Genomic DNA, 72,089 nt, shown 5'->3' on the forward strand with positions numbered 1-72,089 from the left:
GTACAGAGGCCCAGAGAAGTGGGTGGAGATGGAGGAGGGAAGGCTTTTGTGTGTGTCAGATGTAGGGAGGGCCTGAATTCGAGTAAGTTGTGTGGGAGAAGAAAGGAAGAGATGAATTCCTGACATCACAGAGCTAATTTTTCTTATGAATAAGGGTTGGGAGTTTTGTAACATCACTAACCATTCTAAATCTATTCCCTGATGAACTTGGAGTTTTGAATGCCTAATGAGGACAATCTGACTGAAAGCCCATTTAGGATAATACACCTTAAGAGAAAAGTCAAACACACTTGTTTTAATAGAGGCATACAACAACATTAATTTGCAGAAGAAAAATAACTGTGGGGTGGCACCCCTTGCCATGCAGCTATCATGGACATGGCTGATTGGAAAAGTCACTGAATAATTGTGTGTGTGTGATTCTGAATTGAAACAAGGAGCACACTTCTATGTTCAACTGTGCCACTACTTGCAAAGGTGATTTTTACAAGCCAAAGTGCTAGGAATGCTTTAAAGGGCAAAAAATGAAGGAAAATAAAATGCTCCAGATAACCTTAAGAGCAAAGTATAAATGATGCTTTGCAAGCCAACTTCATTAGCCTGTCTCCAGCATGAGCTGTGACAAATGGACATGTCTTGTTTTTCTTCATTATTTGGGATCTCTCACAATTCCAACTGGTTCTCTATTAGGAAATGGGGAAGCTAGACAATCAGCATATGAATTTGTCAAATTCAAATTGAACATATTCTTAAAACGTCATAGTTAAAAATTTATGGATTCCTCAGCCCACAATAGCTTTTTCTTCTTTTTCAAAAAACTAGATCTCTCCTTGCCCTCTAGGGACAAATACATGTAGCACAGTAAGTGAAATTAATATCCTTTTCTATGTGCCCCTAACAAATAGTTTCTTGCCCTGAGCAAGTGACTATTTGCAAGGCCTGTCAAATTTTTCAAATAGTTGGCTGGAGAGACGCTCAGATGTGTGATCCACTGCCTTTGGCACAAGCCACTTTAAAAGTTCGAAGAGGGTAGTTAAGTCTCACCAAAGATTCTATGGGCCCTCACCATACTCAGGGCTGGGAATTAGAGATTCTGTAACATGGGAGCTGTAACTATGTTGAGTGAGGACAAGTGGCTGGAACTTCATGTTCCTTGGAGATCAGGTGGCCAGGAATGGTGAAGGAAAGGCTCTGGAATGCACAAGCTGTTGGCTCCATGGGTCATTGCCCAGCGCCCCAAAACAATGCAAAAAGGCCCTCTGCAGCTTCCCTTATCCTTGACCTTCCCCTAAACACTCCCAGAGTCAGGTATATCTAATTGTTAGAAGGCTTTGGAAATAGTGAGTTGATTTCTGCTTCTTTATGACCCATTTGTCCTAGCTCTACTTGGAGAGCAGAACTTTAGAATGCATAAGCATCACCCAGGGGTGCTTTTTCCTTTTTCTCTTTTCTTAAATATTTTTATTATGGAAAAATTTAAATATAATAAACAGTAGAGAAAATTATATTTAAAACTAAGTCCTTATCACCCACTTTCAACAGTTATCAATATTTTGCAAACATTATTTCATCTATCTCTCCTGTTTTTTAATGGAGTAATTTAAGGAAAATCTCAGTCAATGTATAATTTCATCTGCATGTACTTCAATATGCATCTCTGCCAGATGACACTTTTTTGTCCCTACACATTTCACAATACCATTATCACACATAATAAAATTAGTAATAATTCCCTCACATTAGCTAGTACCCAATCCATATTCATATTGTCCCAATTGGTTCATATTTGTCTCCAAAATATCTTTTAAAGGTGGTTTCTACACATTATACATTGCACTAAATTTTATATTTCTTAAGTGTCTTTTAATCTATGACAGTCCCCCATCCATTTAAAAAAATACCACTTATTTGTTGAAGAAACCAAATCATTCATCCTATAGAATATGCAAGATTTTGGATTTGGCTGACTGTATCTCAGTAGTGAATTTTAACTAGTTTGCCATTATTTCCTGTTAACTGATAGTCACTTAGATCTGAGACTTGTCTAGATTTAGTTCCATTTCGGAGCAAGAATACATGACAGGTGGTGCAGTGAGTTTCCTACTGTGTCACAGCAGGAAGAGTCCCATTTTAGTGGTGCTGTGATTGATCCATGGGTTCAGGTATTATGTCCTGAAAATGCTGGTTCATGGGTCTAACCTAGACCTCTGAATCAGAATCTTTAGAGAGCAACTCAGGTCATTTGAGACTGGTGATCCATGGAATACCACTGTCTGAGAAACACTGTTCTAGAGAGGCATTCTGAGGTCAGATAAGTTTTGGGAAACACTGTGTGAGGTGGTTAAATTTATGTGTCAACCTGACTGGGACATGGGGTTCCCAGACCTTTGGTCAAATATTATTTCTGTGTGCATCTGTGAGGATATATCTGGATGAGATTAACATTTGAATTGGTAGACTGAGTAAAGCATATTGCCCTCATTAATGTGGGTGGGCCTCATCCAATCAATTAAAAAATCTGAATAGAATGAAAAGGCTGAATAAGAGGGAACTCCTTCTGTCTGACTGTTTGAGCTAGAACATCAGTCTTTTCCTACCTTTGGACTCAAACTGAAAACCGGGCTCTTTGAGCCTACTGGCTTTTGGACTAGAACTTACACCATAATTCCAAGTTTTCCTTATGTGCTTTTTTCCAGCATCTTCTGTTTCCTTTTCTCTTCTTGGGGAGTTCCCTGGTTAGTCAGGGGGCCTTTTAAATAGTTATGATTCACCTCTCATATGATGTGAGGACTATGAGGAAGGCCTTGGACAAGACTTCCAGAAACAGCTGGTGTTCATCTGGTCCAGACATTCCATGTCTCAGGACACAAAATGAGACAAACAAGAAGGCAATATTTGTCCCAGAGAGAGAAAGGATTGATAACCAGCATTCTTCCTGCCAATCTGAGTTTGGACAGGAAGGAACAAGGTGAAATTTTACCTTCTTCTCTTGATTAGTCACCACAGACAGAGATCTGGGAGAGCTGACTTCGCTAAGAATCCTTTCACCCTTTGACAGCTTCTGCCAGTTTCCCCATGTCTGGAGTGAGTGAGGCATCCCAGTGGGTCTCATCCTGGTCACCGGAAACTGTAGATGACGAAAAATAATTTTCCCTCTACCCATTATGCTGAGTGCTTGGCCAAGACCCTTTTTTCTCTAGGGCACCTCGTAAATGGATAAGCTTATGTAGGATGGTTGGAAGTTCTCCACTGTGGCTACTGTAAGTTAAGATTATCTTCGGTAAGTTTAACCTACTTGTTCAGCCTTAAAACAGAATTTTATTTACTCGAGGCCTTACAATGGACCCGGTCTAATTTAAGTTGGACTTAATTAAGCAAGCAAGCTCAAGGGACTCATGGGTACCTACGCCTGGTTGCTCGTTGCTCCTGGGAATTACTGGGGGTCCCCTCAGTTCCTTCTCTGACACCAGAGCTGTTAAAAAATGAACTGAGGCATATTAAACATTTTAAGAGCTTATTTGCACAAAAATCTATTTGAGTTGGCAGCACCAATCCAGAAGTGGTTAGGTTTGCTCCTTACTTCATATTTATTTGGTGTGCACTGGGTTAGATCCTTTGGGGAAAGTAGGTGACACATGGTCTCTGTTCTTCACCAACTTTGAGGTTAAAAGGCACCACTTTACCAGTGGAAGTATGGATGTTCTTGAAAAAGATTTGCCTCTTCAGTGACATCTGGTTTTCTGTTTAATGATTTTGGTCTCCTCTAGGGCACTGCATCAGTGGGGAAATGGTGAGGTTAGTCTTTTGGCTTGGCCTCTGGCTTCCTTTGCCCCTGCTGTTTTTAGCTTTTTCATAGATTTGGTTTGCTGGATTTTCTCCCTTTCTTTCCCTTCCTGTCTCTCTCTTTTCTTTCTCTCTCTTTTTTTCCTCTGACCCTCTCTTCTTTTATCTCCCATTCTTTCCTCACTCCCTCCTTTCCTTCCAATACAATTTTATTCAATGCCAATACAATTTTTGCTTTGTATTCTAATATAATTTCACCTATTATGTGAAAAAGGGTAAATAAACCATAGACAGTCATATAAATAAATAGTTAAAATACAAAGCAATACATGCTATTGTTAATTTATATGCAAACTGATTTAGTTGCGTAACATAAGAGAAACTGAATTTGATCCAGGATTAGGGGAAATGTTTCACAAAAGAAGTGAAATTTAGTGTGGGTTTTGAGGGATATGTATGAGTTTACCCAGTGCATAGTGGAGGGAGGAGGTACCAGTATGTGTAATGGAGCCAGCAAGTCTGGAGAAGAAAGAAGTCTGGAGTGACAGAGAGCATCAGGAATGTGAAGGCATGACTAAGGTAGGAAAGACAGGTCAAACCCTGGCTCTGAAGAGTTTGTAAGTGATGCGAAGGTGTTTAGACTCTTATTCTGGCTAAAAGCTTCCGATGACATTGCAAACTTTCTAAACAGGGAATATACGTTATGAGCTCTGAATTTTATTTACAGCTCAAAATTGTATTATCAAAAGAGTCAGGGGACTTCCCTGGTGGCGCAGTGGTTAAGAATCTGCCTGCCAATGCAGGGGACATGGGTTCGAGCCCTGGTCCGGAAAGATCCCACATGCCACGGAACAACTAAGCCCGTGCACCACAACTACTGAGCCTGCGCTCTAGAGCCCGCGAGCCACAACTACTGAGTCCACGTGCCACAACTACTGAAGCCCGCGAGCCTAGAGCCTGTGCTCCGCAACAAGAGAAGCCACCGCAATGAGAAGCCCGCGCACCGCAACTAAGAGTAGCCCCCGCTCACCGCAACTAGAGAAAGCCCGCGTGCAGCAACGAAGACCCAACGCAGCCAATAAATAAATTAGTAAATAAATAAATAAATAAAAAAGAGTCAATAATGATGATAGTAGGAGCTGACATTTATTGTGTAGAGACCCTGTGTTAGCCACTTTACACACATTGCTGCACTTGATTCTTACCACCACATCACCTGTTGGGGTGTTATGGGTTGAACTGTGTCCCCCTCTCTCACTCCCAAAATTCATCTGTTAAAGTCCTAACCCCCAGTATTTCAGAATGAAATCGTATTTGGAGATAAGGTCTTTAAAGAGGCATTAAGTTAAAATGAGGCCTTTAGGGTGGGCCCTAATCCAATCTGGTTGGTGTCCTTACAAGAAAAGGAAATTTGGGCACACAGAGAGACACCAGGGTTGTGTGAGCATGGAGAAAAGACCGTGTGAGGACACAGGGAGAGAGCGGCAACCTGCATGCCAAGGAGACATGCCTCAGCATGAAATCAACCTTGCTGACACCTTGATCTTGAACTTCTTCTTCTTCTTCTTGAACTTCTAGCTTTCCGTGAGAAAAAAAAGTACTGTTGGTTAAGCCCCTGAGCCAGTGGTATTTTGTCATGGTGGCCCTGGTAAACTCATACAGGAAGGCTGCTATCCCCATTTTGTAGCCGTGGTGACCAAAGCACGGAGAGCCATTTTTCCATGATTGCACAGCAAACCTACAGAGATAGGATGAAACTGAAGTCACTGTACCTCAAGGCTTTCTCAGAGTCCTGGAGGGGCCTGGAGACTGTGAGGAGCATAAGGCAATAGTCCACTTGGGCTTTTAAAGGTCATATAAAAGAGTGGTAGGGCTTCCCTGGTGGCACAGTGGTTGAGAGTCTGCCTGCCAATGCAGGGGACACGGGTTCGAGCCCTGGTCTGGGAAGATCCCACATGCCGCGGAGCGACTAGGCCCGTGAGCCACAACTACTGAGCCTGCGCGTCTGGAGCCTGTGCTCCGCAACAAGAGAGGCCGCGATAGTGAGAGGCCCGCGCACCGCGATGAAGAGTGGCCCCCGCTTGCCGCAACTAGAGAAAGCCCTCGCACAGAAACGAAGACCCAACACAGCCAAAAATAAATAAATAAATAAATAAATAAATAAATAAATAAATAAATAAATAAATAAATAAATAAATTTAGAAGCCAAAACCCCCTTAAAAAAAAAAAAAAAAAGGTGGTAGATGGTTGAGTTTGAGGGACCCATGCTTAAGGCGAACTGTGCTTCCCAGACACTCTTTTCATCAGAAACATGGTGCCTAACTGCTCTCTTTAACCTGTCTTATATTAGTAACGTCACAAAGAAATTCTATAGCTTCTCTCTAGATCAAGGGTGAGAATCTGGAGGTATTTTTTAAAACTCAGGAAATAGTCCATATTAAGATGAGCAAGAAAGGTCTATGAGGCTGCCTTCCTTGCTGTAAATTGTGTACTTTATGGTAAAAATGATTACTGCTTTCATTCACGTGGCAGCTGCCAATGAGCACCGCCAGCCCATCGGATAATCCAGCTGTCAGGCTGGCTTTGCAGAGTGCACAGTTTTGGTTTTCCAGGGTATAATTCAGTGTCAGAAGAGTTTATGTGTGCTTAAGCCCCTGCAGCGTATAGATAGGAAACACACTCTAAATGCAGTAATTATATTTTTAGAGTGCTGGGTTTGTGCTAATAAATCAGAGAGGTAAGGCTGGCAGGATTGGGGACTAGTGCCAAAGACAATAATGCCAAGAACCTGGCCTACCACCCACGTGCTCAGCCCACCCAGATCCTAGCAAGGAGGGCTAGGGGCCCATACCTAGCAGCGGGAGCCTAACATTCAGCATCTGGGTACACAGTCACTTGTGAATTTCATGTCTACTTGTCCCTTTTCATGAAGACAAGGAAATTTACAAAAGCCTTTTACTGATTGTGTTGGGGGATCATTGGAAATAAGACAGAGATTTATGAATGAATATTCCGTTTTAGCTCCCTTTTCTCTTCCTCCACGTCCTTTCAGTTCATTCCATTTCTCTTATGAAAACGAATGATAAATAGATGGAAAGAAAAGACTATATATACTATTAGTAAAAAATACACATGTGTACTTAGGAGACCTTGGTTTTAGTTCTGACATTGCCACTTATTGGCTGTGTGACCTTGGGGAAGTCATTTTCCCTCTCTGAGCCTCCATTGCTGACTCTACAAAATGAAGGGGTTAGACTATGTAATTCTAATATTTGATGATACCAAAGGTTGAAGGATATCAACTGGCATGCATTATTGGTGATGGGGTCAGACCTGAGAGAGTTGGGGATGTGCTACTTTGTTTTGACTGTCTCCTTTCTCCCACCTCGTTTCTCCATTTACTCCATTTTCTTTGTTTCTCACTAGTGGTAAGGACCTTACACCTGGGTGTCCCATGGACCATGCTTCAGGCATTTTCCAATCCTAACCTTGTCTATCAAACTTTGTCAGTTCTGGGTCCTATTCCACTGGAGCACCTTCAGGTAAAAGAAACAAATGGATATATGATTTCATAGTTAGGCAATGATTCAGAGTATAGCCTCTACAATCCAATAACCACTTAGTGAGCACCCACTATGTGCAAAGTACTCTGTTATTGACAATAGGGATTTGGATAAATAAGATGTGGTCCCCGCCCTCCAGAGTGTTCACCTTAGGGAGGGACACACACCACTGTCTGTGACGTAAGCTGGTTTGGGATGACAGGAAGGAGGAAAGCCTGAGCTGGGTCTTGCTGACTGATCAGCTGGATTCTGAAAGGCAGCAGTGGGTGGAGGGGAGGGAGGTCAACTGCAGGAAACCTAGGATAAAGGCACATGACAGGAAGCATTCAAAGTGTGTTTAGTGAAAGGCATGTAGTCTGGGAGGTGGGTAATGATTTGGATGTAAGGATAGCTTTAGGAGAAGATGAGCTGCAGTGGAAGCAGTGACTGGGGCTTTGAATGCCAGGCTGAAGAATCTGGGCTGCCTTGTATATGTGGTTTAGAGCCATTGAAAACTGGCTGGGTCCTGCCATGAGCTGAAGCTCTGTTCTCCCTACCACGTGGTGTGTTTGGAGAACTGGGGTGAGGAGCGTAGACCCAGCCATGGTCCGTTTGCACAAGGGATCCAGAATTCTAGACTTCAGGGGGTGCTACTTTCGGTGCTAGCTCTGATGGGAGACACTTCCTATAACCCTGTAAATGTTGTAGGGATAGGGGACATTGGTAGCCCATAATTTTGGTTTTGGAGCACCTAGGAAATACCCCTGGGGATTCTTGTGATGATTTGGGAGGATCTGGAGGGGTCTGCAGGTCCTGCAGAGTGGGTGGGGGTAGAGCCAGAGAAATGCTTTTGCGTGCATGTCACTGTCTCCCTGGGAAGCCGCGGTTAGGAGAAGAGGAGGGGGGTTCAGAGGGCAGTGAACTAGGGAGAAAAGAAGGGGAATGATGACCAACGCTTTGTGGAGCCATGGTGGTGGAGATGCGGCCCTTTGACACATCCCATTGTGGGGGTTGGTGAACTTGTTTGGTCTCAGCACAAGGTTGATGCTAACCCTTTAGCATCAACTTTGGAGGTTGACGCCTCCAAAGGTCACCTCCAAAAGGTATGGGGGCAAATACAGTGAGCTCTTTGTTACCTTTGACTTGAGCAGCAAACACCCTAGGAGACACCATTGGTCTAGTAGCTATTAAAAATTTGTTGGTATCTTTAAAAGCCTGGGGATTAGCCAATGAGCTTCCTCCTGTCACAGAAAGGACTAAGGAAGATTTGAAGGAAGAGCTGGCCTCTCCCCTTTCCTCCTGGGTCTGCTAGACAAACAGGTGCTGGCAGCTTACGTACCCACTTTTGGCCTGGAAATGTGAAGAGTTAGCAAAGGGGAAGTGGGAGGACCCTTTAATTCTGTATGATAACCTGAGAGCGCTGTGGAGAATGGGTATGAAAAGGCTGAGGGCTTATTTCAGTTGAGGCCTTTTGCATTTCAACGCCCTGATCTTGCATTCTCACAGCAGCACCCTCTCCGATAACGCTCAACACATCCACTTAAGTAACTCGATTACTCTCGCAGGCGCTTTTACATAATGCACTTCCCATCAGGTTGGGTGCTCAATCATTCAGCACGGGACCCAGCGTCTCTCCTCTAATATCACTTTACACACAGCTAACGAACACGGGTTCCCAACAAGTGACTGCACCAGTCAATAAAGGACGGCACAATCCTACCTGCCCACGCTGCTGCCACTGCCTCTGGAGACAATTAGCCTGCTCCTTCCCAGGTGCTGCGGGAATATATTTCCCAAAGTGGTTCTCCTGCTCACCCTGGGGTTATCGTTCTCTCGTTCTCCTTCTTTGCAGAGGGCATGCAAAACAGAGAGGCTGTGGCAGTTCCTCTGACAGGCTAGACAGGTTAGCGCTGGGAGCTGGGGACATGATTTAAATTCACCATCCAACTCCAGCGCCTTAATCCAAGCAAAGGAGTGTGTGGTAGATGTGAGGAACCCCCGCGATTCCTGATGCTCTGAAAAGCAAGGAAGCTGCTGAGAGAACAGACTGGTGTGTATATCACCCCCTTTCCTCTTCTAGTCTCATGGATTGAATTGTTACATGACAGGTACAAGATCCAGGAATAAATGAAAGTGCACGCTCCCTGTTTGCACGAGTCCTTTCTCCTGCTCACCCCTGCCATGAAATCATGCTGGGAGTCATGATGCAGCAACAATCTCTGTTTGGATGGCTTTAGGCAGGAAAACTCACCAACATCCTAGTTTGCTCTCCTCCTGTGGAATTTCTGCCCTGCCTCTCACCCAGCACTGAGAGGACCAAATGATAAAACGTCTGTGAAAACACTTTGTGAAACTAAAGCTCTGCACAGATATATGTTTTGAGTGATAATGTGGGGAAGTGGAAATGATAGCTAGATGTCAGCAGGTTAGAGCCCTAAATTATTTTCTGTTCAGCTCTGCCACTTGCTAGCTCAGGAGCCTTGGACACGTCACCTCACTGACATGGGACTGTTTTCTCATCCAGAAACTGGGGAAGATAAAGCCTATTTCATAAAATTGTTTGAAAATTAAGAGGTGATATGTGTGAAGAGTTAGAAAACTGTGGAGTATTGTACACATGGAAGGAATAATTTGTTATTGCCTATGTTGATTTAATTGTGGCCTTAATCCAGCTGTCCCTGGCCCTTGGGTATTTCATTTGCATTTTATTGTTTTCCACTAGTTTTTATGCTGCTCTTTCTTTAGTTTGAAAAAAGCCTCCTCTCTGTTTTAAGTCTTCTCAATGAGATAATAAGCTTCTCAGGCAGAGCCTGCATGGTTAGGTCTGCAGTGGGTTCTTCAGCAGCAGCTATCATCCCATTGAAGGATTTGTATACAGCCAGTGCTTAATAAATGCTGCAGATCCACTGAAGTCACTTGAGCACTCAGATCCACGTTCTGAAATGTTACCTCATTTCTAAGAAAGATGCTAGTGGTCTGACTCAAGGAAAGAAATAAAAAAGTGAGCCTAGAGAGTTATTCTTTGATGTTCTCTTCTTTCCTTGATGTTCTTTTTCTTGATTCAATGAATGAGTCTGGTTCCCTAAGCCAATTATGAGAGTCAGTCACTCATCACAAGTTCTCTCCCAACGAGGGAGTAAAGTCTTTAATGATGGGGCCTTGTTGTAACTAATGGAATGGGACTGGAAGAGATATCTCTTGAGTAAAACTTATAATCTCTGTTCCAGTCTAATATAGCATCTTAAACTCAAAGATGCAATAGGATTAAAATTCCTTTATTTCTCCAGATTGGAAATATCAATGCTTTTGAAACTTTAAGGCTACAAATCCATTGTATTTATATATAGTTTTGAGCTGGATCAATTTCTATAGGCACTAGTTATGGTATGTATTGTGAATTTTGTGCCTGGGGTGAGATTGCTAACAGCAACTCTCCACTTCAATCTATTAATTGCTTATTGAGTTCCTAGGAGGTGGAAAACACTGTGCTGAACTTGTGGGAGACATAGAGAAGGGGGAGATATGGGCCCTGCACCCACATTAACTCCTACCCACCCAGGGTCTGCATCGCAGTAGGTAGGGGAGCTGGAGGTATGTTCCTTTGCAATTATCAATAAATGCTTTCTCTCAGCATGCGGAGGCTGAGAGAATCAAACCCCACGACTTCATACCTCCATGCTTTATTTCCTAGAGTCCAAGCCTTGGTACAGAGAGTCATGCCTCTTTTCCTGATTCCTCCACAATGACACTGGTCACAATAACCTTTGGCAAGTTTCTGACTTGTCAAAGGGATTTCTACGATGACTGACAGCATCGTTGATGTTGAAAAATCATGGATTAGAAAGATAACAGCAGTAAAAGGAGATGGGGAAGGTTAGGATTGGAAAGGGAGCAAATGTGGTAGGGTCAAGGAAAACTGTATCTGGTTGAAGGTAATTTATGTACTCCTGATCATTTTAAGACATTTCCCAAGGCTGAGTTGATGTTTTTTCCCCTCTGCCTTCCTCCATCTCTAATCTATTTCATCAAGTCACTGCGTGGAGGCCTGGAATGCCCTCAGATTCACTACTATTAGCTATTAGATAGAGATTCCAACCATAAATAGACTCAAATCCAAAGTTATTTCAATGTTCCCACAAAGACATAGTTTCTTTAATTATGAAAGGTCATTGTCATACCCTCCAGGAATACCGGCCAGCTGTGCAAAAGTCTGCTGCTGCCTCTAGAACTTCTCCTCTTGCGGCTTCACATCTGGAACCTTCCCTAACCAGATCCAGGCAGTCTTCCGGGAGCCCGGGACCTCGGCTGGTGGCTGATCCCAGGGCAACCACAGCCTCTCACAGAGGCGTCTCACGTTAACCAGCCGACCACTGCTGCGTACGTAACACAGACCCTCCTCTGCGTGTGGACACTGTCACTACCACCACAGAGGAGCTCACGGGGTGGCAGGTGTTAGGTGGCTGGCGGGTCTTCGGTGGCTGGCGATGGTCTGAACGTTCTGCGCAGGCGCGGCCCCGCCCTGTGAACTCCCGCGGAAGGTCTCGCGTGGTTACACGCTCTCTACTCCTGCAGAGATCCTGAGGAGACTGAAAAGGAGGCCGCTGCTGACAAGGCTGTGACGCCGGAGGCATCTCAGAGACAACGGGCTGCGCCAACTCCCAAATTACTGCTTCTCAACCCTGGGTGGCGGGCTGGTCTGAAGGCGTGTGGGTAGGAGCTGCAGCCCGCCACTCGGGACTGGACCGCGGCTCCACCACTCAGGCCACACAACGGGCAGGAACAACTACTGACTGGTCTTAAGCTGGCCTTCCACAGACTCGTAAACAGAAACTGGAAATAAGGCTGACAGAAAATAAACGGTCCTTTAAAAAAAAAAGAAACAGAGCAAGGCCCAGACAGTGGGAGTTTGAGAAGGGAAAGCCTTGAGTGAGGAAGGCCTCCCGAGGGGCTAGCCTGAACTGGAAGGGACTGCCAACGCCTGCTATCTCAGAGCCGCGGTGGCCGCTGAGTGAGCGCCTCTGTGGTGGGAGTGACAGTGTCCACACGCAAAGGAGGGTCTCTGTTACGCAGCAGTGGTTGGCGGGTTAACGTGAGACGCCTCTGTGAGAGGCTGTGGTTGCCCTGGGATCAGCCACCAGCCGAGGTCCCGGGCTCCCGGAAGACTGCCTGGATCTGGTTAGGGAAGGTTCCAGATGTGAAGCCGCAAGAGGAGAAGCTCTAGCGGCAGCAGCAGACTTCAGCACAGCTGGCGGGCCGGTATTCCTGGAGGATATGACACTGACCTCAGCCGGGTTTTTAATGGCAACAGTGGCAGGAGCAGAAGCTTCTCCCAGATTCTCTTTAGATTTATGATGTAGATGTCATCACTTTTCCTTTTGTAGACGTACTGTTCCATTTGGAATTCAACCACCTCGGTTGGTTTCTGCTGCAAGGAATTTGAGGACATCAAGGGCTCTGCACATTGTGAAAGTTTCGTTTTAAGTTACCGCAGGAACCTAGAACAATGCCGTATGGACCCCTCCATGGGAAGCGCAAAAAGGCCTTGCTCTATTTTTTGTGAAGATCTCTTAGCTTTCACATGATAACTCTCCAACTGATTGAGCACTTAGGCTCTACTTTATTCTTGTCTTCTTTGGCCAAGGACCTTCAACCACGCCCTGTGGTGTTGTCGACTCCTCATCACCCCAGCTGCTACACAGGTTAATACCCCTCGTCAAGTGTGGCTTCTGCAGCTGGACATGATATTCCAGGTGGGTGACCAGTGTGGAGCAGGGACTCTCGCTGACCTTGTTCTGTACATTATGTCCAGGTATATAGCTTGATATCCCTTATAGGAGCTTTCTGAAACTTTTATAAAGATGTCTATGGAAGGGAGATAGTTTCAGAAAGCAGAGATCAGAAACATAGGACCCTTAGAATGTTAGTGTTAACATCCTTAAACTGGAGAAATTTTCACAGGAAAAGAAATCCCCATAAGAATACTATAATTGTGAATTTGTATCTCCAAAGAGTTTTAGATTGGAAAGTCATCCTGAGGAGGTTCTTTTTTTTTTTTTTTTAAATTTTTATTAGGGTATAATTGCTTTACAATGGTGTGTCAGTTTCTGCTTTTATAACAAAGTGAATCAGCTATACCTATACACATACCCCCATATTTCCTCCCTCTTGCGTCTCCCTCCCACCCTCCCTATCCCACCCCTCTAGGTGGTCACAAAGCACCGAGCTGCTCTCCCTGTGCTATGCGGCTGCTTCCCACTAGCCATCTATTTTACATTCGGTAGTGTATATATGTCCATGCCACTCTCTCACTTCGTCCCAGCTTACCCCTCCCCCTCCCCGTGTCCTGAGGAGGTTCTTGTAAAATGTTTATAGTTATACCAGACATGCCTTGTCTATACAGAATTTCTTGGACTGACCTATGTGTTTCCCTCTTAGAAATTTACCCAACTCTTCTACCACGGAAAGTCTGGGTTACACTACTGTGGTGGTTTCAGATTGGTCAGTTCCATGGCATTGGGTGAAATTCTCCTGGAATATGCAGCTTTCTTCTATAAAGGGGAAGAATGTGGGTGGAAGCTGGAGTATTGAAAGAGCTCAGAATCAGAGGATGGCCTCTGGGAGTAGCTTCAGGAAGCCTCAGGAATGACTGGGGCTCCAATGAGATAATGGGAGTAAAAGCCACAGACCACAGGTATGAAGTTCTATGAACATATAAGGAGTGCAGTATTGTGAGCAGGCTCTTGTCCAGTGTGGTAGGGCGGGTGCTAAGAAGCTTTGCAGTCTGCTCTGGTTCTTATACTATAGAGCTCCTACCCGGTTTCCCCTTTGCCGTATTCTAATCCTAATTGCTACCTTGGACAAGTTGCTTAAACTTTAAGCCATGTTTTTCTTGTTGCTACAGAGATTATTTTACTACTAATGATTGTAACTCCTTCTCCATGTTTCTTCCAACCCCTCCCCTGCTCTTATAGATAGTTCTGGAAGTGTGTATCCTAGGCACTGGTAATCATTATCACCTTCCTGTGGCCTCCATGGTGCGAAGTCCGGGACATCTATCTATGACAGTGCTGTCCTGGGCAGAGTGGAGGAGGGGCTATTTATTATTAGGTTTTGACCAAATTCCTTGAGTCATAGGCAGTATGGAGTGGTCAGGGCCACCCTGACCTGCACCCCATGCCTTCTTTTTTTTTTTTTATTTATATATATATATATATATATTTTAACAGATTATTTTTTACATTTATTTATTTATTTATTTTTGGCTGTGTTGGGTCTTCGTTTCTGTGTGAGGGCTTTCTCTAGTTGTGGCAAGCGGGGGTCACTCTTCATCGTGGTGCGCGGGCCTCTCACTATCGCGGCCTCTCTTGTTGCGGAGCACAGGCTCCAGACGCGCAGGCTCAGTAATCGTGGCTCACGGGCCTAGTTGCTCCGTGGCATGTGGGATCTTCCTAGACCAGGGCTCGAACCCATGTCTCCTGCATTGGCAGGCAGATTCTCAACCACTGCGCCACCAGGGAAGCCCACCCCATGCCTTCTTACCCTGCAAGCAGTGGCATGAGATTGGGGGTGGGGTGTAGGGTACGGACACTGTTTCTCTTTTCTCTGGAGGAAGGGTAACCAAGGAAGTTTGAAGTGTCCTTGGATACACTGCCAAGGTCTGCCTCTCCCATAAGCATGGGGCCAGGAGAAGGAACTGGGCTCACTGGGTGACGCCCAGAGGTCAGAGCAACCCACCACGTCCTCCTTCCTGAGTGAATGTGGTGGTTTCCCTGGGACCCATATAGGGAGAGTACTTCCGTGATGCCAGTGCACTCAGTAGCTTCTAATTCAGCCAAGCCAAACCTTCAACATAAATCATCCTTGTCCCAGACATTTGCTTTTTACCCAACAAAGTCATCAGATCCTTACCTGGAGTTATGCAAGAAATGTTTTAAAGGAACCCTGTGAAATGAATTCCTTTTCCCCCTGTTTCCTTCCCTGGCCCCTCTACAATCCCCATTGTTCAGCAAGGGATTACTGCACAAACCAGGCAACCTTTCTTTCACTCAACAAAGAAATTTAGCGATCTCTGAGGCTGTGTCACCTTGCCAGCAGAAACACTGAATGGCAATAGCGCTGAGAGTCGACACTAATAGCCGACACCAAATTAAACTGCCAGACTCAGTGTGATGTAGCTCTGTCACCTCTTGACACTTCTGATGTGAGTACAGGGGCTTCTGCAGGAAATTCATCAGCTGTAGTTCATGACGCATCATCTTTACATATCTGTCCATCTACATTTGTCAGCAACGGGCAATTCTCAGATGACTTCAGTGATTGTATACAGATTGCACTACCTCCAGACATAGTAACCACGGTTTTAACTCTTAGGGCTCCTTTAGCTCTACCTTCCCTGCTGACAAGGCCTGGTTACTGGTGTTGCCATTCTCCTTGTGTTTCAGGTGGTGATTGACAAAGGATGATTAAGAAGGTCTCCTTTCTTTTTTCCTACTAACCAGTATCTCAAATTCGTTCCTTCTTTCCAAGTTAGCTATTCTGTGGATGCATGTTTTCTTTGATGTGTATTTCTAGAGTGTCATCTAAAAACGTGTATTTGCTCATTAATGGCTTCATTTACCATTGCCCTGATGGGGAAAATTATGTTTAGTACAGGCTCATCTTGATAATCAAACTTGTTTGCTTCCCAGTGGAAAATGTCTTTGATTTTTCCGTGCCTTCCTGGCAGATCATTTTAGTATAGTAATAGCTGCTAATGTGCCAAGATCAGCGGCTTGCTGATTTAAAAAATATTTTTAGACCCTTAAAATTCTCAGTGGTTATTACCACCTTAGGTATTTATTTCACACATTTGTTTACATCTTCAAGTTTCTACACACTCTGAGGAGTAAGTTAAGTTGCTTTTCAGGGGATGCAAATGTGTTTTTTCCCTTGCGTGTCTTCCTAATATGATTCTGTAGAGAATAGTCTCAAATATATAAATAGTGGTGAGGACATGGGTGTCTCCAGCTTTTGGTATCATAGTACAAGCTGTATTTAAAAAAAACTTTTTTTGGGGGGATTCATTGCAATGATACTACTCTCCATATGCATTTCTCCAGAATGATGACTACACTTTTTCACAAACCACATGTGCGTGTTTATTTTTTGTTTTTGTTTTAAGGAGAATGAGCTTTTCAGTGGTAAGGACGATGCTTTCTTGTTTTTAATTCATTGATAATAGAGCATTTGCTGTTGTTGCCATAGTGACGGGGAAACGCTGTCCCATGCTGGCTCATGAGGGCCATTCTAAGGCCAAGAGTAGTGCTGTCCCTCAGGTTGTAAGATTCATCTGGTAGTTGCTCTTCTTGGGACACCTAGTCACTTCCTTGGATTTTGGGCCACTGATGAGGTTCATCGTGTGTTTGAAGACACCCTGCGAGGATACCTCTGGTGGCTGTGGTCAGTTGTGAGGCCATCTTGAGGGTGGTAGGGGTGTGAGAGTGTAGCAGGGGGTACGCCCAGTGCACTAACTAGAGGTGGCGATCCATCCAGAATGGACTTTCTAAGGCAGGTGAAATTCCTGTTTAAATTTCTTGAAATAGTCTGAATTTAGCTTTAAACTAATCTGGGGATGGGTGAGTAGAGGTGGTGATGGCAAGTAGAGATGAAATAAGATTTACTAGGAATTTATAGTGTTGAAGCTGGGTGATGAATATATGGGGTTCATTAAACTATTCTCTCTGCTTTTGTATATGTTTTAAAATCCCTACAATACAAAGTTAAAAAATGATATTCAGTTTCTTGAAGTGGTAGGTTATGACTCCGTAAAATGAAATTACATTGATTTGATTATTGTTAATGATCTTGCATTGTTTAATAGATGAATCCATATCAAGCATCTTTAATCCTAATTTTATGTTGATCTCAAAAAGGATTCAATGTGGACTCTATTTTCTGAGTTCCTTTTGGACTTCTCTATTTTCACAAAACCACTGGTTTTGGTGTCAGCCTTAAGCGTAGGTCAGCTCCACACTGCCTAAGGGAAGCCTGACATTTGATATACTTACCCAGGGTATTGCCTGGTACTTCAAGAAAATAAGGATCCCCCTCCACACCCCTTCACTCTAGAGTTCTCCTGACAATTGTGGCTATGGAGAAGGGGCATTCTGAGAGGGGATAGGGGGAGGCAGTGCTCACAAGACTGTATCCACATGAATCATGTTTTTATACCTATGTCACCCCATTTGAGTTTTATTCCTGTTCTTCAAAGTGCTGTCTTGATTCAGAAAGCAAGACACCATTACTTTTAATAAGGCTGGTCTTTACATCAAGGAGGATCATGTCATGTAAGGTTTATGGCATAACAGTAAGATTAAATATCTCACACAGTCCAAATTTCACATGGGTTTCATGAATGAATGAATTTTAAGGAGAGCATGCTTAGGATGAATTCACAGAACACAGTTCTTGACTAATACACAAGACTATACTGTAATACAGCCCAAAGCAGGAACACATTCCTGCTTACTCAGAACCATTGTGGTAAGGTCAAGTCCCAGTATATCGAGCCAGCCTGAGAGAAAACAGCAAATGAAGTGGTGGGAAAAAATGCTTTGAATCTAACTTATAACTCCTATCTTAAACATATTTGGATAGAAGGTACCTAGGACATTTTTGTAAAATGATAGATATCTCAGCAATAAGACAGCTGTGAGAATCCAGTTTATATGATTTGAGATTGCTCTGCTTAAATATACATTTGAGATGCTTGTGAAACATGGAGTTATTGGAATAAGTCACGGGGTAAAAACAAATTGAGACTGGCTACTTAAGGCTATGTTTCAGAGGCTGTGACTTGAAGTGGCTGAGGTAAACAGCTCACTCAGCTGGGGATTATAATGGGACTGCTGACAACCCTCACTAATTAGGATGCTCTCAGGCAGCTCTGTAATGGCTGCGGGGAGCAGCTATCAGTAAACAGTGTTACATTCGGGGGGGTCACTGCATCGGGTGTCTCTCTGCACAGCAGAGACTTCACTTGCCTTGCTCCTAGCAGTCATCTTGCTTCCAGCTCTTTCTTTAACACCCCAAGGATCTCAATGCCCTTCTCCAAGAGACACAAAGAATTCTGAGCTTACCAGCAGTCTCCTCCGCGCGGGCAGAAGGTGAAAGATGACACCTGCAAACACACAAACTAATTATAACCCTATTTAGTTCCTGTGGGTGAATCTCTCTGTCCATCCCCTTTGCCCTTTCCCACATTTAATTCCTGTTTGGTGCAGAGGGAAGGATTATTTCTGGAAACCAGCCTTTCCCCTCCAGTTCTCCCCCCAGCTGCCAAACACAGGCAGTCATCCTGTGGTAATTAACAATCTCATCGTGAGGAGTACATCTTACGGTACTCTTGGTCAGGTAAATTTTAAATTAGCTCAGTTAAAACGGGTCATAAGACACAATGCTGCCACGTCTGTTAGCTTCTGGACCTCTGCCAATACACCACACTATTTCGGGAGCTAGGCTTCTGGCAAAAGGAATCATTACCCAGAGATTATGGGCAGGAAGGGTGGTGTGGGGGACACCCAGTAATGGTGGCTTTCTCTCGTTCTGGCTTCACTTTCAAGTTCTGGGGTGATAAATGAAGGGTTAGAGAGGACTGACTGCCGGCAGGGTAGGGTATGGGGATGCTGAGGGAGTGCTGAGGGACCTATCACTGAGGTCACTGTCCCTGCCATCACCCGGGATTTCTGGGGAAAGGCTGCTGCTAGGTTCACTCTTGGTTTCCCAATGGCCCTGAAGAGGATGGAAGGGCTTCTCAGACACTGCAGAGAGTGGTTTGACCTCCCCAGGCCATGCTCTCAGAATGAGATCGAGTGGAGAAAGACGGGGGGCTCCAGGCCCTTCTTGGGCAGAACATCTGGATGACTTTGAGCAAGTCACTTTCTACTTTCTTGTCCTGTTTCTTCACCTACTGATTGAAGAGGTTGGGCAGTAGGACTCCTGAAGTCCTTCCTGTCTCAAACATCTTGTGACTCTGGCATTCTCTGCAAACCAGTGGAGTTGACCTGGGATGTTTTCCTGACTCTCTAGAGACAGCTGTGGGTGCTGTGGGCTCTGTGGGCCCAGGCTGGTGCCCTCCTTTGGGTGATGTTTAAGGCATGGCTGCCTCTGGTTCTGAAAATACATCTTTCTAAGATTTTTCTGGCTACTTTTGATGTTCTGAGCCTGCAGGGAGCAAGGAATTCAGCACAAAATAACCCACTGTGTACTGAATGCCAAGAGAGGAACATTTAACTTCAAAAAGATATGCAAACAAGCATGTTTTTTAAAGGACTTACAGTGTGCCACAGCAGTTTTCCTGGAGTATGTGTGTGTGTACTGTGGGGAGGGGTACAGGATAGATTACTGCCATGAACAAAATACTCTCTCTGCCCTTAAGCAGTTTGCAATATAATGGAGATCAAAGCAGGCTCAAAGAATTCCAGGGAGTGAAAAGAAATAAAGATGGAGGGTTGAGTTTGAGCTGAAGTGTCCAGTAGAAAAATTTGAAATTGGAATGAGAGTGGAGGAGAAACTTTTAAAAGCATAATGGTATTAGAGTCCCACCTAGATCTGGGATGGGAAGCAGTTGGTGGCTCTTGATCTTGAGGCACTGGTATTGCTAAGGATTCCACAGCTTTACAACTTCTGGGTGTAATTTATTAAGCAAGGGGGTCTGTGAAATGTAATTTTAAGCCTCTCAGACTCTGTGATACACAGCTGGGGGATGGGAGAATGACCGTAGGAGGTGATAAACAGCTTGGATTGGATCCACAGGGCAATGAGAAACCACTTTGGTACATTAAAGTGTGGGTTGGTGTGCTCATCACATCATCAGAAAAAAGAACTTTGGCAGTGGTCAGAAGGTATGATGGAAGAGACGGTCATAGGCGTAAGACTAATAAAATAACAACAGCTCAGATCACAGAAGATGAGATCTACAAAATTTGTGAAATTTTAAAGTCAAGAGATAAAAGAAAAATATCATCCATATTGAAATATATGCAATATTTGTTTGAAAATAGTCATGTACAGATGGATGGTTAAGAAAAAAAAAAAACAATAGCTACCATCTATTGAATTTTTATTATATGCCAGGTATGTTTTACTTATGTTAAATGTTATCTCATTATCCTCACAACAATCCTATGTGGTAGGTATTGTGAACCCAATTTACATATGAAGAAACTAAGTCTAAGAGACATTAAGTGACTTGCCCAAGATACACAGTTAACAACCATGGAGGATCAGGTTACAAATGGGGGAGGGTCCTTCCTCGGAGTCTAGACTTGTCTGATTCCAACTCTTATTCCCTATGAATATAACCTGATTTGTTCATGAAACGTTATGTTAATATTTTCCAGTAATTTTAAAGAAAAATATGAATTTTGAAGCATTTTAAGGTCGATGAGTAAAACATTTAAGGTAAGATGTTAATGCAATACTACCAAGACCCAGTGCCCTTCAAATGATTTCTGAAAACCACTGACAGATATGTAATCATCATCAGCATAGCTATTGCCATTAAGTGCAAACATCAGAGGACAGACATCCTTCAAGAACTGGAGGAAGATTAATTTATGACCCTGAAAGGAGACTGCCATTTTCACAAGGGAAGGAAGGAATTCAGGTGGACTTCCCTGTGTTGACTTTTGATCTAGAGATTCAAGGAAGTGTTCCTGACTTCCTGCTATGGCTTCAAAAGACCCAGAGTAGAAGGGGAACTGAAAGTAAGGTCTTTTTTTGAAAACAAGTGCTTTTCATGCCAACGTGACATGGAAAGAGTTTTCTTTTGTATTAAAAATAATATTGACATCTTTGTCTCTGCTCAAGTTTTTGTCTGACTCACAGTAAACTGGAAAAAAATGAAGATGATGATTCCTTAATGTTTCGTAGTTGGCAGCGCCATGTATAATAAAATTAAAAATGATTAAAGGTAAATTCAGTGACAAAATGGGTGATTTAAGTGCATTTTTCCTTTAAATGACTACAAAAAGTTCTTGTATCTCCTTGACTACTAACGTAGAACTTTCTGGTATTGGGCGTTGTAGGTTCCTGGAATGATACGATTCTTTAGGTTGTGCAGAATTTTCTCCCTGGAGACTTGAAAACTAGTTTCTCATCTGAGATAGTTTATAGGTAACCTTCTTTATGAGGAGGAGGGGAGACCAAGTGGTCCCATTGGGTTTCTTTCTGCTTTTATAAAATGATAACACCATGTCATACTGTGTACTTTACCATTTATTTTTTCCACCTATATCAGTCTTGGGCTTAGGCATGAAGAGCAGAGTCCACTCTGACTAGTTAAAGCAAGACAGGGATTGACATAAAGGATATTGAAGGTGGGGAAGAAACACACTTGGGGTCAAGCTTCTAGGATGATTACCCACACCCAGCTGCAGAAAGTGGCCTGATGGGAAAGCCTGGAAGCTGTTGAGTACCAGATGATGCTAGGAAGCCAAAGTTACTGCAAGTGCTAAAGCCACCAGCCCTGCTGCCAGTTTTGTGCTAGAAATTCTACCTTGAACTACCAGAAAACCTCCACAGGCATTGCTACCTCCACCACCCCAAACTACATGTCTCTGCCACTCCTTTCTCCAGGAGCAAGGGACATCCCATCAGCCTGTCATCAGCATTGCATACTTCCCCCAAACAGTGTCATCTTTGTGTGCTTGATTGGCAGAGCCTAAACCTCAGACCTGTGTCCTAGCTGCAAGGGAGGCTGGGCATTTGTGTTCTACTTTGGGGAGGTTGGATTCACAATGTGGGGATTTCCCCAGACACAGGAAGTTGATTCAAAAGCTAATGGGCCCTGTGAATGTGGCAGATGTCACTACTCCATCCCAGCCAACTTCCTGCCTCCAATATATGAAGGAGTGACATGTGGGCAAGAAAAGACCAGAGGAAACTTTTATCAAGAAGCTCTGTAGCAGATGTGGTGGGTGTGCCACCCATATCCATTGGAATGTACCATATTATGGTGCTCTGTTGCTTCCAGCTGCCAGCATCTGCATCTCTTCGCCCAGGGTGGGAGTGCTGGGGGAATTAACACAGCCTCCATCAACTGTCAATCAATCACTGAGCTCAGCTCCCTTGCCCCTTGGGTGGGATAACCCAGTGGCTCTTGTTTTACACAGTGTCCCAGAGTTTCTCCCTGGGAATAAACCCCAGTTGTTCACGGTGTAGGTGGCTTGCTATCTGACCCTTTATTGCTTCCTTCCCTGCCAGGTCTCACTTTGTCACTTGCCTACAGGTGTTTCCTATGCCTCACAAGTATACACCCTGTGCCTCATTTGGGGTCTGCCTCAAGGGGATCCCATGCTAAGGTGACCTTTTTTGCCCTAGGTGCTCTAACATTCTGAGTTAATTCTTTACAGTTTTTTTTTTTTAAATTCTTCTTTTTTTTTTTTTTTAAAGATTATTATTTTTTTAAATTTTATTTACTTATTTATTTATTTATGGCTGTGTTGAGTCTTCATTTCTGTGCGAGGGCTTTCTCTAGTTGCGGCAAGTGGGGGTCACTCTTCATCGCGGTGCGCGGGCCTCTCACTATCGCGGCCTCTTGTTGCAGAGCACAGGCTCAAGACGCGCAGGCTCAGTAATTGTGGCTCATGGGCCCAGTTGCTCTTCGGCATGTGTGATCTTCCCAGACCAGGGCTCGAACCCGTGTCGCCTGCATTGGCAGGCAGATTCTCAACCACTGCGCCACCAGGGAAGCCCCCTTTACAGTGTTTAATGAGGAAAGTGAGGCTCGGTTACCAGCCTGACTTTCATAGACGACTTCCTCACTCACTGACCGTGAAGTCTGTCGTGGAGTAGGCTGCTCCAGGGCAGGGCTATACCTTCAGGTCTTCAGGCTTGGCCACAAGAGCCCTCACAGCTTCTCCCTGCTGCCCCCGGCAATAGTTCAGCTGACAGAAAATCACTCCTAGGACCGTCCTCTGTACAAATTGCTGCTAAAACACTTTAAAAGAGTTCATCTCACTTCTCTCAGAGCTCTTCTCTGTTCCTTTCCAGGTGGCAGAAGACAAAAGAGACAGGATAAAGCAGAACAATTTTGAGCCCTTACAATGCCAAAAAATATAGGCTCTCTGCCTCTTAAGACTAGATTCTCTTTCAACAGAGGGAGGTAATTTCCACTTTGCTCTACAAGAATAAATAAAGCAATCACCATTCTGTCAGTTTTCTAGCTTGGCATTCTTTCAGCTGATTTTATATCCAGCAGTGCAGCTGTCGACAGAGCCTTAGCTAGGCTGAGCTACCTGCAAACCTTTCCAACGTACCTCCATAGGAACATTGGAAATTCTTTTCTTTTCAATTTTTTTTAAGAGCTATTCTTTTTTTTTTTTAATTAATTAATTTATTTTTTTGGTTGTGTTGGGTCTTCGTTTCTGTGCGAGGGCTTTCTCCAGTTGTGGCAAGCGGGGGCCACTCTTCATCACGGTGCGCAGGCCTCTCACCATCGTGGCCTCTCTTGTTGCGGAGCACAGGCTCCAGACGCGCAGGCTCAGTAGTTGTGGCTCACGGGCCTAGTTGCTCCGCGGCATGTGGGATCCTCCCAGACCAGGGCTCGAACCCATGTCCCCTGCATTAGCAGGCAGATTCTCAACCACTGCACCACCAGGGAAGCCCGGAAACTCTTTTCTGAGAGAGCCTGCATACTATAAAAATCAGAAAATGTGTACATAGCTTTTGAACATGGAATGGAACAGAGTTTCAGGACCCCTTCAAAGCATGCTTTTATAAAATAGCTTGAACACATGGAGAAAAATCCCTTTCCTAAAGTTGCTTTCCACGGGCCCTCTCTCTCCTGGCTCAAGCTGCTGACCGGCCCTTCCACCCCTTTATGTGTGTATGGGCTTCCCGTGCTCCTGCCCCTTTGCTTTTTCCAGATATAAAAGTCAAACACTCCTACTGCTGTTCCTTTTCTCTGAAAACACTTGACCCGTGAGTTTCACAAACACTCTGTTTTCAAGTTGTGGAAAATGGAGGCATAGAAGAGAGAAGTGATGTCTTTAGAGTTATTCATGGTGCGGAGGGAAGGAGAGCTGCCTTAGAAAATGCTCCCTTAGGAACCAGACAGAAAGGCTTTCATGCCACTTAGTGCTTGAAAAGAACCACTAGAAGGGGCCAGTGTGGAGGGCGCTTGAGGAGGAATTTGACAAGTACTGCAGAGTATAAGGTTTTGTTTTTTCCTTTCTGCAAATTATTTTTTGGAAAATAAGGAGTTTTCTTATAGCTATTTAGTCAATACCAGATTTCTGTTGAACGCCTACTATGCGCTAGACAATGCTCTAAACCAGGGGTCAGCAAACTTTTTCTGTAAAGGGCCAGATAGTAAATATTTTAGGCTTTGCAAGTTATACAGTCTCTGTCACAACTGTTCATTTCTGCTGTTACAGAGCAAAACCAGCCATAGACAATACACAAATTAATAGGCCTGACAGTGTTCCAATAAAACTGTTTATAAAACCTATGTTCACAGATTTGGCCCATAGGCCATACTTGTTGATCCCTGCTCTAGGCACTGGGGATACAATAGTTCAGAAAACAGTATCCTTGCCTTCAAAGAATCTACATTCTGATATAAATTCTACTTTAAAATCTAAATCTTTACCAACAGGCATTTGTGGTTTGGGCTAAGCATTCAGCTACGGTATTGTACACGGATTCAAAACAGGCCTAGATGGAAGTGAAGATGGCCTGCCCTAGAAATTTGTGTGAAGTGACCCAAAAAGTGGCTCTAAAAAGATGTCAAACATGCTTATGATTAGTTTTATTAAAATTACTTCATGTAACGTGAAATTGGCAAAGAAGAAATATTTGTAAATTGGTAATTCTAGATTGATTCTGTGGATGTAATTTAAATATGTATGTGAATGAAATTAAAATACTAGCTTTCTCTAAGCAGAAATTTGACTATTTAATTCACATTCTGGAAATCATATATTCAAGTTGGCTAAAATACTTTTTGGGGACCCTCTCTTTGCGGAAATGGGAGATGCCTTCTATTTCATCTCCTGAGCTATCATCCTCTTCTCATTCCTTTTTTTTCTGTTTAGTTTTTATTTCATAGTCATAAAGTTAATTTTGCAATCCAGCTAAACTTGGAGAGGGATAAGGAAAATATGGAACCCAAAGAACTGCAGTGGGAGCACAAAGATTATAGGGTATTTCGAGCAGATGGGGGTGAAGGGGTGCTCTCCTGAGCTACAGAAAGAATGGTCTGGTGGTTAAGATAAAACACAAGTCAAATTTATTAGATTTGTCCACAGTCAGCAGTGGTGATCTTCTTGCTGGTCTTGCCATTCCTGGACCCAAAGTACTCCATGACTTCCACAATATTCATTCCCTCTTTCACCTTGCCAAAGACCACAGGTTTGCCATCCAACCACTCAGTCTTGGCAGTGCAGATGAAAAACTGGGAACAGCTTGTGTTGGTTCTAGCATTTGCCATGGACAAGATGCCAGGACCCATATGCTTCAGGATGAAACTCTTAGCAAATTTCTCCGCATAGATGGACTTACCACCAAGTGCCATTATGGTGTGTGAAGTCACAACCCTGGCACATAAATCCTGGAATTACAGTATTCTGTGACAGCAGGAACCTTTATAAACAAATCCTTTCTCCCCAGTGCTCAGAGCACGGAAATTTTCTGCTATCTTTGGAACTTTGTCTGCAAAGAGCTTGAAGGAGACACAGCCCAAGGGCTCACCGTCAATGGCAATGTTGAAGAACACGGTGGGGTTGACCATGGCTGGACAGTGGGAGAGGCTCCAGACGGCAGCGTCTGCAAGGCCCTCTTCTCATTCCTTGATCCAGCTTTCTCCCTGCTTCTACTCTTGCTCCCATACCCCCCACATTCCACTCTCTATAAACCTGTCAGAGTGGTTATTTTAACATAGAAATCAGATCATGTGCCTTTCCTGCTTAGGACCCTCAAATGGCTTCCCCCCACATTTGGAATACTATCCAAAGTCCTTCTCCTGGCCCACCAAAGCCATCAAAACCTGGCACTCACCTCCCTTTCCCGCCGGTTTCCCACCTTTCTCTCCTCCCTTACTCTGATCCTGCCTCACTCACCTCCTTGCTGGTCTTTGACTCAAGGCCTTATTTTGCCCTCTTTCTGCATGATGCTTCCTCAGGTCTCCATGTGACTGGCTCCCTCACTTCATGCAGGTCTCTACTTGATCATCTCCTCAGGGCGATCCCCAACTGCCCTATCTAAAGAGACCCCTAGGCACTCTCTGTCTCCTTGATCTGCTTCTTTCTTTTCATAGCACTCATTATTCTCTGCCTTTGTTATGTGCATTATTTGCATATTTGCCAGTCTCCCCCACTGGAATGCAAGCTCCATGAGGGCTTTGTCCTTTTTTTTTGTTTTTTAAAATGCTGAATTCTCAGTGCCTAGAATAGTGCTTTGCATATAGTAGACAGTCAATAAATATTGAATAAATGAATAAATAAGTGAATGACTATATGCTATCTATTAAGTACCAGTTATGGACCAGGCATTATTCCTGCTTCTTCAATGTATAGTGTTATGTAACTTCTTTTGCATATGTTAGTTCATGTGTGATATAGAATGAATAGATCCCACTTTAGTGCAAATAGGTTATAAATGTCATTTGAGGGTATAAAATCAATTAAAAGAAAAAAGAACTTTTATTTGCCTTGTGAGTCTCTACATAACTGAGGCATAGACTCTGTTTTATCTTTGGTTAAGTCCCCCTTTTCTCAGTATTCCAGGGCTGATCAGCCTCTTTCTCTCTTCCCTGAGGGTAATAAGAAAATGTATGAGTTCTCCCCATGCTTTCTGCATTTTATGTGCAGACTTCTTTTTCAGTTCTCTCTGTAGAATTGGGATTCCCTTAATACATTTTTCCAGGGATTTGCCATCAGTTTGGATGCCCAGGACAAGGCAATTAATTCCACAGTGACTAAGCCCAAAGCCCTAGTATGACCCCTCCTTTGACCTAGAGAACCCTTTGGATTGTTAACCTGTGTTTCTTAAGCTAATGTTTCCCTCAATGTTTGCTACTACTTTTTGCTTTAAGACTCAGACATGTGGCCTGAATTCACTGACTTATTTTATTTCAAAATTTCATTTGGTGTCTGTATTGAAGTGTGCTGATGTGGAGCACCTGATCAAAAGCTGGGACCTTAGCTACGAACTATGACAGTCACAGAGCTCAAAACTGGCAGATAATTTCTTCTTTATCTTGAAGAATTATTGGCTGGTGGCTGAGTCCCTTTACAGAGAAGGTTGTGTATGGTACGGTGACTTCTTCATTTGATGCTCCCTTTCCTCTGTCCCTGTGCTCACTTCATCCTTCATCCAGTTCATCCCATTGGCAGCTCTTCCCATCTCACCATTGACCTTTGCCTCCTCCACATGTTCACTTTTTTTTAAAAATTAATTTTTATTGGAGTATAGTTGATTTACAATGTTGTGTTAGTTTCTACTGTGCAGCAAAATGAATCAGCTATACATATACATATATCTCCTCTTTTTTGGATTTCCTTCCCATTTAGGTCACCACAGTGCATTGAGTAGAGTTCCCTGTGCTATACAGTATGTTCTCATTAGTTGTCTATTTTATACATAGTATCAATAGTGTATATGTGTCAATCCCAATCTCCCAGTTCCTCCCACCACTCCCCTTCCCCCTTGGTATCTGTACATTTGTTCTCTACGTCTGTGTCTCTGTTTCTGCTTTGCAAATAAGATCATCTATACCATTTTTCTAGATTCCATATATATACGTTAATATATGATATTTGTTTTTCTCTTTTTGACTTACTTCACTCTGTATGATACTCTCTAGGTCCATTCATGTCTCTACAAATGACCCAATTTCGTTCCTCTTTATGGCTGAGTAATATTCCATTGTATATATGTGCCACATCTTCTTTATCCATTCATCTGTCGATGGACACTTAGGTTGCTTCCATTTCCTGGCTATTGTAAATAGAGCTGCAATGATCCACGTGTTCACTTTGAATGATCACATGGCCTCTCCATTGTCTTCTCCTTTCCAGGCATTATTTTCTCACCTTTAGGCTCATTCAGTTATTTCATGTTGATGCGCCCATCTTCCAAATGATGCCTCATGCTCTTCATGTGAGTCCAGCATTAATCTTGATGATGATTCCCAAGTCCATGAGGGATTTCTTTCACCCCATGGGCCAGGCCACATTCTAACTCTATGGCTTCCTTTTTTCATATCTCTTTGAAAGCTTTCTTTCTGAGAAGCATGTCGTTTTGAACTCGTTCATTCCTCCTCTAGTGTGGGCTTCAATTGTTTGGAATCTCCAATACAATTTCTTTTTTAGGTACTCTCAGTAAGTATCCTGCAAGTAAGTTTACTTGCTCTTTGCACACAGATGTCACTAGGATTTAACTCCTAGAAAAATGTGTTTCTGGGATGAAGCAAACCTTCCCCACACCATGATATCCTGCTTGTCTCTGGCTCTTGCTGATTTGCCAAAGGAATACTTATGCCTCTGTGTCCTCATCAAGATAAGGTGGCTTGGGCATAGGAGATACAACTTTTTGGATTTTAATGCTGACTTGGTCATTGCCATTCTCTGCAGTTTTTGAGAGGTAATGCTTTTTAGGGCTGAATTACCTTCTCAGTAAATGTGCCATTAGAAAGGGCTAAGTTTGCTAAATGAGTACTCTTTCTTTTTAATTTGACAGATTTTCCTTAGAGTTTGTTTTAAAAATTATGAATGTTATAGCAATGTTTTCCTTAGATTTATCATGAAATGGTAAATGCTTGCAAAAATTTTTGGGACATCATGCAGAAATGTATAAAGAATCAGCACTAAAAACAAAACAACAAAAACAATTCAATCATAATTTCACCCCCAAGAGGCAGACACTGTTAACATTTTGGCATTTTTTTCTTTCATCATTTTTCTAATTTGATGACGTGGTTCAGTGCAACTCTTTCTACCAAAAGTTAGCAACCCACAAATGATATGATACTAAGCATAAACCTTGAAAGATTTGCCATTGCCTACCACTTTATTTTTATAATTTATTTATTTATTAAATGATAATGCATTTTCTCTTTTATTTATTTGGTTGTGCCGTGTCTTAGTTGCGGCTCCAGTGCTCCTTAGTTGTGGCTCTCCGGCTCCTTAGATGCAGCACATGGGCTCCTTAGTTGTGGCATGTGAACTCTTTTTTTTTTTTTTTTTTCATGTGAACTCTTAGTTGCAGCATGCATGTGGGATCTAGTTCCCTGACCAGGGATCAAACCCGGGCCCCCTGCATTGGGACCGTGGAGTCTTTTCCACTGCACCACCAGGGAAGTCCCTTGCCTATCACTTTAAATACACATTTTAATTCAAATCACTTCCCTTGTAGTTGGAGTAGATATCAGTGCTGGAAGGGATCTTACTCACTTTCCAGTCGGACTGCTCTTAATTGATGCTTGAATCTCCCATAGTTTTCCTAGAAAGTGCCAGAAAGTTTCTGTTTGCTGGGTTCCGACCTATGCTCTGTATTCTTTCTCCTGGAATGAGTTTCCCCATTGCCTGTAGGTTTAAATGATTCCTTCTCTCACGTGCCTTTCCTAAAGCCTTATTTAATCCCTTTGTGTAGATATTTTTGGTTTATTCTTTCATACATTTATTTATTTATTCATTTCAGTAGGACAATACTCTGAACCTAGAATACAACGTTTGTGAAAGCTTGATGGTGAGTGAAATTTTTTATTTTAAAGCTAATAGCAGTTTTCTGTTTTTCAGAGGTAGAGATTTTATATTGTGGACGACAGGAAGACTGTACTCTTTCTTTTTCTTTTGGTCTGGGGACTCTGACATTTTACTATGCCTTTGGTAATGCAAAGGTAAAGTGCAGATCCTGATTGGAAAGGACAAGTTGAGACTTCATGGACTTTGGAGTAATGATGGCTCACACCAGGTTTTATGGGTCTTCCTTGTTGTAACTCCCCTCTGGTACCCCCAAGCCTTGGGTAAAACTCTGCTGAACAAGACAGTTTGCCTAAGACCATGTGTTGGGAAATTAAAGGAGAGTCAGTGTCCTCACTTAAGAATTGGCACTGAGAGTACTCAGGTGGCCTGGAGAAGCTGGCCATGCCAAGCAGTGACCCACAGAGAAGCCTAGAGTATTATTCCAGATCTGTATGTGACAAGTGACAGCCAGATGACCCCTGTGATACAAATATATCTCTCAGACCTACTTTCCCCCCCACCTCGAAATACATGGGTAGGGAAACCAGGGTAAGGACTGGACTTTGTAGGAAGCAGGATAAAGAAGAACAAGGAGGTTACACCAGTGAAACAAGGAAACGAAAGGAAAGGACATTTCCAGGACAAGAGAATGAAGACTGCTTGTATTCAACAAGTATTTGTTGAGCACCTGCTGTGTGTTGGCACTGTGCATTGGCACTGGGAATGCAAAGATGTCTAAGACACAGTTTCTGTCCTGATAAAACTCACAGTAACATGCAGTGAATTATCTTGATGGTAACATGAAAATACAACACAACAGGGCAAATGTAATAAAGGTATATACATGACACCACTTGACTATGAAGGATGGGACATCTGACTCTGCCTAAGAAGGTGGGAAGGCTCAGGAAAAGTTCAAGGAGGTGGTGAGGTTTAAGCTGAGTCTTAAAGGATGAACAGGAGCTTAGACAAGATGGTGAAATAAACTTCAGGCAAAGGGAAGAACGTGAGCTTATATTGAGGTATGAAAGAGCATGGTTTGGGGGGGAGGTGCAGTAGTTTAGTAGAGAGGAAAGTAGAAAGCCTGGTTGGAGTGGGGGATTAGGTACAGGAGACAGGTGGGAGGAGTGTCTAGAGCAGTAGGCAAGAGCTTATATGAGACACTAAGGTCTTTGCCTTATATGTACATAATGAAGTATAAATTTTAAAAATGTATGCCAGAGAGTTACTTGAGCTACTATGCCTTTAAAAAGAAACTATTCTGTCCTGTAAAGGACGTCTTAGGTCAGAATCCCTAGAAACAGAGCCTGAGATGGGGATTCTTGTATAAGTGATTTATTGAAGGGGGGCTCTCAGGGGAAAATACTTTAAGGCAGTGAGGGAAGTGGGATGGGGCAGGGGAAGAAGCTGGTCAAAAATGTGGTTTCAGGAAGAATCTGGACTCAGCTTGATCTCATGGGGAGCTCTGGAGCATGAACTGCACCTCAGAGGTTGTCCTGCCACCTCCAAGGGGAGGATGGCATCCCAGGCGTCTCCAGATAAAGATGGATCCATCAGCTGTTGATACTCTTCTAGAAAAGGGTGTGAGTGTGAGTTGCTACCGGTCCAAACCTACAGCATCTGGGGGATGAGTGTATCAGTCTTAGGAGACCTGAGTGGAGTTTCAGCAGCATTGGCCGAATGGGATGGATCAGAGGATCATCCTGCTGGAAGTGGAGGAAAAATTGGGAGTTTTCAGGAAAAGTGTGAGATGTAACAGAGAGAGAGAAAGGAGTGGATTTAAGAGATATCCTTGAGGTAGAACTAATGGAATTTGGTGACCAATTAATATGATGGTAGTTGAAGAGAACAGGTTCCAGGGGCCATCTTAGTTTGGGGCTTAGGTGACTGGGTGCCTATTGTCTGGGTACTAATCTCTCATTTAGTGGTCCATGTGATGGGTAGATTTGAGAGTAATGATGTTGAGTTTGGATTTGCTCTAATCGAATTAGGGTTTCTTGCCAAATATCCAGGGAGTAATGGTTAGTGGACAAGTGGAAATCCATTGCTGTAGCTCAGGACAGGGAACCAAGCTAGAGATTTTTAGACATCATCAGGGTGAGTTTGGCAGTCAAAGCTGAGGGGTAGATGATATTGCCAAAGGAGAGAAAGACAAAACAGATAATGTTGTAGAAAGCTCTGCAGTGCTTTGGACCCAACCTGCTCATTCTAGTCCCGGGCCCCGTTTCATCGGAGAAGAATTAATGGACTGAAAATGACAATGATTGTTCTTGAAATTTTGATTTGGAAGTTCCTCAGATAGTGAGAGATATCAGTAGACCATTGTTTTCCTCTTTCTCCTCCCAGCCTGAGGTTTCAACCAGGAGTCTGAGTGTCAGGCCCCTGACCTGAGACTTTATCTGTCCCTTCCTCTTAAGGCTGGTTGTGTGGGATTCCAAAAGCTGTGTGCATGTTTCTTCATGGAACTTCTTTCTCTGCACATTTCTGGGTGGGTCTGAGAGGGGTGCACCCAAGCAGATCTTTATAAAGGGTGGAGTTATACTTTTACCCACACAGCCCTACACACCTCAGCCTTGGAGATAACAGGGTAGGAGAAATTTCTTCTACTACCACCAGCCGTTGTAGTCTCCAACCTTATGGATTCCCAGAGTATTTTGGGGGGTGCCACCAGGCTGTCCCTTGGTAAATCAAATGGGTAAGGCAAAAACATTTGGGCCTCAAGTTTTTGATTTGCCAAGTAAATATGGAAATGGTGTTAGGATAAGGCTCTGTCAATTCTACACATTTGGGCAATGGAAAGACAGAGTTCCATTGACTCAGAACTTTTGCCTTCTTTTTTCTAGTGTACCAGACTGCCCTACTGATTGTCCACCTGAGGAATGCTATTGCCTTTAACTTCTAATGGGTTAACTAATACTCCTAGAGGATGTGATGGAGAAACATACACTCTGGGTATGTTCAGTGCTACACGGCTCCACCTCAGGCAGCTGACAGATGGTGATTTATACCATAAAATATTGACATATTCTGATGAAGTACCCTGTTATTGAGACATTTTGGCAGACCTAGTATTTCCGTCTCTGTGTAACAGAAACATTTTCACTGACATTTTTAAGTTATACTGCTCTATTGTGAAAAATGACATTTTTCATTTCTATTGAGGTATAATTTGCATACAAGAAAATTTGTTAATTCTACGTGTACAGTTTGGTGAATCTCCCTCACATCAAGACACAGAACAGCTCCATTACCCTAAAAAGTTATATCCTGCCTCTTTGCAGTCAATTCTCTCCCCTGATCTCCAGTCTCAGGCCAACTACTGATCTGCTCTGTCACTATAATTTCACCTTTTCTAGAATTTAAAAATGGCAAATATAAGGGAAAAAAATGACTCTGTTAACTTAGGTGAAATATCAGCATGCCTAATCTTAAAATCTGCAGATATACAGGATTTTATACTCTTATATGGTTTATGTCTTTTAGAAAGTAAGCAAAGAGAGAATGATGTACTCAATAGATGTGGCCTTTGGTCAGCAGTGGAGCAGGTTCTTCCTATACTCCTGAAGTCAGGTAGAGAATTTTGGTTACTATCAGGATAATTCAGATAAAAAGCATCCAGGTCATTTGTGTTGCAGTGATTTTTTTTGTTTTGTTTTTAATCTGGAGATTCTGGCTGATTAGCCTTCTTCACTTAATGAAGGTTGTGTAATAACTTTTCTTATGGGGTCCTGGGATATAGGGAGGGTTTTTATTAACCAAACACATACACTGGGGATGGAAATTCAGTCAGTTCCTAACTTCCATCTCTCGAGTTGGAATGTCTCTTAGGAATAGCGGCCTGGGTTGCATGGCATGGTGGCCACAGGATTCCTCTTCTTTCCTCATTCACCTGCCCCCTCAGCACACAGTTGACTAGAATCATATCTCATCTTATTCCCACCATTCCTGGGTCTCCTGTTCTCCAGGGTGTGAATGGCGGGATGGGTGGGAAGAAGGAAGGGGTAATGAGAAGGTGGCTCTCTTGCCACTCCTCCACGGCTGGGGCTGGTTGTTTTGGGGTTTATCCCTTCTCCTTGAAGTTTCCTCCACATCAGGTCCCACTGGGTTTTCACTCCATGGCCTCCACCTGAACCCCAGGCTGAACTTCTGTGATGATGAAATACCCAGGAAAGTTTAAATCTTGGCAATCCCCCAATCTTTTGATTGTATCTCTGTCTGGACCTATCTGGACCAGAGAGATATGTTTGTGTGGACTTGGCCGGGAAAGGTAGGGAGGAGCAAAAGAAATGGATTGACTTATGTATTTTGAGCTAGGCTTGGCTCTGTGCTTTAATGTGATATCTCTAATTACGTAACTGGTATTTATTGAACAGCAAGCATTGCACTGGGCTTCATTGCCCTTTTATGGATGAGGAAGCTGAGGCTCAGAAAAGTTGACTTACCTGAGGTCTCACAGCTGGTAAATGATGTCTGTTTTCTACCTCTTTTAGGGGAGAGACCCTGTTTGGAATTTGTAGGTGGTAACAATGGAAAAGGCCACTCTTTGGAGTCCAAAGAGTTACAGAAAGAGGGTGAACAGGCTGTTTGCCTGGGAGTTGGTGTGAGCCCTTGGGGCTGCAGCATGCAGAGGCAGCCATATGACCTCCACCCTTTGCCTTCTGGAGAGCCCTCACATCTCAGGTTTCCTCTCATTCCCTATCCCAGGAACCATTGTTTCGGAGCTGGGGAAGGTGGGTTTTTGGTCCCACTGCCTGGCAGGTGGAGGAGGGAACCCCCGTCTCACTGCTTTGGAGGGCACCATGTTCCCGGAGACACAATGGAACCCCAAGTCCATTCTCCCGTGGCATCATGGAGAGGCGCGGTTATTACTAGGTTCCATAGAATGAAGTGTCCGACTTATGCTCAGTTGTTTCACACCATCTGAGGTGTTGGTTGTTGGTTAACACCCACTGATTCTGTTTGCTAGAAATGCAGCCTGGATCATCTGAACACTGAAACATTTCTTACCTTTGTTTCCTTCAATGGTAAAGCTAGGGTAACCCTTTCTCCATGGGGTTGGTGTAGAAAGCATTACTGTCTAACCTGGATATATGATCATTTCCTGAGTTCATTAAGCACATTTGATTGCACAGCAAGTTCTCACCTGTGAGTTGGTGTTGCATTAGGCTGGGACTTTTGAAAGGGTGTGATCTATGATACAAGCTAGGCAGGCAGGAAAGCCTTTTGTCATGCCTTCACTCCTTCCTCTGAGGTATGTCGGAGCTCAGGGGTTGGGAGGAAGGAAGGCAGCCTGCAGAGATACAATAGTTAGCCCTTCTCTGACTTCTTCCCATCACTTGGAATTTGGGATAATGGAAGGGTAGGCACCTGAACAGTAGGCTGTATATAATGATTTCTAAATGCTGGGGCAATAGTGTTGTCTGGCTCTTATGCATTTCCATATATTGGTTTCTCTTGCCTTGTGGTTTAGAAAAATATTATATCACCACACTTGTGGTGGCTTCAGTGGCATTCTATGAGGGCAGGCACTCTCTTCCAAGGGACTCTTGCTCTCTTTCATGGTCTGGTGCCTGTGCTGGTGCTAGGAAATTTGGGACCTGCATTTGGGTGAGTAAGCAAGGTGCCTGGGGTGCAAGCTCTAAGGCAGTGCTCACTCTAAGGGACATGCAAGTACAGAGTCGGGACTTGCATGACCTGAGAATTTGTAAATCCAAGGAATGATCCTCAGAAAAGACACACATTTCATTAGGACAGGGAGAGAGAAGCTTTGAGAAAGCAGACCTGTTTCTGTTGTCGTTGGCATGGAAAATAAACTGTAATCAGCTGTCTCTGGTCCGATTTGAACATTTTAGTTTTCCTGAGGGACATGTCAGCAGGTACAACCCACATGCCACGGACTAGGGAGATAGCAGCAACGATGCTAATTTGAAAATACTTCTGTGATACTTAGCAGGGTGTGATTTTAATTCATTTTTTGTCCCCTGATAATCATAAAGTGCTTTCAGCCTGTGAATATCCATTTTTGACCAGCATGCTCATACTTCATCTGGGGACCACATTTAATGGCTGTGGTGGTGATGGTGTTCATAGGGGAATTGTGTAAGGTACAGATATTTGCTCTCTGGAGAGAAACATGCCACTGATACTAAATCACGTGGCTATTCTGTACAAGGAACTGTAGATCTGAATACTTGCCTGTATGCAAGTATTATTTGTACACACATGCACACACAGAGCCAATATTTGCATAGTGCTTTGGGTTTATCCAGGTTTTATTATCATCATCTTATTTAACTCTTGAGATAATTCTATGAAATTTACTGGAGCCATTTGAAAAAACATAATCCGTGCTGGATTCTTTGAATTCTACTTTTGTCGCTTAACTAGCTGTGTGACCCTGGACAAGTTACTTAATCTCGGAGCCTCAGTTTCCCCAACTGTAAAATGAGGATAATCATGCCTACCTTATAAGGCTGTTTAGAGGATTAAATGATCAATACATATACAGTGCCTGGCACAGTACCTGGTTTGTAGTGGGAACTCAGTAGATGCTGGTTCTTTCCTGTTTGTGTCCCAGATTGGGGTCAGTGCTCTTTTCACTATAGCCTAGTTGTCTCTGTCTTGACAATCACTCTGAGTTTTGAGCGGCTGATTATATAAATTATTCTCCCACAAGCCTAAGTGTGGTAGACCCCTCTTAGTGAGAAATCTGCTTGGTTTGCAAGTGACCCAGGGTAAAAGGGTATTATCTGAGATTTTTAGATTGAAGTCTAGAGGGCTTGGCAGGAAACGTGGGCTGGGCCAGGCCAGGGCACTCCCCCAAATTCTACCCTTGGCCAGTCTCCCACCCTTTCTCTAGCTGGTGCCTCCATTAGGCTTACTCAAGGAGGGGCCAATTGGTTGCCTCCTGCAGCTGTCTTATGATTCCTGGTGGCTTCTCTTTCTGAGTGGACAATCTTTATTTTTCTTTTTTTTTTCCCATCTTTTCATCTCCATCCTCCCTGCTCTTTACCTGGTACCGGGGACATTCCAGCTGCTTCCCAAGAGTACTGACTTTCTCCTGGCGGCCCTCCACCCATCAGGACTTGTGAGCATGGGGAACTCGTGCTGTATTCCTCTCGTCGTTGCCTCACTCAGGGCTAGGAGATGCTGTCTGATTTGCCAAGTCCAGAGAAGACACTGGAGATTCTATTCTTTAACCCAGAGGGGTGTCAAACAGTGGAAATCCTCAGCACCATCTCAGGTTATTAGGGACTTATTGTTTAGATGGAAAAAACTTTCCACACCCCTCAAGCAGACCCAGTCCTGGCTCTGGGACGAGTGGACTTGGAGTCAGGGGATCAGAGTGTCTGTCCTGGCTCTGTCATTCACTAACTTGGAGTAGCCATTTAACCTGAGTCTCAGTTTTCCTTATATGTTAAATGGGAAGGAAACTAATGACCCAACAGGATTTTTATTCTGCATGAATAAAGAAAGCAGGTAGATGAAAAGGCTTTCACACTGAAGAAAAAGGCATTAATATTATGGGCCATTGCAAGCTCCCTCAATTGTCTTCATGCCTAGGGTGTGAATTTTGGTCAGACTACTCTGGCCCATGTCTCTTGGATGCCGACATTCTTTCCTCCCTGCAGCAGTTCTGAGGGGGAATCATAGGATCGCCTACTATGTTCAGAGGGGATGTGAAAATCTGACCACAGACGTGTGTGTGCTCCTCACCTCTGCTAGTTGCCCTCTGAGTTGAGGCTCATGCAGGGAATGGCCATGGGAGCCCACCCTGGGGATTTGAAGATGGCTTTGTCTTGGGCATGCAGGGACTCTGCCGGGGCGTCCTCAGGATGTGGGGCTGGAAATGCGAGGAGAGCCCTCATGCAGAACAAGTTTAGAGAGACATTAAGGGACAGTGACAACATCACTACAAGTCCAGATTCAGTGTCTCTCATTCTTGAAGCCCACCAGCCACCACTGGGGAACAGGCAGAGCCTGTTAATGTTCTTATTAATGAATTTGTTCAGTGACGAAAGAGCTTCAGGTCACGCTCTTCAAAGTGTATTGTTTCAAACTGGTAAAAGCCTAGCTGTTACGGGCAGAGAATCTGCAAGATCTCTTTTCTCTTCCATAACATCACCTCACACTTTCCTTCCCCTCTCCACTCACTCCATCTTCCTCCAAACTCCCTTTTCTCTCTAATGATCTCAGCGGCTCATGACACTTCTGGGGAGAACGTAGGAAGTAGGTCCCCTGCTGCCAAATCCAACCTCTGGGTCATTTATCACTTCAGAAGATACCATGCTATTAAAGCACTAAGGCTCATGTTTCCCCTTTTCCTTAAGGAACAAATTCCATCATAGTCAAGGCACACAATTAGGTGTATAGGAGCAGAGCAAACACCCAATAAGACCAACCCTCATTTAGTGGGAGTTCTGACAGATGCCAGTGAGTACTTCTCGAAGCAGCAGCCAGGCAGCATTGGATTTGTATCTCCCTCCCTCCCTCCCTCACTCCCTCCCTCCCTCCTTCCTTCCCTCCCTTCCTTCCTCTCTCCCTCCCTTCCTTCTCTCTCTCCTCCCTCCCTCCCTTCCTCCTTTTCTCTCTTCCTTTTTTTCCCCTCTACCCTCCCCCCACCCCCAACCCCTTCCAGCCATCAGACATTTCTCCTAAGCATTGGAGACTGAAAATTCTGGAAAAATGTAAAGAGCAAGAGGGAATATCTTTTTTGCCCCTGTAAGCACAAAATGACTTAAATAAGGGTCGCTTTAAAAGATAAAATAATGAGAAAATGCAAGGTCATTCATTCTAATTAGCCTTTAGACAGCACTCAATTAAAACTACTAGAATATTTTGGGGCAATCACACTTTTCCTTCATAGTGTTAAGTACATCTTCAAAATAGAGCAGTTATTAGTCAGTCTTTTTTTCATTTATTCCTCAAGAATGTTAGAATTATTTTTACCATTGTGACAGAGTTCACTAGCATGGCCAAAACTGCAAAGAAATTGCTGGTGTACTCCCCCAGGGGGCTATTTCCAGACCCCCACCTTGACCTCTGTGAGATTTCTATGGATGCTCTGTGCTCTTAATGACTGGTCATCCAGGGATAGGTCAATCAAGTCTCATGCTGTCATGGAGGTAAAAGGACCAGCTGGGAAGCTATTTGTATCATTTTACAGAGAAAAGTGTTAAAGATGGCAAAGTATGAGGGCCTTGTAAAGATAGCTTGGGGGAATATTAGGGCCCATACATATCTGACCTGGCTCATGCTTTGAGACTTCACTAGATACCATCCCTTCTCTCATGACAAAGTCCTGTTCCACTAAACACCCCGTTTAAAGCAATTATTGTGGACCTTGTATTTTTCATCCACTCTCGCTCTTTGTGTCACCCTATTCCTGCATTTATGCAGCTCCTGAACTTTTCTTAGCTTTCTTCTGCATTTCTAGGACCAGCCGATGGATGGGACTTCCCTGGTTTTGACCTTTGCCTTGCTCTCTGGGTTGGCCTCATGCTGGTGGTTCTGGTCACAAGTGGCCCAAGACTCTCCTGGCATTGGTCCAGCCTCCCCTGGTTTTCCTGATGGGCAGGCCAAAGAATGGTGCTTTTAGTGTTGACTATTGTGCTTTTTTTAATGTAGTGATTAGAAATCTGCTCATAGGAATCTCTAGAAGGGATTTCAGTGGTGAACAGTATCAGGCCAGGTGACTGTTCTTCCATATTCCAGGCTACGTTCCACTCCTGTGGTGTTTACGTTGTATAGGCCCATGCAATTTAGGGTTTTGTAATTTTTAGCTCTTCCAGCATCATTTTGCCTGGCAACAGCTAGTAGGTCAGCTCTAACTACAAAGACCTCAAACTCAACCCAAATCATAATCTCCCCAAATGCTGTGCTTTCCTCCTATGGTTTTTGCAGAAGGGCCTCCATTAATGAGTGAGGTGTTTGTGAAACCAAATTCTCTCATTGCAGACGTGACAAGCCATAATTCGTAATAACAGAGCTACGTTTCCCCACTTGTCGGCCTGGAGTGAAGGCTCTGCTGTGATTTATTACTTTGCTGCAAAACCTTTGATAAGTGGCCACCAAATGGTTCCTCATGACTCAAAACTCTTCCAATTCCTTAAACTAAAGTCCTCCCCAACCTCACACAAGCTGCTTGTGTTCCGGGGGAAATGAATCAGGGACCTTCTTGCTAAACTATTTGGCATAAAAAAATATCATAAATGAGAGAGGAGAAAATCTTGTTTGCTAAAGGGCTGCTGGGTGAACTGCCTCTTGGCCTTTTGATAGCATCTTTGAAATGGAAATGGCCAGCTGCCTGACCTTCTGTTCAGTGACCCTTTTTGTACAAAGTCAAATTGCCTCCGCCTCACAGCAGCAATTCACCTATGGACACAAACAGGATTTCCATTTTTTTTCTAACCTTTTTTTCCTGGTGCATTTATTACCGTGAACATTTTTTTACTATTCACGTAAAGGACATCATGGTTAAAAAAAAGAGCCCTTTGCATCTAAAGGATTGTAACTCATAATGATTTCAAAATACTAGGGAAGTGTCTATCTTTAATTCTGCTCTCTATCTGAGCCTTTAAGTGTACTGTAATGTGAAAAGGCCAGTGAAAAGACTATATTCTGGAACAGTTTGGGGTTGTTAATGTTCCTACTCTTTTCTTGCACTTGAAGGGAAAAAATAGTCTTGATCTTATTAAAGAGGGAAATTATCTTCACCTCACCGTGAACAGAAGGAGAAAAGGCAAGGCAAGTTCTGTTTAAGTGATTATGGTGAATGTAAGAAAATAAATACCTCTATGTGCTTTCTGTGGAGCAGTGCTGAATTGGAATTAGGAGTCTGCCTTAAAAAGGAACCAGGCTGCACTCTCACTTCAGACTATATTAAAGCCTGAGGCTCAAGATGGAGAGAAAGAGGGAGCCCTTTGAACACCCCCCCCTTACCCCCCAGTGCTTCCTCTTGTGCCTCCTCCTTAGTTCTTTTCAAGCCCTAACTGGGCAGTGCAGAACTGCTTACTTAAGGCTGTGCATCAGCACACTGTTGGGCTTGGAGAACGCTCAGGACCTGTACTCTAGGGCTGGCGTCTGGGTGCTGCTCTGCCTCAGACGCCTCCACTAACAGGACCCCTCCAGGCTGCTGTTCTACCTCCCACCCACTGGAGGTCTGTGGGTGCCTGTTCTCCGTGGGATGGGTGGGCTGAGCCTCACTCAGGGGCAAACGGGAAAACTCTCTCTCCTGGGCTGGTCAAGGGAGCTGAAGGAGCTAGAGTAGGGGCTCACAGAGTTTTGATGGTGATGGTGAGTTCTGATTCAACAAATATTTATCAGGCACTGTGAGCCTGATCCATTAGCTAACTCCATCCCAGAATAACTGGGGGGGGGGGTTGTATCCAGAGAGTGACAGGAGCAGATTCTGGGGACAGACAATCCTTGGTTTGGATTTTGACTTGGCCACTTGCTAGCTCTATGACTGTGAGCACATTATTTAGTGTCTTGAAGCCTCAGTGTTATCACTGGTAAATTGAAGGCTAATACTTGTCTCATGGGGCTGTTGTGAAGATTAGATGAAATGATGTATGAGAAATTGCCAAGCCCAGAGCTTGGTCCATAGTAACCACTCAGCAAAAATTCCTTTCTTCTCCTCCTTCCCACTTAACAAGCAAGGAAATGAAGGAATTTGCCAGACTGGGATTTGAATCCAGGTTTTTTTTTTTCTTTTCACCCTCACAGATGCTCCCTGTCTACATGGACCCAAGCTACTCCCTGTGAAATTTTCATCAGGGCTTGAGTTTCAAATAAGTGTCTTCTGCTTTGTTACAGGCTGAAATTGAACAAATAATGATTACAGACACACAGACAAGGGGAAAAAGTGAGAGCATTCTGTTCTATTCTCTGCTTCTTGCGGAGACTATTTCTCTGTACCATATAGAGTTCACACCCTGTCAAAAAAATAAAATTTAAAAACCTCTCAAATAAACCACACTACAGAAAACTGAAAAATATTTCTTTTCCCCTACTAATCCTTAATCCTTTCACTTTAATACAACATTTTACCATTTACAAACAGCAATATTCCATTTGCATATCTAGTCTTACTGAAGGCAAACCTGATTTTACAAGTCATAATCACAGCATTTGTGACAGTTGACATTCTTTCATTAGTGTTATATCATAAACATTTTTCAGGCTGCTGTCTTGTCTTCATAATTTTAATTTTCATGATTGTATAATGTCTCATCCATTTTATATCATCAAACTTACCCATGTAGGTCACAAATTTGTGTAGGTGCTCCATGCATAGCAAGAAGGCTAAAAGCACTTGTATGGGTGAATACTCCAATCTGCCTTTAGTCACAATTTATATGATGGTAAATAAATAATCCACTGTCCCATGTAGAGGGTGAAAGGAACATGGAGACTGAAGTTTGTGCAAAACACAAATTATAATGGCAAGTTTACAGCTTAGAAAGCCCCTGTTAATCTTTTACTTTGCTTTTCTCTTTTATTCAGTTTCTTTTAGCTGACTCTAGGCAGAGTAGCAATAAAGACTCCTTGCTTACTGTGGTTCATCAGCAGTATCTAGTGCCAGGAGTCCTGTTTTCATCCTGATAACCAGATATCAAAGGGCTCAAATACATTGGGCTGTCCCTGATAGAGATATGAACCTTCAGAGGCCTCGCTGAACTAATCTGTGACCCTCGTGAGTCAGGGCCATTGTTACTTGTGGAACACAGTCTTTCTGATCCCACATGAGGAAGCATGTTCCTTGCAGAAAGCAGGTAGGAGTCACACCTTTTGTGTGCTCCTGCCCTGTGTTAAAATCAAATCCTTGGCTACCTGAGCTTCTATACCTCTGACTTTATGAGGGCAAATCATTTGATGAAAGTAAATTCTTGTATGGGTCTTTGGCAACTACCTTTAGAAAGCTGGAAAATGTGTTAAAATTTCCACCAGTATGATTGAATATTCAAAGCTTTGTATTTCACCTGTATGGTCAGGTGCTTTACCCATTTCTTGGACTGACTAAGGTCTGAGTTTATACCAACACTTCTCTTTGGCCCTGTGCCTGGCACTTAGTGGGTTCTCAGTGCATATTTATTGAATGAACGAGTGAAGTTAGAAGTCTGGACAGGGATTAAGTTCATGGATTTGCTAATACCTCTTCCATGTACTTATTATTATAATTGTGGACTTAAAATTTTTTGAAAAATCAGAAACGCTGAAAAGTTTTGGAAGTATGTGGATTTAGGTCCCTACCCTGCAACTAACTCCTTGGACAAGTCATTTCACTTGGAAGGACCTTAGTTTTCAAATCTGTAAAACGAGGTCAGCAGAGTGTTAGTGGGCAGGGCAAATATCCTTGTGTTCTTTCTCCAAGACCAGCACCCTTTCTAAACAGCTGTGCATTTCAACACATCTCCACATGGTCATGCAGCAGCATTGGATGATCTCTACATCTCCTTCTAGAGCTAACCTTCTACAATGCCAGGATTCAGTTACTCAACATCCAGACTCTGGGCAAAAGCAGCAAAGACAAGCATGTTCAGTGTAGGCAGGCATTTGGGTAGATGTTAGTACTACTGTGGGTGTTGTATGTCCAGGCTGGGCTGAGAGAATGAGTTGGCTCTCTCTTATCTCAGTTATCTTGGGGAGGGAGACTTATCAGAGTTCATGCATTGACTAAATATGCCAGCAAGACTGATTTTGGACTCTATTATTTCATCTTTAATTTGAATCCTTATTGTGTATCCATCTGCCTATTTAACACTTTTACTTGGATCTGCAAATCTTCTCCCACAAAAATACAAAACAAAATCCCCCAAATATCAGGTCTTCTTTGATATTTCCTGTCTTAGTGAATGCCACAACTATCCACCTCGAAGACTAAGACAACACCCCAGGCATTATCCTTGATGGCTCCCTAAATTCATCGCCAATTCCTCCTCAATTTTTTAAAGCCTTTTTTAGATGTCTGACTTTTCTCTACTTCTCCCAGTCTCAAAAGCTGCCTCCCTAGTCTGAGTTAATACGACTTTCCCCTGAGCACTGCAGCTGCCTTCTAACTAGTCTTCTCATCTCAAACCTTGTCTCTCTCTGATATGTTTTCCCCATAAAAGACAGTGGAAATGTCTTCCAGATTAGAACTTGATCACGTTGCCCACCCTGCTTAATCCTCTGTATGGTCAACCATGGCATTTATAATTATCAAAATTCTTAAGATGTTCTAAAAGGCTTATATAGCCTGGCCCTTGCCTGTTGACCCCTTGATCTCTGTTCTCCATCCTCGTGGACCTTCTCTCATGCAGCACCGTCCTCTCCTGTGGGAGAGTGCTCTCATCCACCCTTACGTCTTAGCCCATGCATTCCCTCTTCAGGGAAGCTTTGCCTGACTCCTCCCAATCCAAATATGTCCACTCATCCCCAGCTCTCAAGGGAAAATGGGCTTTTCCTCTGAAGGACAGATGAAGAAACTGAGGCTTAGAGAGATTTGGTTTATGTGTCCAAAGTTAAACAGCTAATAAGCAGTGAAACTGGGACCCAGGGTCCCAAGACCAGTAATGACAGAACCAGGATTCAGAACTGTGTTCGATTCTAAGTGCTCTACTGCTGACTACCATGCCAAAGATAAGAAACAGGTGTCATGTTACATGGTAATTTTGACTTATAGTGCTGCCTGCAGTGCTGTGGTGAAAAGATTGCATCCTTTGCAATGGAGAAGTCTACCATGATTGATTAATGGTGCCTGCCATGGGTGAAGGATTGGAGAGAGAAGGTGCACAAGACAGTCATTTGCCCCATGCAAATACTATAATGCACATTTTAATACTGCTCATTTTATTAAAAAGATCAACAACAGAACCTCCTTAGAGGTCAGAAGAATCAGGAGAAGAACCCAAGTCCCCTTAAGAAGGGGCAGAGAGCCTTAGACCACTGGACTTTTGAAGGGTCCTAATCAAGCATTTGTGAAAATTCCTCTCTTTACAAACTCCTTTATCCTCTCTTCTGTCAAGAGAGCTTTGACTGGCATGCACTGCACTCTTGTAGCAGGAGACCAGGACTGTTACATGCAGGAGACAGAGAAAGGGGCTTGCTTCAGGACTTTCTTAGGCACACACTACCAAGATGTCTTTTAACATAGGATGTTGGAAAACCCAACTTACTTTTCACAGTGGAATTCCAGGAAGGTGAGGGTGGAGGATAATGTGGGATGAGGCTTCTTGTCCCACATTTCAGGATTAGGTACCCAGCATCTAGCCACTTTGTCCTCAATCCACCTGGCTGGCATCTCTTTGAAGATCTGGGACTTGTCTTACACATCTCTGAGGCTGCCCTGTAGTACCTAATGCAGGGCTTAGCCCCCAGCATTCTATGATCATTGGATCCATTTTACTGGAGGAAAGTCCCAGCTTTCCCAAGGCAAAAGGCAGTGCCTATTCTCCACCTAATGAGTTCTTTTTCTTGCCCTTGTCTGCCGCCCATAGTCTGGTACTGGGTATTCATGCTGAAGGTTTAGGCAACTTTCTTGCTGCTGTAAGAAAGAGCTTTTTTTTTCTCTTGGGCAGGAAGCTGCACCAAGTATGTATAGGCACACTCAGGTTACACTAGCTCTGAGAAGGCACATGTAAGTGGATCTGTGCCCCCTCCCATGGTCCTTGCCCCCTGATACCCACAAGAAAGGGATAGAGGCTGTAGCATTTCAGTATTGTGGTTCAAGATTCCGGGTTCCTGGTTCAGGATTCTAGCTGGTGAGGATCTGGGTTCTTGTCTGTCTCTTTAAATGCCTCTGCTTCCACACTGGTTTTCAACTTCTAGTCACTATCTTGTTATTGTACTCTTAAGTGTTGGTGTGCTCCTGGGCACAGAGTTTAGTTCACTTCTCTTCGCTTTGCTGTCTCCTCTCACTGGTCACCTCATCTAGTCCCATGGCTTTTGATGTCATGTATAAGCTGGTGATTCCTAATTTTATATCTCTAGGCCTGAGAGTGCCCCTGAATCTTAGATATTTACATTTAACTGCTGCTCAACATTACCATCCAGGTGTCCAACACAGCATTTCAGACTTAAAATATCCAGAGCAGAGACTTGATTTCACTCCAGATCTGCTTCTTCCTGTCTTTCGTTCTCAGCATCATCAGGTCAAAGATCTTTTTCTCCTTCACATTTCACATCCAGTTCATCAACAAGTCTGTTCGTTCTACCTTCAAAACACACTCCAGTTCTGACTGTCTTACTTCCTCCCCCACTGCCATCTTAGTCCTGGCTTTCCTTTATCTCTTATCCAGACTAGTAGTAGCTTGTTCACTGATTTCTACTTCTGCATTCATTGGGCTTTGTTTTGCTTTCCATACAGCTGCCATAGTAATCTTTTTTTTTTTTAAAATAGACTTCATTTTTTGGATCAGTTTTAAGCTCACAGCAGAACTGGGTGGAAGTTACCAGAGGTTTTCCATACACCTCTTGCCCACATATGCATAACCTCTCTATCATCAACATCCCTCACTGAGTGGTACATTTGTTACAACTGATGAACCTACACTGACACATCATTATCACCCAAAGTCCATAGTCTGCACTAGAGTTTATTCTTGGTGTTGTGCATTCTGTAGGTTTGGACAAATGTATAAGGACATACCTACCATTGTAGTATCATACAGAGTATAGTTTCACTGTCCTAAAAATTCTCTGTGCTCTGTCTATTCATCTGTCCCTCTCTCTAACCACTGGCAACCACCAATGTTTTTTTTTTTTGAGAGTTCCAAAGTATAGTGGCTTTTCTTTTTATTTTTTAACTTTTTGTTTTATATTGGAGTATAGTTGATTAATAATGTTGTGTCAGTTTCAGTTGTGCAACAAAGTGATTCAGTTGCACATATACATGGATCTATTCTTTTTCAAATTCTTTTCCCTGTTACGTTGTTACATAATATTGAGCAGAGTTCCCTGTGCTATACAGGAGGTCCTTGTTGGTTATCCTTTTTAAAAATAGCAGTGTGTACATGTCAATCTCAAACTCCCTAATTATCCCCACCCCCCACTGTTCTTCCTGATGACCATAAGTTCGTTCTCTAAGTCTGTGAGTCTGTTTCTATTTTGTAAATAAGTTCATTTGTATCATTTTGTTTTTTAGATTCTGCATATAAGCGATATCATATGATACTTCTCTTTCTCTTTCTGACTTACTTCACTCAGTATGACAATCTCTAGTTCCATCCATGTTGCTTCAAATGGCATTATTTCATTCTTTTTAATGGCTGAGTAATATTCCATTGTATATATGTACCACATCTTCTTTTTGCATTCTTCTGTCGATGACGTTTAAGTTGTTTCCATGTCTCGGCCGTTGTAAACAGCGCTGCAATGGACATTGGGGTGCGTGTATCCTTTCGGACCATGCTTTTCTCTGGATATATGCCCAGGAGTGGGACTGCAGGATCATATGGTAGCTTTATTTTTAGTTTCTTAAGGAACCTCCATACTATTTTCCATAGTGGCTGCACCAATTTACATTCCCACCAACAGTGTAGAAGGGTTCCCTTCTCTCCACAACCTCTCCAGCATTTATTGTTTGTGGATTTTTTGATGATAGCCATTCTGACTGGTGTGAAGTGATATCTTATTGTAGTTTTGATTTGCATTTCTCTAATAATTAGTGATGTTGAACATCTTTTCATGTGTCTCTTGGCCATCTGTATGTCTTTGGAGAAATATCTATTTAGGTCTTCTGCCCAGTTTTTGATTGGGTTGTTTGTTTTGATGTTAATAAGCCGCATGAGCTGTTTGTAAATTTTGGAGACTAACCCCTTGTCAGGCGTATCATTTGCAAATATTTTCTCCCAATCTGTGGGCTGTCTTTTTGTTTTGTTTATGGTTTTTTCATTAGGTTCCATTTGTTTATTTTTGTTTTTATTTCCATTACTCTGGGAGATGGATCGAAAAAGATATTGTTGCGATTTATGTCAGAGTGTTCTGCCTATGTTTTCCTCTAGGAGTTTTATAGTGTCCAGTCTCACATTTAGGTCTTTAATCCATTTTGAGTTTATTTTTGTGTATGGTGTTAAAGAATGTCTAATTTCATTTTTTGACACATAGCTGTCCTGTTTTCCCAGCACCATTTATTGAAGAGACTGTCTTTCCTCCATTGTATAGCCTTGCCTCCTTTGTTGTAGATTAATTGACCATAGATGCATGGGTTTATTTCTGGGCTTTCTATCCTGTTCTATTGATCTATATTTCTATTTTTGTGCCAGTACCATACTGTTTTGATGACTACAGCTTTGTAGTATAGTCTGAAGTCAGGGACCTGATACCTCCAGCTCCGTTTTTCTTTCTCAAGATTGCTTTGGCTATTTGGGGTCTTTTGTGTCTCCATACAAATTTTAAGATTTTTTTTTTTCTGGTTCTGAATCACTGATCTTTTTATTGTCTCCATGGTTTTACCTTTTTAAGAATGTCAATATAATTGGAACTATGCAGTATGTAGCTTTTTCAGATTGGCTTCTTTCACTTGGTAATATGCATTTAAGTTTCCTTCATATCTTTTCATGGTTTGATAGTAGCTCATTCATTTTTAGTGCTGAATAATATTCTGTTGTCTGGATGTACCACATTTTATTTATCCATTCACCTACTGAAGGACATCTTGGTTGCTACCAAGTTTTGGAAATGATGACTAAAGCTGCTGCAAACATTTGTGTGCAGGTGTTTGTATGGACATACATTTTCAACTCCTTTGGGTCAATACCAAGGAGCACAATTACTGGATCGTATGATAAGAGTATGTTTTGTTTTATAAGAAACCACCAAACTGTCTTCCAAAGTGGCTGTACCATTTTGCATTCCCATTAGCAGTGAATGAGAGTTCCTTTTGTTCTACACAGAATGATCTCTTAGAAAGGTAATAAAATCATGTCACTCCTATACTTAAGATTCTGCAAATGGTTTCCTATCACACTTTGAGTGAAACCTAAAGTCTATCATAGCTTACATGGCTCTAACAACATGGCCCTTTTCTACTTCTTTAAATTCTCTTACTCCTCATATGCCATGCTCCAAGGACACCAGTCTTCTCTTAGTCCCCTAAGCACACTAAGTTCATTCTTGCCTCAGGACCTTTGTACTGGTTGCTTCCTTTCCCTGACATATTATCTAAAGTAACATGCCAACCCCACCACCATTTTACTCCTTTTTTTCTTCATCACACTCACTTCTTCTTGAAATTTTAGCATATATTGATTTGCTTAGTTGTTTATTGTCTTTCTCCCCCATTATAGTGTAAACTCTATGAGGGTTGGGACTTTTGTCAATTTCCCAGGGCCTAGAATAGTGCTGGCATGCCATATATGTTCAATAAATATTTATCAAATAAATAAGTGGATGGATGTTCAATCCACAGATGATTTTCTCTCTCTGCATGGTAATTTGCTTATTTGGACAATGAGAGGTTGAATTAGGTGACTTCTGAGGACCTGTTTGGTTCTAAAAACACCAAGAGCATATGAGAAATGGCAATTTGATAGTAAGTAAAAGAAGACTAACTTCATTATGAGAATAGGAAGAATATTTTAATAATAATCCCCCATTTCCCCATTTGTAACTGCTTTTTCTTTATTATTTTGATCAAAATGTCTTTAAGATCCAATTGTGTACCTAGCATGAGGGGGCGAAAAACTCTGAGATCTAAAACAGATTTTAAGTACTGTGCTGAAGTCATTCAGAGTTGAGGAAAGACAGCTGTGAATTTCATAAAGGAAAGAGGTCATGCTTTGGGCTGGAAGGTGGGTAGATTTTTCTATTTGAAATCTGAGAATAGGTAGGCAGCCTTTAATGATTCTTAAGAATGGAGTGGCATGCTAAAAGTGTGCTATCTGGGAAACTATCTGTGGACTCTCTATTAGAATTGAACTTCATGACCAGATTTGGAACTAATTAGGGGTAGAGATGTGCATTTTTGAATTTGTGTTGAAGCATAGTTTCAAGCATATGCTAGATGCTAGGAGATTATTCATTGGATGAAACTGGGGAGGAAGTTGAACCTTAAGGGTTAAGAGGTGGAAACCCAGCAAGGATTGCCTGTTGCATTGGTTCTACACATTGTCTCACTTTGAGGTGAGCAGCTCCAGTGTCTTCATTGGCTGGGGAGGAAACTGAAGGTGAGGTGAGTTCACATTTCAAATCCTGTAATCAAAGCTTGGACTTGAATCTAGAGCATCCTGCATTCAATGAGGGCTTGATGCAATAGTACTGGTCTTGTAGCCAACACACACACTCAACACATAGACACGCTTATATGCCAGCCCGTTTCCTGAGTTCATAATTACAACGTCATTCAGTCTGAAGTTTTCTCCCATAAGGAATTAGTATTCTATTCGGTAACCACCAGATTCCAAACAGTGAAAGCACACCATCAAGAGCTTGATTGAATGACCCACCTGGAATTGTTTATACTTCATTATAACACTTTTCATATATCATGAATTTGACGGGATACTGGCATGGACTTTCCAAATCTTATAATTATGTTTCGTTCTTCCCTTGCTTTGTCAGTTTCCTTTCACAGGATGACAGCTTAGCAAATGTTACTAGAACTACCAGCTACTGCAGTGACCACTCCTGGTGTGAGCACCAACTGTATGCCTATCATTGCTATAGGGGTCTGGAGATTTGGGATGTATGCAGTCCTGGCTCTGCCATGTATTAGCTGAATGACCTTGGCAGGTCTCTTCAGTCATTTACGTTAAGAAAAAAAAAGATAATATATGTGATGGTAAGTATTTCATAAGGCTGCTTTGAGGATGACGTGAGATAACGTGAATAAAGAATTTGGTGCAGCGTCTGACATGCAGTAGGTGCTGAATAAATGCTAGTGACTATAGTCCTACTATTAGTAAGCCCCAAGAAGACTTGAGTATCCAGAGGCTAGAGGGATCTCAAGTGACCAACCCCTGAGTTGTAGAGTGACAGCTATCATCCTTATGTCTATAGGTGAGTTAGGGAAAGATAAAGAACTTGAATTGATCAAGGTTATTATTTGAATTCTTTGTTTTGCTTGATTGGGAAGCCAACCCAAGATTCTGGGCTCTAATGGAGGTGTACAGAGGAGTGGCATTTCCCCTCTATCTCTTTAACATCTATGAAAGCCTTGTTTTTGTATTCTCAGAAGCTGTCACAGTGGTACTCAACAGGTCAACAGGCTTTTAATAACTGCTGAATGGATAGAGAAATGAGGCAAAAAAGAAGATAGATTCCATTTTTTACATTATGCTTTACTACATATATATTTGTATTTATATAAGTATATATTTGTTGATTAGAAAAGTAATATATGCTTCTTGTAAAAAATTAAACAATACCAAAATAAAGGAAAAATTCCCTTGAAATTCCACCCCCAGGGATAGCAGTTATCATGGGTTTTGCATCTATTGTCCCTGATTTAAAAAATGCATATACTAACATACGTGCATTTTACAAAAATGGGTTCATACTATTCAACCTGTTCTACAAGTCATTTTTTTTTTTAAAATTTATTTATTTATTTTTGGCTGTGTTGGGTCTTCGTTTCTGTGCGAGGGCTTTCTCTAGTTGCGGCAAGTGGGGGCCACTCTTCATCGTGGTGCGCGGGCCTCTCACTATCGCAGCCTCTCTTGTTGCGGAGCACAGGCTCCAGACGCGCAGGCTCAGTAGTTGTGGCTCACGGGCCTAGTTGCTCCGTGGCATGTGGGATCTTCCCAGACCAGAGCTCGAACCCATGTCCCCTGCATTGGCAGGCAGATTCTCAACCACTGCGCCACCAGGGAAGCCCTACAAGTCATTTTTAAATTTAGCTGTATCTTAAGATAGTTTTTCTGAATCAGTTCATATAGAAGTACATTTCTTTTTAAGGGTTGCACAGTATCTATCACAAGATTGCATTTATTGCCCACTTGGAGGAAATTTAAGTTGGTTATAATTTTTTTTCTGTACTATACAACATTTCAAGAAATGTTCACATACCTGTCTTTGCCTTTTTGAGCAAAGAGTCCTATTGGAAAAAAACCTGATAGTGAAACTGCTAGATGGAAAGATGTACACATTTAAAATTTTGATGCCATGCAATGTGCCTTTATAACTTCCTTGGAATTTGGAAATGTGGTCTGTACCAGCCCTGCAGTGAGTGTCCCTACCCAGAACAACAGGAAGAGCTGCTTATCCTAATCCTAACCCTCTTCCATTTATAAAACAATAGAAGATGCTGAAGGTGAGTTCCTAGAATACTTGTAGGTTGTAGCTGAAGAAGATTCTTTTATGGGGTAGTTCATCCTCTTTGACCAAGTAGTTTTATGGGGCAGATGCATATAGTGGGGTGTGGAAGAAAGAAGCTGCCCAGTCAGGAGTCAACATAAATAAACCAGTAGATGACCCAAAGAGCAAATATTTCTGGTAAGTTAAGTCAGCCTGGTGTGGTGACACATTTTCTTAATGTGTCAATATCAGAGTTGGGAAACAGAAAAAGTATTCCCCATTTGTGGGGCAAACAATTATGAACTGAGCTACACCCCTCTCAGCATCTTTTTGCTCTCTGCTCTTGACCCCAGCCCAAGACTGTGAAGTTTTATGTCTGGAAGGATGAATGCTTCTGCAAAATCATTACTAAACGGAACAATGGAGACTTCCTTATTGTGGTGAAGACGGAGGGGGAGAGGAGGAAGGGCTGGAATGGGGATAGCTTTGCAGCACTGGCAGGGATTTTCAGGGTGATTTAGTGTGGATTGATTTACAGTTTATTCTGCCACCATTGTTTGTAATGTGCTTTGCCAGCTCATGTACCCTGAACCTTAACTGTTCTAAATTAAACTATAGGGACCAGACAGCACACATTTCAATCAGAACGACAAAATATTGCCCTAAATCCCATAGGGATACATCAACCCCTGCTAGGATGGGCTTGTACACAAGGAAAGAGGGAGAGGGAGCTCTCAGGAGGACATTTGATTAGAGTCAAATAGGCTCTGTTCTATTTGTACACAAGGTAAAACCCAAGTCTGCCACCCCAACTTGAATGGATGTGAATTCGAATAGTCAAAGACAACAACTGTTATTTGTACTAGGCCGGTTACCTAAATATTAAAGAAATGTAGTCCTGAACTTAATTGCCTTGTATTTTGTCCATTAATGTTGATTTAAAAAAATGAGTTGAAGTGATACTTGAGTTGAGGAGAGTTCTGATTAGCCTGGAAAAGCTGGAAAGATTTCTCAGGGCTCATTCAAATGCAGAGAAGCTCAGTGTCTTCTAGCAAGGGACTGTTCGCTTTGTTCTTATTATTCCTTGTTAGGATGTGCTGTATTAAGTCAATGTGGAGCCTAGGAAATGAGCCAGAGTCTGGACAGACAGTTTAGGCTGCAGCATTCCTTGTGGACTACAAGAGGGTTACATGATTTTTCACCTCATCCTCTTCTTGGAATGTAAAAGCAATCATAACTGTTAAGATAGATAAACATTATAACCTACCTCAGGCAATTCATTTTTGACATTTACAAATAGAAAAAGTAAAGGTAATGCAGCACACACATAAGTTCAAATAACACCAAAAGGCATAAATAAATAGTAAAAACTAATTCTACTCCCCCTACACTTTTCAAAACCCAAGGGTAGCCATCGTTGATGTTCTAGTGTCTTTTTCTCATGTATATACATTTTATAAAAATGGAATTATTGCCTTGTTCTATGTTTTTATAATTTAACAGCACATTTCCCCAACTTAACACATTGTGTAACTCCTTTCCAGCAGTAACCCTAACTTACTCTTTTTAATGGCCATATAATATTCCATTCAGTAGATGCTGGATAATTTATATATTCCTCTGTTGTTGAGCATTTAGGCTGTTTACAGCTTTACCACTGTAATTTAATGATTTTATAAATATATTTATTTACAGGACAAATTCTAGCAGTGGTATTAATGGGTCAAAAGATGCTCACAATTATCATTGTGCTAGGTGTTGTCAAATAAGGATACACTAATCCACATGCCTGCTAAGAAGCTCTGAGAGTGCATGTTTACCCACAAAGCCACACAACTGAAAAATATATGCATTTAGGGCAAAATTGAGACTTAAAGATCTGTAATTACTTCAGTAGTTTTATTAGCCTTAACTATTGGTCCTTCCCCTATCATCTATGACCTCTTACCTTGGTTTTTTGCTTCAGGCTAATATCTTTATTACTTTTAGTACTGTTTTCTTATTTTACCTAAAATGAGGTCCTCTAAGGTGTTGGGTTTGCAATGTGACCCAGAGGTGGCCTGGATTCATTTCCATATTCTCCCCAGATTCTGTACAATCTCTTTTCTCATAAATTCTTGATTTGGGCCCCTTCCTGGGCTTATGTATAGCTCTCTAGGTGGAAGCTGTGCCATCTCCCAGAGTTTACACTGCCATTCCTACAACTTCTGACACAGCCAAGGGACTTCTTTTTTTTAAAAAAAAATTTTATTGGAGTATAGTTGATTTACAATGTTATGGTAGTTTCTGCTGTACAGCAAAGTGAATCAGTTATACATATACATATATCCACTCTTTTTTAGATTCTTTTCCCATATAGGTCATTACAGAGTATTGAGTAGAGCTATACAGTAGGTCCTTATTAGTTATCTATTTTTTTTACTCTGCCTTTTATTTTATTTATTTTATTATTATTATTATTTTGGCTGCATTGGGTCTTTGTTGTGTGCAGGCTTTCTCTAGTTGTGGCGAGCGGGGGCTACTCTTTGTTGCAGTGCGTGGGCTTCTCATTGTGGTGGCTTCTCTTGTCATGGAGCATGGGCTCTAAGTGCGTGGACTTAAGTAGCTGCAACCCATGGGCTTCAGTTGTTGCGGCACGTGGGCTCAGTAGTTGTGGTGCACAGGCTTAGTTGCTCTGTGGCATGTGGGATCTTCCTCGACCAGGGCTCAAACCCTGCATTGGCAGGCAGATTCTTAACAACTACACCATCAGGGAAGTCCCTTAGTTATCTGTTTTATATATAGTAGTGTGTATATGTCAATCCCAATCTCCCAATTTATCTCTCCCTGTCCCCCTCTCCCCCCTGGTAACCATAATTTTGTTTTCTACATCTGTGACTCTATTTCTGTTTTGTAAATAAGTTCCTTGTACCATTTTTTTTAGAAGTGATATCATATGATATTTGTCTTTCTCTGTCTGACTGACTTCACTCGGTATAGCAATCTCTAGGTCCATCCATGTTGCTGCAAATGGCATTTTTTGGTCCTTTTTTATGGCTGAGTAATATTCCATTGTATATATGTACCACATCTTCTTTTGTCACTTACCTTCAATTGTTATTCAGCAAGCACTGATTAAGAACCTACTGTGTGCTAGGCACAGGATTCCTGCCCTCGGGGGGATCATGGCTCACTTGGGGAGACAGTCACACAAACAGATACTTACACCTCTGTGGTGAGTACAGGACAAGATAGAGGTATTTGCAATATCTTTGGGACCAGAGAAGGGAAAGCTCTTAACTGTGCTCAACGAGGCCAGGAGAGGCCTCTTGAATCAGGTGACAACTGAGCTGAGGCTTAAAAGATCAAGACCATTTGTTAATGTTTAGTAATTCCACTTCAGTTATATCCTAAAAAAGTATCTTGAACATGCACACAATATGACAAGTACAGGCTAGTCATTACAGCATTGTTTGTAATAGTGAAAAATTGGTAGCAAACTAAATGCCCACAATAGGGAAATGAATATATGTGGGATGGTTAGATAATAGAATAATATTTAGCCCTTAAAATAAGCAAACCATATATATATACACGTGTATATACATACATACATACATATATATATATATATGTGTGTGTGTGTGTGTGTAAGTCCCCTACATATGAACAAGTTCCATTCTGAGAGCGTGTTCGTAAGTCCGACAAAGTTAGCCTAGGTGCACAGCTAACACAATCAGCTATGTAGTACTGTATTGTGATAGGTCTATAATACTTTTCACACAAACAATACATGAAAAACAAACACACACAAAAAGAAAACATTTAAAATCCTGCAGTACAGTACCTTGAAAAGTGCAGTAGTACAGTATAACAGCTGGCATACGGGGGCTGGCATCAAGTGAACAGGCAAGAAGAGTTACTGACTGGAGGAGGAGGTGGGAGATGGTAGAGCTGAAGGATCGTCAGCAATAGGGGACGGAGGGCAAGCTGCAATTTCACTCATGCCTGACATTGATGGAATGCACATTCAAGTCTTTGAAAGTTCTCAAGTTGAAGGTTTGTATGTAGGGGACTTACTGTATATGTGTGTGTGTATATATATATGTATATATATCAGTAGGAATAAATCTTGAAAACATTATCTTGAGTGAAAAAAGCAGGGCTGCAGAAAGTTGAATATAGTATAATACATGTCATTATAAAAACATAGAAAATAACACCATGGGTTTAGGGATATAGGCATGTAGATTAAAGGAAGGAAGTTGCTGTTAGCAAGAGTAAACACTAGCCTCAGAACATTGGTTATCTGGGATAGGAGAGGTAGAAGAAGAAAAGGATTGGAAAGGAGGGGAAAGGGGTTTTCAACTGTTTCTGTAATATTTTGTTTCTTTAAAAATGATGTAATCAAATATGGCTAAATGTTCACATCCATTAGACATGGTGGTGGTACATTGATGTTCGCTTTATTACTGCACATTTGAAGAATTTAAGTAAAGAAGAATGAGTAGGCTTCCTGTTGATGGATAAGCCCAGACCCTGTGTGTTTGAGGAGGCAGTGTTTTGAGGATATTTACTGTGTGGGTTAATTTGAGCAGCACTCTCAGAAAATTTTCACAAAAGCATGAAAGGAAACATCTCTTTGGGGTGACTTCTAGTGGTTTTAAACTTTGCTTTAGGGACCTCTTGAGATCCTACAGACTCCCTCCAGGAGCTACTGCTAGGATGGGAAGAGGGCATTCACCAGGTGGGGCTCTACCCTCCTTCCTTAGCCAGAGCAGACTCACATTCACAGTATTTGTTTACATATTCATGTAGGATATCCTTTGAACAAAGGTTCTGAGCCTAAAAAAAGAGTTTGGAAACACCTGACTTAGGCAATCCCTTGCCTGGGGAGATTGTTTTCATCTTTTTATTTTGCAAAAATATACTCCACCAAGTTTGCCTTAGGTATGTTTGCATTAAAGGGAATGCTTGTCATCTCTCTAACCTCCCTTTTGATCTTTTTCAAGTTTTGGCAATCTCTGCTCTTTCCGCACGTTCTTTGGTCTCTGAAGTCTCATCTCACAGGCATCTTCAGTGTCCCTGATTTTCACGATCATGAGGTTCCTTTAGTTTGTGCCCTGGATTCATCTTGTTTTCTTTTTTAGCAAAACATGCAGATTTCCTGGAATGACACTCTACTTTTTTAAGAGTAGTATTTTATTGTATATAAGTAGTCCTTTTTTTTAGCTTTATTGATACATAATTGGTAGACAAAAATTGCACACATTTAATATATACATCTTGATGAGTTTGGACGTATACATATATCTGTGATACCACTGCCACAACCAAGGTTCTAAACATATCCATCACCTCCAAAAATTTCCTTATGTTTTGTGTTCTTGTGTGTGTTTTGGTAAGAACGCTTAACATGAAATCCGCCCTCTTAACATATTTTGAAGTGCACATACCCTATTGTTAACTACAAGTACTGTGTTGTACAGCAGATCACAACACCTTCCACTTCTTGCCATCTTCTGCTCCATCTACTCTTCCTCTAGAGCTCCGCCTCCATCTATTCTGTCTGATTTGCAGACTAATGTCCTTGCCTCTGGCCCTTGCCCTTTATTATCTGTCAAACACACACATGCAAAGTAATTTTCCTCTGGCACCATTTTAATCACATAGTGGTGATCAGGACCATTAACTTGATCCAAAAACTATTAACAATTTCCCATCTTCAGAATAAAATTTCTTAAAAATAATTACCTCGACTACACAGCCTTGTCTTTATAATTTCTTCTTCTTCCCTTGACCCCTCATTTCATTCTCTCTCAGCTACCTCCTTGCTGCCTCCTTTATCTAATATCCAGTAATCTGATCCACTCGACAGGCAGGTTCTTTCAGTGTTGACAAAGCCTTCTGAATCTGTCAAGTCTCCTAAACTATACTCCAATATTTTTCACATAATACCCCTACATACAGAAGATATTGAATTAGTAATTTAATTAAATTATTATTTGCAGTTTTCCATTGTTCTATTGTGTGTTGTTTGTCCATATAAATGCAGGCTATTGAGATCGTAATCTCTAGTGCAGTAATCTCTAGTAGCTGATAAGTTTCACAGTGCCATTTGCTTGTAGGGCCTTAATTAATAGTTTCAAGTCATAAGAATAAGTGTTGTATGTGAAATTTGTAAACTAGCAAAGTTTTATTGTTCTCAGTGAATCCTGGGAAACATCAAACTCTTGGGCAAATTTCTAAAGTGGAGATGATGAATATAACCTCTCCTTAGCATAAAAACTCTTTGTCCTCATTTCTCCAACTGATGAAGCAAGTAAATGTGACTTGCGATACTTTTGAAATTTGCTAAGCTTTCAAGATTCCCCATTTAGACTCACTTAGGTTACAAAGAATGCATTATGTATGTTTTCATGTTTATTGACTCTAATGCATGGTGCCTTGGCTGCCTAGAATAAATCCCTCATTGACATGACTGTTTGTTTGGATTAGTAAATTAGGGATTACCAAAACTAACATGGATTTTACCAGGTGCCATGTTGAACAAACTTTAAGGTTAGCATGAATTCTTAGATGCCTTAATGGCGGAAAACTTTTGTCTACAGGCATGCTGTGTCAGTAAGGCACATATAAATCCCTGCATTTCACCCTCCCTCCCTTCCTCGCTCTGTTCCTCCCTCTATTCCTACAAGGCAAAGAGGCAGAGTTAGATACCTCTACCCCTTTTTTCATACTAGTTGTAAGGGACTTCCCCCTTACAACTAGTATGCGGCTGCTTCCCACTAGCTATCTATTTTACATTTGGTAGTATATATAAGTCCATGCCACTCTTTCACTTCGTCCCAGCTTACCCTTCCCCCTCTGTGTGTCCTCAAGTCCATTCTCTACAACCGCGTCTTTATTCCTGTCCTGCCCCTAAGTTCTTCATAACAAATGTTTGTTTGTTTTTTTAGATTCCATATATATGTGTTAGCATATGGTATTTGTTTTTCTCTTTCTGACTTACTTCACTCTGTATGATGGACTCTAGGTCCATCCACCTCACTACAAATAATTCAATTTCATTTCTTTTTATGGCTGAGTAATATTCCATTGTATATATGTGCCACATCTTCTTTATCCATTCATCTGTCGTTGGACACTTAGGTTGCTACCTTGTTCTGGCTATTGTAAATAGTGCTGCAAAGAACATTGTGGTACATGACTCTTTTTGAATTATGGTTACAATTAATTTTTTTGTACATTGATCTTGCTTAACTCACTTACTGGTTATAGATGATTTTTAAAAAATAGACTTTATTTTTTAGAGCAGTTTTAATTCACAGCAAAATTGAGAGGAGTATAGAGGTTTCTCATTATACCCCGTGCCTCCACACATGCATAGTCTCCCCCACTAACAACATCCCCCACCAGAGCGGTACGTTTGTTACAACAGATGAACCTACACTGACGCATCATTATCACCCAAAGTCTATTGTTCACATTAGGAATCATTCTTGGTGTTGTACTTTCTATGGGTTTGGACAAAGTACAATGACATGTATCCACCATTATAATATCATGCAGAGTAGCTTCACTGTCCCCAAAATCTTCTGTTCTCCACCTATTTATCCTTCCCTCTCCCCAACCCCTGGCAACCACTGATCTTTTTACTGTCTTCATAGCTTTGCCTTTTCCAGAATGTCATATAGTGGGACTCATATAGTATGCATCCTTTTCAGACTGGCTTCTTCTATTTGGTTACACACAGTTAAGTTTCCTTCATGTCTTTTCTTGGTTTGATAGTTTCTCATTTCTTTTTAGTGCTGAATAACATCCCATTGTTTGGATGTACCACATTTTATTTATCTATTTTCCTGCCAAAAGACATTTGGTTGCTTCCAAGTTTTGGCCATTGTGAATAAAGCTGCTATAAACATTTGTGTGCAGGTTTTTGTGGAGACATAAGTTTGCAACTCCTTTGGGTAAATACCAAGGAGCACAATTGCTGGATTGTATGATAAGAGTATGTTTAATATTGTAAGAAACAGCCAAACTGTCTTCCGAAGTGGCTGTACCATTCTGCATTCCCATTAGCAATGAATGAGAGTTCCTCTTGCTTCACATGATCATTGGATGACAACATTTGGTGTTGTCAGTGTTCCAGATTTTGGTCATTCTACTGGATGCAGAGTGGAGTTATGGTAGGCTTTTGTCAGATTCTTTGGGATTTTTCTACATAGACAATCACATAGACAGAAGAGAGTTCTATTTCTTCTTTTAATAATATATATGTTTTTTGTTTTATTGCAGTGGCTAGAACTTCCAGGATAATGTGGAGGGAGTTGACAGCCTTGCGTTGTTCTCAATCATAAGGGAAAAGCATTTAGTCATTCACCATTAATTATGGTGTTAGCTGTAGATTTTTTTGTAGATGCTCTTTGTCAGGTTGTAGATATTCTCTTCTATTCCAGATTTTCTGAGTGTTTTTTTTTTTAATCAAGAATGGATGTTGGATTTTGTTAAAGGGTTTTTCTGCAACTATTTAGATAATCATATGGTTTTTCTTCTTTAATCTGTTGGTATGGTAAACTACATCAACTAATTTTTAAATATTGAATTAGCCTTGCATTCTGTAAAATAAATCCCACTTGGTCATGATATATTCTTTTTTAAAAAAATATATTGCTGATTTAAACTTTATAGAATGTTGTTGAGGGTTTTATATCTATATGCAATGAGGAATATTGGTTAGTAGTTCTCTCTCTGTTGAATTTTCCATCTGTTTATGCATGCTTTCCACCTTTTACACTTGAATCTTTGACATATTAATCATAATTATTTTAAATTCCATGTTTGAAAGTTCCAACATCCAGGTCATATCTGACTATGGCTCTGTTGATTGCTTTTTCTCTGGACAGTGTGTTTTTTTTCTTCTTTATGTGTGTCATAATTCTTGGTTGAAAGCTGGATATCTTGTGTAGGACATTAGCGGTTGAAGTAAATATATGTATGGCCAAAATGGGCATACCTCTTTTATTTTCTAGGCCCTTGGCATGTGTTTGTGTGTGTGTACATTTTTGTGTGGTGTGTGTATGTGTGAATCTAGTCAGGAATTGATTAGGATTTTGTCGTTGCTACGGTTACCCTCAGAACCCCACAGGCTTCAAATTCTTCTAATGAATTTAAACTTAGATTGGTGTTAGGCTTCTGGAATTTTTTCCCCAGTGCTTTTGTTCCATTTTCAGTTTTAGGCTGTCCATTTAGTCTGCACTTCAGAGACTTTCTCTCTCTCATGCTCTTGTTTCCCTGCTGTTGCTTGCTTCTTGATTCTTGCTAGCCTGGTGTTGGAAAGGTGGGATGAGGAATGTTCTGTTTTCAGGATTTGGCTTCAGTCTTTGGCAGGCTGTGTGCTCCTGGCTCTTGAGGGTAGGGCCTTCTCAGTAGTCTACACCTTCCCAAGTTTAAGGATCTTTAATGGTTTGGGTCCGTCATGTTTCCTGTCCCTTCCCTAGAGAGAGAGGTTTTTTCCTCTTTATTCCAGCTGCAATGGGTCTTCACCTATGCTCTGAGGGTGAATGGGTTTGTTGCCCTTTCCACAAAAATGTAAAGTTTTTGTTCCTTTTGGGGAGACTTTGTGCAGGACTTTGTGTCTTTCCTGCGGTGGCAACTGCTCTCCTTTACCAGGCCTGTGCCACTGAGGGTGGTTTTCTCCGGTCTCTCACTCTATTTTCAGTCTTTTCTATGAGTGCCCAGTGAGGTCTGTAAAGAACCTGTGAATGGTTGAGTTTTCCCTGTGTCCATGGCTTCCAGAGATTCTATAATCTCATGCTGACCCACTCTCATCCTTTAGCAATTGGTTAAAAATTTTAGCTGAATTTTCCTTACCAGCTTGTATGGTGGCCTTTCCCCAGACGAATCAGGGATTGTGTCCTGTTCTTCTTGGAGGCACTTGTTTTTCCTTAGATTTCAGGCTACTTATTTGCCCTGCAACCTCAGATCTCATGTAGGTTCAAGAAAAATTATGACTTTCAATATTATCTCACTTTTCCCTCATTGTAAGGATGGAGAAAATGTTCTTTCCAGTTTTCTACATCTTAAGTGGAAGTAGGACTCAGCACGTATTATCAATGAAATGTCACACCCTCTCTTATAAACCCCACACCTAGTGCTGGTTACCTACATTTACTATTAAACTGTTTTTAAGAATTTTGTGACCACCTTGTTAAGAAGGCCAAAATTCAAACGATCAACAAATATGGATTAAAGAGCAAGTCTGTGTCTATTAAGGTATTATGTAGTAGATTTTAACCTGAGAGACATTTCCATTGGCTTGGGAATGGTTGCCTGAAATGTCATGTTGAAAAGAATTGTGAGACAAATTTTAATTTTGTGTCTAATTGGTGATGTCTGCCATGAGCACAGGGTGCCAAGGGGGAAGTCTGAAGGCATGTGTCTGTTTTCTCTGATTAGGCCCTAAGGAAATGGGGTGATTATGAGTGAGAGGAGTGAGAAGTTTCTCTAGAGAAGCAGTAGATATAGTTCTTAACCAAAGGAACTTGCAGATTAGTTGGAGAGGAATGATGTGAGCTGGTGAAACAGTTGCAGATAGTATGCAGTAAAAGTTTAAACTGTGCAGGTATAGGAAAATGATAGATTTTGGGAAAGGGAGAGGTCCTTATGGGCTTCAGTGATCTTGGAAGGCATGTTCATCCAGGAAGAGGGCCCAGGAGACCTGCCACAGCCAAGAGAGTGAGGTCAGTTCTGAGACTGTTGAGTTCTGAGTGATGGAGCATCTTACAGGTAGAAATGTCCTGTGCAGAGGGAAAGACCATGGGAAAGAGTTTGGGATGGCATCATCATCATCAGAATATTGATAATTAAAAGCAAAGAGAGGAGATGAGCTGACAGAAGGAGCAAGTCTATCTGGAGAAGAATGAAGAACTGAGGGCATACTTGGGGTTGGTACAGAGTGGGGAGACCTGACCTTAGAAGGGGGGAAGAGGAGTTGGTGGTGAAGAAGACAGTGCTGTGAGGGCTCCACAACAGCTGATATCTCAGACTCCTATTCATACTTCAAGGCCCAGGAGAATCCCTCCTGTGTGGCTTTCCTGATCTTCTTTGGGCAGACTTAGTTGTTCTCCCCTTGGTTCTCCAAGCCCCTTGTTCGTATTCTTTGTGTAGCACTTACTATGTTACATTATAGTTAGTGGTGTGTGTATGTGTGTGTGTGTGTGTGTGTGTGTGTTGGCCTTTTAGTTTGTAAATGACTTGAAGCCTTGGGCTATGTCTTATTCACTGCCTCTCACCGTGGACTCACATAGATTTTTGCACACCAATTTATGCTTGAGTAATGCTTGTGGAGTTGAATTTAAAAGTGACATGTCTGGCAAGGGATCAAGAGAAAAGACTTGGGTTTCACAAGAAATAAGTGAATAGTGACTTTCAAGGGAACAGTTTCAGGGCAGTGATAGAGAATGTTCTGAAATTCTGGTTTTGTTCTGGTTCAAGGGTTTTAAAAACCACATATATATCGTTACTGCTTTGAATAATCTCACTGCAATCTTTCTACTTAAAAAAATTCACATCTATTTGGAAAGAGCAGCAATTAAAAATACTAATGGATTTCAAATTTCTTTTAAGAAATCTTAGAAACAGAGAACATAAAAATTTTTTTGGCATGCTATGAGCAGTTAAGTAAAAATAATGCACATGAACACTAATGCATAATTGTGGAGGAAGGGAACATACTCTGCTGGTTAAAGTAAGATACAGTACAAAGATCAAGATGTGGTATCCAGAGGTAAGTTAAATCCAAGAATTTTCTCCACTTTATGGTGGTTTGACCTGAGATAATACTGTGGTCAGAGTAAAGGGAGATGAACTTCTTCTCCCCTTCAACAAAACAAACTGTAGACAGAGAAAGCATTTCTCCTTCTGTGAAAGACTAATCCCTCCACTGTGCAGGGTTCTATCCCCCGCAACCTCCTCAGGGATGCACCTTGGTGATTATCTTTCCTCTCTTGTGCTTACAATGTCTCCATCTCTGTGGGCTCTTATCTCTCAAAATCAGAATGATTAAATTTCTCCCACCTTTAAAACAAGAGTCCAGTCATCTTGGATATCCCGTTTTCCCTCCATGTCCTATCTCTCTTTGGCCCCCTTTCCAGCCAAACTCCTGGAAGCAGTTCCCTACACTCAGTGTCTTTACTTCTAGAGTAATCACTCCTCACCGAGAATCAGGAGATCTCATCTATTCAGGATAATTACTTGAGCGAAGACAAGTCACTGAACTAAATAATCTCTCAGGGATGTTTAAATCTCATGGTTAAGTGATGCTAATATACTTATAAAGTTCAATGACACATCTGGTTGTAAAATGACTTTTAAGACCCCAACTTAGGTAGCAACAAATGGTCATCATATATATTAAAATATGAGATTTCTAAAAATCAAAAACTTCTTGTTGGTTTAATTTTATAGTTAGAACATTGCGTCTAAATTAGATATTCAGAAGAGATTGACACCTAATTCAACTGGAAATTGTTATGCTCTAGACATAATGTGCTTTAACAAAAGTGTTGCTAGTTGAAGACATTTGCAATTGCAGAATTAAATTAAAGGACTTGAAAAACTGAAACTCTTATAAGCTAATTAGTGTTGATGGTCTAAGAATATATGAGGAAGTAAATAAAATTTGTGTTTGGCTAAATGATAGAGTGAAGCTAAAGGGAAGAGGGAAGGCTGTTTGCTTGGAGTGCTCTCCAACAAAAAGATACGTTCTTTGGGCTTTGAAGAAGCATCATTTTGTGTTTTTCAGGATCAGAAGTGCTGCTGCCTGGACCAAGGTCTCAGGACAGGGCTTTCCAGCCAGAATATTAGAAACATGAGTAGATCTTGAAGCTTAAACAGCAGGGTTCCAAGGTCATGGTTTCTACTATATCACCTCTTTGAGATTTGCTGAAATTCTCTGTAGGGAGCAAGACTTAGCTTTCACTTTTTCATGTCTATCAGGAATTTTGCCAAAAACTGCTTCTCTCCTTCCTGTCCAAGTAGTTCAGGGAAATGCAACCAGGCCCTTCTCACAAAAGGGTTGACTCCTTTTGCTAAAATGTTTCTTGAATTGTAAGAAGCTATTGTGTCCAGCTGTACAGGCTGTACATTGAATATCACTAAGAGGGCTGAATAACTCCATGGTCTAACTACATAGATCACGATGTTTATGGTGCCCCTGGAGTTGTATAACATGGTAGCCTTGCAAAAGGTATGGAATGGAGATTCAAATGGAAGATAAACTTCTTAGGAATGGGAGGCCAAATGTAACTGTAAAACAGAGTTCAGATCATGGTAACTGCTTATAAATATTTAATTGCCATGTAGAAGGGTTTCAATGACCCATAATCAGCTTGATGTGGATGTTCCTTATGAACTCAAATGAGAAGAAGAGGAAATTACCCTCAAAGGTGGACCTTGAATGGGCTGCTAGGTGTTGTGGCCTTTATCAGCTACTGAGTGATCATGTGCTATGTGCCAAATACTGTGTCAGGTACTCTTAGATTTCTCACTGAAGTGATAGTAGTGATAGTATACTAAACCTATAACAAGTTTGATTGCTTCGTGGATTTGGAAAATCATAATAGAAGAATGACCAGAAAAATATAAAAATTGTATTGAAATGTAAGGAATGAATTTGAAAAAGCTTAATTTATATATGATAGTTTTTTAAGAAGCACAATTTCTATTTATCTTTGCAACATGTGCTGAAGAAGATACTAAGCTGCAGTGTAATGTTTTCTTTTTTTCAGAAAATGCCAAGTTGCTAAGTGAAGTAAAGTGGGCTTCTGTCCCTCTGGATATAGAAGGATGGCTGTGTGACCTCTTGAAATCCCTTTGGTTAAGCTCCATGGTTTAATGATTCTTTGGCTCAGGACCAAACTCATGTAATGTTCAGACCATAAGCCTCCAACATTAGTTTTAAATTTAGCCCAGACTTACGGAATCATTATCATCCCGTCTTCAGATTCTCAAAGTACGGATGATCTTTCTGCCTGAGGCACAAGCTATAAGCCCATGAAGTCAAAAAGAACACAGTTTAGGATTAAAAAAATAAGACCACCAAATTACTGTGATGCGTTAAATAATTTGTACATTGGGCAGTTATCTTTAATTGGGAAGGAGCTCATTTCTAAATAGTTAAACTAATTTTTGAAGTATTTCTTTTTTTCCTTTTATAGTTCTCTAGTCTAGGCTTTGAAGCTGAAGAAAGCTGAGCTTGCTTCCTGACTCCATCACTCACTAAGCTAGCTAGCTTTGTGATAATAATACTAATAATGATAATAATGGCTAACTATATGCCATTTTTAGAGAGCCTACTATATGCCAGGCACTGGGATAAGTATTTCACATATTAATTTATTCCTCACGATGACTTTATGAGTTGGGCACTTTTTATTATCGCCACTTGATAGATGAGGAAAAGAAGACTTTGAGCCTACACATACCTTCTATGCTCCCCTGATCCCTGGATAGAGTTCCCTTGCCTCAGTGCTACTGGGTAAGGAGCAGTTTAAAGCCAAATTTTATCTCTTAAGGTAATAGAGAGATTTGACTGAGAGAAGAGTTGTCAAGTGCCAAGAACCTGGTATATGGAACATGTCCGATAAATGTTAGCTAATGTTAAAGTATCATACCATAGGCTGAAGAAGACAGAATCTGGGGTTGGCCACCAACAGTTCCAGGACCTGGAAATTTATCTATACTAAACTGTAGATGATTGATATTGGATCAGTCCTTGATTGATGTGGACTGAGAGTGCACTGTACACCTGGAATGGGCGTGAAAGAAGGGCACATATCTTGCCTGTTTTTTGTGTGTTGCTGTCCCTCTTATCCAGGGCACCAGTTGCCTATTGATTCATCTTCTCCCTAGACTGGTTCCATAGACCCTTTGCTCTTAGGAGCTGGGGCTCAGGGAGGGGGGTCAGGAGAATGTGTGGGGGCACAGGCACATCCAAGCCTGAATGACTGCTTTCCAGAACAGAGTGCTAGGGTCATGAGGGAAGAGGGATGAAGTGAAAGTCACCCTCTGTGTCTTCACTAATGGATCCATGTTTCGGCATGTGTGCCTAGATGACAGCGTCTCTTACTCTTTATGACTTGATTTTGTCCTGCAGAAGTTTAAAAAGGAGCCAGCATGCATCATCTCCAGGGCCAGAGAAGGTCTGTGAGTGTGACAGAGCACTTTTCCCTCTGTAGAGAGACTCAGGGTTGCCATTCTTCATTCTCAGTGTCCTTTTCTGAGGCTCTTCCTTTCTCTTTTTCCCCATTGGGCATTGAAGACTCTCTGGTTAGTTCTCTGGCTTCTTTTTTGGAAATTAAAGGGACAGATGTGTGCCACCTTTCATGTCTCTGGAGGTAGGAGAGAGGATAGGAAAGCAGAAACTGAAGGTAAAAAAGACTGTTTTCAAAAATGTCAGGATATTTCCTAAGGATGGCCTGGAGCCTTCTTTGGTGCATTGGTGGGAAATCTTAAAGTCCATCCGAGCTGGCTGTTCAAATGTAGGGTATAGAATAGGGTTTCTTAACCTCTGCACTATTGCCATTTTGGGCAGGATGATTCTTTGTCATGGGAGCTGTCCTGTGCGTTGTAGGATACTTAGCAGCATTTCTGGCCTCTACCCACTAGATGCAAGTAGCACCTCCCATGGTGTAACAACCAAAAATGTCCCCAGATGTTGCCAAATGGTGTAGAGGGAACAGCCATCCTTGATTATTTTTCCTGAGGTTACAGTTGTTTAGCATGAAGTGGGCTGGATGCTTCAGTCTGAATCTGAGAACTCACTCGACAGAATTCACTCAACAGTATTCATCCAGATATTCTGCTTTCTGCACATAGAAGTTGGTTTCAGTCTAAGCGTATGTGTATGCAAGCATTTGTGTGTGTGTGTGTTCAAATGTGTGTGTGTGTGTGTGTATAATGCATAGTACTTTCTGGGAAGTACCTTACATTCTAAGGGGTAACATGAAACCACGACTAAAGCTGTCCTACCTACCCCACAGGGCTTTGGATCAAATGGGGAAATATTCATGATGTGACTTTGTAAACAAAGGAACAACCCATGCATAGGTTTTATACATTGAAATCAGGGATTGCACCATGGATGTATTCTCTTCAGTACTGGGTGCCATGTGGTCAGGGCTGGTGCCAAGCATGACCACTTCCAGCGAATGCTGATTATGGTGTCTTTGTAAAAGGAAAACAGGACCATGGTCTTTCTGTAAGTTACAAGGCTCCCCACCTTTGCTCCTAAAGCACCCAGGGGCAGCTCCTCTCCCTCGAACAGCCAGAGAACCTGCCTTTCCATGCTTGGAGTGAGAAGTGGTGTATAGCAGTTTTCTCTGACTGGTTGTGACACTTAACAGTGGTCCAGGGTGGGTGGTGTGGCCAGGGAGGGGGGCGTGCCAACTACGATTGAGCCTGTGGGTATGAGCTGGAGGTCTGGTTGTAGCAGGTACTCCCCACTGTGGAGAACCAGGTCTGACCTGGGAATCATCAGTCAAGAAGGCTGCTGCCTGAATTGGATCTAGGGGGAATGTAATTCTGGGGAGAGGGATAGCACCTATATGTGGAGGGAGTTCTAAGGTAGGTGTAAAACCATGCTCAGGGTAGGCCTGGAGCTAAAAATCAGGCAGTCCATTCTGTCCTGAGGCAGAGGGATGGAAGAACCCTGGTAATATTATTCCAAAATCAGAGCCAGGTAAACAGGGCTTGAAGAGGAACCAGGAAAGGTGGAGGATAAAGAAGCTCCTGGATGGTTTTAGTGAATAGGGACGAGAGCCCAAAGCATCTTCTTGCTGGGTGCCAGGTGTCTGAGTATAGGTTTGATGGTTGGTCTAGAGGCCCAGAGATGGAACAGGCAGAGTGGAATAGGGACAGGAGCTGGAGGAGACTTTGTGCTGTGATTTTTTTTTTCCACATCTTTATTGGAGTATAATTGCTTTACAATATTGTGTTAGTTTCTGCTGTACAACAAAGTGAATCAGCTATATGTATACATATATCCCCATATCCCCTCCCTCTTGAGCCTCCCTCCCACCCTCCCTATCCCACCCCTCTAGGTGGTCACAAAGCACTGAGCTGATCTCCCTGTGCTATGCAGCTGCTTCCCACTAGCTATCTATTTTACATTTGGTAGTGTATATATGTCAATGCTACTCTCTCACTTCATCCCAGCTTCCCCTTCTCACCCCAGGTGTCCTTAAGTCTGTTCTCTATGTCTGTGTCTTTATTCCTGTCCTTCCCCTAGGTTCATCATTACTGTTTTTTTTTTAGATTCCATATATATGAGTTAGCATACGGTATTTGTTTTTCTCTTTCTGACTTGCTTCACTCTGTATGACAGACTCTAGGTCCATCCACCTCACGACAAATAACTCAATTTCGTTCCGTTTTATGGCTAATATTCCATTGTATATACGTGCCACATCTTCTTTATCCATTCATCTGTAGATGGACATTTAGGTTGCTTCCATGTACTGGCTATTGTAAGTAGAGCTGCAATGAACATTGTGGTACATGTCTCTTTTGGAATTATGGTTTTCTCAGGGTATATACTCAGTAGTGGGATTGCTGGGTCATATGGTAGTTCTATTTTTAGTTTTTTAAGGAACTTCCATTACTGTTCTCCATAGTGGCTGTATCAATTTACATTCCCACCAACAGGGCAGGAGGGTTCCCTTTTCTCTATACCCTCTCCAGCATTTATTGTTTGTAGATTTTTTGATGGAGGCCATTCTGACTGGTGTGAGGTGATACCTCATTGCGGTTTTGATTTGCGTTTCTCTAATGATTGTGCTGAGATTTCTTGATAGTAATACTTAGGGATGAGGTCCTCATATATTCATTCAGTCAATCAGTCATTCAACAAATATTTGAGTGTCTATTATTTGTGAAGCACAGAGATAGAACCACAGAGGGTACAGGAAGGAAAGACCTGGATTGAGCAGCTTGAAGTCTAGAATGGATGGTGTGGCATGCACACAAATTATGACCCTAGGAAATAAAAAGTGTTAGGAGTGTCTGGAGGAAGAAGAGATTAAAAGTAGCATGTAATTGAGTCACCATGATATTGGTAATTATTTAAAGTACTTATTGCCTAGGAAAAGCCCAGGAAGACAGACAATGAGTGAAGGTAGTAGGTTAAACTTAGTAAAGCTCAGATCTGGTCCTTGTTTCATTTCTTAAACTACATGGAGGTTCATGGCTTGTCCCAGTTTCTCATGGTTTTTGTTTATTGGTTGGGACCCTCCAGAAGGCATTGGCTTCCAACAGCTACTGATGGCTTGCTGTACTTCTTTCTCAAAGTCTATTTTCTTCCCAGTGGATGCTTATACCACAGGTATCCCATTCAAGGAAGTCCATAAAGTGTAGAACCTGTGGATGTGTTTGAAGATTCAGTCCTGCCTACTCCAGTGACACATGCTTTCTACATGAACTGCCGAAGAATTGGATTAAATCCTTTCTCTTGGCCCTCATTCTTAATAGCATTTGTCTAGACTTTTCCTGCAATCTCGCCACAAAATAACAAAAATATTGACAGAAATAATGGAAAAGATGGCAATTACCCTGCCTCTCACCCCTCCCTGCCTTAGGTTGTCACCACAGCAGATAAAACCTATTTTATGGGAGACCAACACACTGCCACAGTTCCTACAGTAAAGTTTATTCGCCCGGAAAAATAAAGGCAACTTTTTATTTGTCACTCCGCTAAGAAGAAATATGATTCCTGTCCTCTTGCTTCATATTAGCCTTCCCTTTTCCTGCACGTTTTCATCCCATGGTGTCCGATCATTTTCCAGAAAGGAGGATTTCTGCATTTGACCTTACCGCTTGCTGTTGTAACATTCCAATTTTCAAATGGTCAGTCATCATTTGCTGTTCTTCTTTGGGGTGGGGGGCATGTTCCGAAGCTTAAGCGTACAAGGCGCTGGGCCATTTTTAAAAAAGCTTGCTAAGTTTCCCACGTGATAGTGGCTCCTTGGGAAAGCTATTCTTTCATGCAGCAGCAGCGCCGGCATTGATCAGTGGGAAAGTTCAAAGGCGGCAACTCATCAAGCACAGCTTCAACACCAGATTCCAGACAAGGTCTGCAATAAATAAGAGCAGTAACAAAGAGTCATATTTCCTTCTTGCACAGAAAGTCAGCAATGACATAATTCTAAATTTCAGTGTTTGGGCATAGTGTCTTCTCCTGGCACTGCAAGTTGAAAGCTGGATGGCTTTCCTAAGTTACATCGACATGCATTTTAAGCATCCTTTTCTTAGAAGCAGAGTCAAAATGTAATTTTGAGTTTTGCAGGTTGATTGGGGATTTTTCAGCTTGTGCACTGATGATTGTTTACGGAGTTCAAATAGAACCTGTGTTGTTAGAAACGTGTGTTTAGATTTTCTCTTATTTGTTTTAATTGACTCATCTCCCTTTCCCTTTTCCCCCTAATAATAGTGTTGAGATTTCCATGTGAACATAGAAAAAGAAAAACCTTTTGCTCTAAGTAGATAGGGAAATTTTTTTTCTTCAAATGGCAGTGTGATAAAAAAATATACACCCTATGAGTCCCTCACGGATTATTGCTATTGATTTCTTTCCTTGAAACGTGGAAATGTTACCCAATGTGGTGTTAGGAATAGGTGTGTGGGTGCAAATGCAGTTTATTGCTTGTTGACTAAAAATCAGTGAAAACCTTCACCATTTTTGTGCTTGTGTTGCATGTAAAGGTGAGTTTTAATCCCAAACCAGTCCTTAGATAAAGCTTTGTGTGGTGCAATAAGCAATATTCTTAGGATATCTTTATATTTGAAGGAA

General features: G+C 42.0%; 1 pseudogene; it reads right to left on the reverse strand.

Annotated features, from left to right (window-relative positions):
• Positions 1-25,599: 25,599 nt before the first annotated feature.
• LOC137759698 (peptidyl-prolyl cis-trans isomerase A pseudogene) lies at positions 25,600-26,100 on the reverse strand (annotated as a pseudogene).
• Between the last annotated feature and the right edge of the window lie 45,989 nt (positions 26,101-72,089).

Source organism: Eschrichtius robustus, chromosome 1 (assembly GCF_028021215.1).
Source record: "Eschrichtius robustus isolate mEscRob2 chromosome 1, mEscRob2.pri, whole genome shotgun sequence".
Classification (NCBI taxonomy): Eukaryota; Metazoa; Chordata; class Mammalia; order Artiodactyla; family Eschrichtiidae; genus Eschrichtius; species Eschrichtius robustus.